This window comes from Ursus maritimus, unplaced genomic scaffold, assembly GCF_017311325.1.
Source record: "Ursus maritimus isolate PB19 unplaced genomic scaffold, ASM1731132v1 scaffold_1, whole genome shotgun sequence".
Lineage (NCBI taxonomy): Eukaryota > Metazoa > Chordata > Mammalia > Carnivora > Ursidae > Ursus > Ursus maritimus.
The window spans coordinates 99,132,817-99,203,820 of NW_024423343.1; the positions used below are offsets into that span (position 1 = coordinate 99,132,817).

Genomic DNA, 71,004 nt, shown 5'->3' on the forward strand with positions numbered 1-71,004 from the left:
CCGCTGTCCTGTTGAGAAAGGTGGTTATTTTTATAGGAGTCTTGTCGTCTTCAATCTTTAGCCACTGAGTCCCTTCGATAGATTCTGGGGAATGCTGCCGTCCAGCTGCCATTCTTCCTCACTGACTTGATCCCTCTCTCTCTCGGATGAGAAGGAGCTCTTCCAGAAGCTGCATTCTTTTTTTTTCTTTTTTTTTTTTAAGATTTTATTTATTTATTTGACAGAGAGAGAGACAGCCAGCGAGAGAGGGAACACAAGCAGGGGGAGTGGGAGAGGAAGAAGCAGGCTCCTGCGGAGGAGCCTGATGTGGGGCTCGATCCCAGAACCCCGGGATCACGCCCTGAGCCGAAGGCAGACGCTTAACGACTGAGCCACCCAGGCGCCTCCAGAAGCTGTATTCTGACCTCCGTCAAGATCAGCGTTCTCTGTGTAGCTTTGGAGAAGGGAGTGTGGTTGTATTGTTTCTTTGGTGGGAAATTTACTTTCTACTTGGTCTGTGCTTGAAGCCAGCCCCCACTGTGCGACAGAGGCATTTCCTGCATGGTCCTCAAGGGAGGTGGTGGTGGGGCTAACACACGATTGTCTATGCCTTCTCAGAGCCTGGACCCCATCTCTAGATGGCTTATGAGAGAACAGAGGCACTGGTCAAGGTAGGGTCCCAGGGGTTACCCCCTAAGACTGGATTCGAGCATTTCTTTTGTTTCAGTCCCTCATTTGGACACAGGGGGATTCTTCTCCAAAGATAAATAATATCAGGGGCGCCTGGGTGTCTCAGTCGGTTAAGCTCAGGTTGTGATCCTGGGGTCCTGGGACTGAGCCCTGCGCTGGGCTCCTCTGCTCCTCCCCCCTCCCCCTACTTGTGCTCTCTCTCTCTCAGATAAGTAAATAAAATCTTAAAAAAAAAGATAAATAATAGCAAATGCTTACATGGCACATACCATGTATGTGCACATACCATTGTAGTCCATGCGGTACGTACTGCCAGCGTGCGCATGTTAGCGCATGAAGCCCCCCGATGCTCGCAGTGCGTCGTGACTTGTTCGAGCTCAGGTAGCTAGAAAGTGGCAGAACCAGAGTGCGCAGGTGGTCTGACTCCAGAGCCTAGCTCTGAACCATCTGTGTGTGGCCTCTCACCACCCATGGAGGAGAAAGTAGTATTTATTGAGCACCTACTATGTTCCAAGCAGGATGTAGGAATAACTAAGATCTCTGATCACCTCCTTCCCCCCCAGGGAATGTTAGAGAGGGAGAGAGGGAGAAGGGGCAGCAGCTTTGCCTGCCTCGGCTGGGTTCTGCTGGGCTGGAGCCCAAAGGCCAGGTTGCTGATGAGGCCAGGCTGAGCTGGCTCATCCCAGGAGAAGGGCAGAGGGGGCAAGGCAGGCAGCTTCGGGCTCTCCCCGCCTAGGTGCAGCCGCCCCCAGGGAGACAGCCCAGCACAGACAGCCCAGAACACACCCACGCATTAGAGGCCACCAGGGTGGTCGGCCCAGCGCCTGTCCCATGGGGCCTCCCTGAACTTGGAAGCCCACGAGCCTGGGGGTCCCTCTTGGGCCCAGCTCCCAGAGCTGCTTTCCCCGGGCTCGCTGTACAGGCAGGCAGAGCCCTGGTGTCTGCCAGCTTTGGCTTCGGGGTCATGGCCTCCACATCGAAGGCCCCCGTGGGACACCCTGGAGCTCTAGCTCAGCAGCGTGGCTGGTAGAATCCAAAAACCAATGAATGCGGAGCTTGGGGGGAAATCTGTCTGACCGGTGATTTGGCCAAATCTTCGATCGCCGAAGACAGAAGAGCCAGTCAGGTGGTGCGCCGTGACTATGGTTCAGGGCTGGCTGCCGCCAAGTAGGACAGGACCCCCTGTGATGCTTCTTGTCCCACTTAGCCATGTCGTCCCTCCTGAGTGCAGTGGGGGAGTATCCAGGGTGAGGGGCTCTTCAGCCTGCTGTGTCTCCATGAATTCCTCCAGATCCACTTTCCTTGCACGCCAAGCAACAGCCCCCATTCAGCCCACAGGCAGTTCCGAGGATGCTTTATCTCATGGTCCGTTCGAGGGCGGAGGTGTCGGTCAGGGTCAGAGCCAAGCACCTGGAAGGGCCCCGGCATGGGGGGGAAAGGGGGGCAGAGTCAGTAGTGAGCTTTCTGCCCAGCTGCCCTACAGACGAAGGGTCTGGTGCACACAGGATCCCTGGGGCTGATTTGGGACCAGGAAGGCTAGAGCACCAACCACATTTCCACTTTGATCATTCTGGAACAAATGCAGGGAGCATGAGTTGGGGGTTCCCCCCAAACTGTAACCATCTGGGACCTTTCACCTTCTGTTAGGACTTTTTCCTTTGAGTGGGGTTGGCAGCCTGTGTGAGACAGGTGCCCTCCTCAGTCCCTGGGCTAAGGGTCCTGGTTTCCCCCATGACTTCTGTGTGGTTCCCCAGACCCAGCAGGGGCGTGCGCTCCCCCACGCCGGCTGGTGGGGCTCCGGGTGCTTTGGCTGTAGCCAGTCAGGGAGCCGAGCTAGCTGGGAGCCAGAGCTGTGTGCAGATGTTGGGTGAGTCTCAGAGAAAGAGGCAGACAGGCCCCACCTTTGGTGTGCTGGGACATGAGCATGTGTACGTAAGTGTACCCACACCCATACAACACACACACACACACACACACACACACAAACACTCACTCACTCACTTCCCTAAGGAACGCTGACCTCAGTCACACGGCAACCAGGCAACCAGAGCAAGGGCTGAGGGAAGTTGAGCTGAAGAGTGCCCAGCATGGGAGGGCCCCTGGGAGGAGGAGAGGTGAGTCATAGAAGGTGGGGACTGGGATGGTTGGTTTGCTTCCCAGAGCCATTTCTGCAGACGGAAATTTGAGGGTCTCTGAACCTCCTGGGAAGGGCTTTATACACGGAGGTTGCCAACCAGGGATCCCCTTCTCCAAAGCACTGCTGGCCCTTTGGCCCTTACTCAGAAGCTTCTCCGGTTCTGGGGCAGGCGGCGGCTCTTCTCGTCATTCCAGGCTTTCGGTGCCTGATCGATTCCTCTGACTACATCCCCGTTCCTCTGTGAAACAGTCCTATGTAGCCTTGCCAATCACTTCTCGGGCTTGCCCACCTCTGGGCCTTTGTTCTCTCAGCGGCCGCCTGCCCTGAGTGCATCTTCTCTCCCTCCCTCCGTTGGGTTTGCAGAATCCTCTTCATCCGCTAAGCCCAGTTCCAGCTCTACCTCCCTCTGGACACAGCTGGCTGCCTACTTCGCTCTCCTGTGACGGCTCTGCTCTGAAGCCCTCTCCTCTTCTGAGGTCCCAGTTTCCTTCTCCGTCAACTGGGACGATACCATGGAGATTTGTTGCGAACCATATTTGGGCCGGCCTTTGTGGAAGGGGCCAGCACACTGTAGGTACTCAATAAATGCTTCTGTCTTTTCCTGCTCTGTGCCAGGCACCAGGAGACAGAAAACGAAGTCCCTAGCCTCTTGGGGGGGGGGGATGGAAGGCCCGCGGAGGGGCACCTTACTTCTCCAGAGAGGGGTGGGGTGGTTGAGTTGGGAGAAGAAGCAGAGCCGCTGGAGAGGGTGTGAACGATTGCGGGGCACCGTCTGGGGAGCAGCAGGGAGGAAGGAGCCTGTGGCAGCCTGGCTTTGCCGCTGAGAGCCTGGACTTATAGGAGGCGGAGGCAGGGACGTCACTGAAGGTGTTGAGGGGCCACGCCCATCCTGGCTATGCGGGGAGCAGGTGTGGGAGAGGGAGGGCAGGAGGTAGAGGGAGGCTGCCTACCCCAGGGGAGGCTGCATATGGGCGGCTCTGACTCAGGCTGAGTCAGAGACCCTGGGCCCGGCCCTGCAGCCTCACATCGCCCTTTCTCAAATAAAAAGCGGAAAATTTAGATTTGCTTTTCAGAGTTGTCTTGAACTTGACCTGGGTAAGGAAGATGGATGGGTCCTTCCTTAGGATCCCCAGCTGTCATTTCCCTGTGCGTTCCCACTTCCTTGAATTCACGGTTGTAATCACATTGTGCACTGAACTCCTCGTTTGTCTTTGGCTGGGCGGTTTCTCCTTCCCGGACTTTGCTCTTCTGTTGCGGTTCCCACTATCTTCTCTGCTCTCTCAGTGGACCAGGTTTCCAGCAAGCGGAGTGTGCAGAGACTTTGAACACCAGCGACATGGGGGTGAGGGCGGGGGGACCCCTGTCCGTGGGCCCAGAGGGTCTGTTTTGCTCACTTGTGTGCTCTAATACCCAGGACAGTGCCCGGCAGCTGGCCAGTGGTCAGTGAGTAATGGCTAAATGGATGCGTATCAAATGCTGGAATCTCTCTCCCTCCAAGTACCGAGTGTGTTGTGGGTGTCCAATACATCGCCCCCCAAGTCTGAATGTCCAGGATTTGGCGGCAGGGCAGGAGCAGCAAGCAGTGAAGGAGAAGATCATCTCAACCCTCATCAGGGTTGACCTGTCCCATGTCTTTGGTGCATTCCAGGAGGTCCTGTGCTGTTGGGAGTGTGGCCAGGTGACCCGTGACTATGTATTCGGGGAGTGGGGTGGGGTGGGAGTGGGGGGTCCTGGAGAGGCGTTGCCTCTGTTCCACATCTCTGAAATGTGCTGGCCTCTTTCTGGAAATTGCTCACTTTTCTTATCAGTGGGCTTGGCTGCCGTTGGGGAATTTCTGGAGGGAGGGGGGTCCTGGAAGGAAACCACCAGCGGACTGCTGTTTCCCTAGAAGCCCAAACACAAAGGGTGGTGTGGAGCTGGTGCCGCAGAGGGGCTGTTTTTTCCTTTAAAAACAAGCCAGATCATGTCAGAAAAAGGAAGGCTGTTATCCTTGGATTTCATGTGTTGTTCTGACCGATGGTCTCAGTCCGTGTGGGATTGTAGCAGCTGGGGGCGGGGATGGACAGAGCAGAGATTCTGCATTAATTAGCGGCAGTCAGGTGGGTGTGATTCCCCCCGGGTGCAGTGAGGAGGACCCAGATTGCTCTGAAGAGCCACAGGACAACCCTGGGATTCAGGTGTTGTGTCCCCATGTGCCTAGAAGTACTCAGAGAGGTTAAGAGCTTGTGTGAGGTCACACAGCATGTATTGACAGAGCTGTGATTTGAACGGAGCCAGGTCTCTGGCTCCAAAGCCATGTTAAAGCATCCCCCTCGAAGGGAGGAACAGCAGGCTATCCACAGGTCTGCCATCCCCAGTCTTGTTCTAGATCATTCCAGAGATCGGAGCTTACCATCTTTACATCCCAGCCTCCTTGGGGTGCCTTCTCCTGTGAGTACTGCTGAGTCAGTGAGCTTCCCCCATGTGAGTGTTGGTGACTTGGAGATAGGACCCTCCTGGTGGGATTTCAGGCTACCCACTCTGCCTTTGGGTAAGGCGGTGAGAGCCGGGGACTCCAGGGGAGGAGGGAAGGCCTGTCTACTGGGAACCGGGAAGAGGAGCAAAGTCAGTACCGAAAGCTGGAAAGGAATCAGCAGCCACAGGACACAGGCTCCATCAGTCACAGGACTGTGTTTGTCCTGGGCCCTGTCAGAGCTGACTGAGCATGTCGTCGCTGTGCTGCACCAGCGGCCCTGCTTATCCCGGGGTGAGGACCCTGCACCGTGCCCTGCCTTCCCTCCCCACTCCCCGAGCCTGCCCCAGAAAGAGGACAGATGTGGCTCTGGTTTATTTAATCCCCAAGAGCCACAGGGCCTGAGGCCCCCACGGGCAGAGAAACAGCCCCTGCTGGCCTCCCCGGGAGCCAAACGGCCAGTGGAGAAAGCTGGGGACAGAATCTAGTTCACAGGACGAACATCCATGGGGTGCCTGCTGAGAGCAGGGTCCCCGGATATAGAAGATGGCCTCTTCACCCCCAATGGGGGGGGGAGGCTCCTATCAGAGAACAGAAAGTAAGTGTTGGGGAGGATGTGGAGAAATGGAAACCCTTGTGCCCCATCGGTGGGAACATAAAATGGTATGGCGGCTCCTCAAAAAATTAAAAATAGAACTACCACGTGATCCAGCACTCCCACTTCTGCTGTGTATCCAAAAGCATGGGAAGCAGGGGCCCGAAGAGACGTTCACACCCCCATGTTCACAGCAGCGTTATTCACAGGAGCCAAAAGTTGGAAGCAGCCCAAGCGTCCACCGACAGATGAGTGGATAAGCAAAATGCGGTGTATACACACAATGGTGTATTATTCATCCTTGAAAAGGAAGGAGATTCTGACACATGCCACAACACGGGTGAACCTTCAGGACATTATGCTACGTGAAATGAGCCAGTTGCACCAACAACGAAAATACTGTATGCTTGCGCGGACAGGAGGTACTTAGAGTGGTTGAAGTCATGGAGACGGAAAGGAGAACGGTGGTTGCCAGCAGCTGGGGGAGAGGAGGGGGGAGTCCGTGTTTCATGAGGGCAGGTTTCAGTCTTGTAGGATGACAAGAACTCTGGAGACGCTCGGGGGCTGCGCGACAATGTGCGTGTGCTTCATGCCACCGACCTGTACGCGGAAACACGGTCAGGATGGTGACTTGTAAATTCTGTGCATTTGGCCACGATTAAAATAATAATAAAAAGCTAACTCAAAGCAAAATGAGATACAGGAACCCAAGGGGCTCCTCCAGGCCAGATTGGCACCAAGCGCTTAGCATTGTATTCCTAATCCCCCCACCTACCTCCGTGCCGCAGCTCTCTCCTCGCAGACAAGGAAACTGAGGCTTACAGGCATGACGTCTTGCCCCAGCCCCCCAGCTGGGAGGTAGCAGGCCAGCATTTAAACCATCTCTCTGTGTCATGCTGTAGCACTGGGCGTTCTGGGTGCTGGGGTCTTAGGATTTCTGCCCTCACACCCGTCAGACAGCAGAACAGAGGAGCGGAGTAATTGCTGTGAAAATGTACAGACAGATCAGACATGCCCGAGTCATCAAGGAGGCTTCGTAGAGGATGCGGTAAGATGGATAAGGCCGGAGGTCATGGCTGATCTGCCACTGTCACTCCGGCCCCTAAGAGGTGCTCGGTCATTATACACCGAAGGAATGAATGGGAGCAGGTTGCAGGGGAGGCTTCCTTAGGAGGAAGCCTGCAGGAAATGATGGGGAAGGAGCTGGGCCTGGAGGGGCACCCCTCACCCCATCCTCCTCCCTGAGGCTTAGCACTGCCATACACCATTTCATTTGAGTCCCCCAGCTGTCCTCACTGGGGAGATGTTATATGCCCTGTGGGGGAAGTCCTTCTCTCCTTCCTCCCCGCCCAGCAAGCACTGCAGCTGGGGGCTTTGACAATGTTGGTGGGTGGGGGCCACTGAGATTTGCCCACCCAGAGATACCTGGTCTTGGGTAGGGTTGTCAGATTTTGTAAATAAAAATACAGGATGCCCAGTTAAATTTGAATTTCAGGTCAACAATGAATAATTTGTAGTGTAAGGTCTGTCCCCCTTCTTGCATCTATACTTGATGTGACAATGCCTAGTGTTGGAGGTTTGTGGCAGCTGGATGGACACTCTGGGTGTCCCAGGTCAGGGGCCTCTTGGCCTCAGGGAGAGCCAGGCCTGCCGCAGATGTTGGGCATTGAGTACCAGCCCTAGTCTGTCACAGCTCCATTGAGATGTATGAGGCAGCCTCAGTTGGGCCTCTACCCAGTGTGAGCTGACCAGGCAGACAGCAGGGGCCCTAACTGGCAGGTGTGAGTAACACCTGTGGTGCTCCTGACACGTGACACTGCTCTGTGTGCCGGACAGAGCCTGCAGTGGGAGACTAGCACGGTCAACACGTTGGGGTCTGTGTTCCAGATTGGGCATGCTGTTCTCTGGATGTGCCTTTCCCATCTCCTGCCTATATGGCCCAGATCCTCAGACAGCCCTCCAGCTGCCAAGTGCCCTCTCCTATGTCTACCATTCCATACCTACCTTACCAGGGCACCCCAGGTCATAAAAAGCATGCCCTTGTCTTTGAGCCTCCCAATCAAACTTTCTCCAGCTGTTCTCTCATCCATCCAACCATCCATCCATCCATCCATCCATCCATCCATCCATCCATCCACCCATCCATCCATCCACCGATCCAACCACTCAACTATCCATCCATCCACTCACCCATCCAATCCATCCACTCACCCATCCAATCCAACCATCCATCCATCCATCCATCCAATCCATCCTTCCTTCCATCCACCCATCCTTCCATCCACTCACCCACCCAGCCATCCACAGCATGTGTTTGTTGAGGCTTACTATGGGCCACTGTAGCAGGCACTTTGATGTAGAACACCTCAGCTGCTAGGAGGGATTAAAAGAATTTTAAAATGTGAGTGGCTGACAATAACTGTCAGCTATCATTTTGGTAAGTGTAGGTCCTGATCTCCTACGTTTAAGCATCAGGCGATTTTTAGCCTTGCCCTTTACATACCAGCCACTCCTCCAGGGAAGTTCCTGGAGATGGCTTCAGGCTGTGAGGAAAAGGGGGGTAGGAACACTGAGGGACCAGGAGTCCACTGGGACCTCAAATTCAGGAACTAAGCTGATTCTGCCAAGGTGTGGCCTCTACCTTATCCAGGTGCCCACTTAGGAGGTGTTAGGGCACAGACCCTAGAGGCCCCAGACAGCTGGTGCTGGGCACAGCTCCTGCCCATGGCAGGTGCTCCCTGTAGACTTGAGACTGATGTCCAAGAAAACTGAGGGCAGGGAGGGGAGGTGTCTTGTCCGAGGTCACACAGCTTGCAGCTGCCGGTGGGAAGGCGGTAGAGACCGAGCTAAAGAGTATGGATTTTGTTGTCAGGCACAGCTGGTTTGAGGCCTCATCTGCCTATCGACCTTACTGACCTATCTGTAGATAGGAACTCACGGCTCCCCCTTTGACTGTGTGGCCATAAAGGAGCCTGAACTCCTCGGGGGAGGGTGGACCTTGGTCTCTAGTTGAGAGGCTCCCCATAGCCTCACCTGCCCCAAACATGTCCCTTCTGAGCTCTGGGCCTCTCCTCCTCCCTGTGAGAGGTGAAGGCAGGCAGGAGTGGGACCAGAGGGGCAGAGAACAGAATTCCGACCTCTGCCCAGCCGGCCCTTCCCATCCAGCTGCTGTGTCTGGGTCTCCGCTATTACCTGGAGAGTAAATCGCTTTCTGCAATTTATGGCCCTGAGTGCCAAGACTGGGATTGCCACCTGCACAGGTTGTGCAAGGGGGCTTAATGCGTACCCCTCCCCTTGCAGGGGCTTTCATCTGGTTACCTGGAGGTCAGTACCAGATCTATGGTGCTTGATCACTACGCAGACTTCCAGAAGCAGGGAGCGCGCGTCTCCCCGAAGATGGACGGGGGGCGGGGAGGAGGGGAGAACATGAGCTGCCAGGGAGTGGGGATTAGTCCTAATGACAAAGACTGAGTATTTCATGACAAGACAGATTTCACTACCTTTCTGGGAGATCATTCTTTGTAAGCAACGATGGCAGAAAGATAAATCTAGCTAATTCAATAATTTAGAATAAAACGAGTCATTTTTTTCCCCCAACGTGTTTCCCAAGTAGATGAATTTCTTTTGGACGGTTGAAACTCATCCTCTAGCTAATTACGTGGGCCTCTGCCTTTCCAGCAGAGCCATTTCCAGAAACATCTGGTTAGCTCCTGCTGGCTGGCTGGGGCTGCAGCGACCACAGAGAAGGACGGTAATGAGGAAAAAAGGCCCTCAGTAAGACACATAGCAAAAAGTGGTTTTTAAACCCTCCAGTAAGTCTTTTATCATGGCAATGCCTAGATCGAGCATTAAAGTCAAGAGTTTGAACGTGTTTGGGAATAAGTAAATGCCAGGGGCTTTCCTTGGTAGCTGCCAGCACACAGCTGCAAGGAAAGAAGGCTTGGGATGGTACCCAGTCTTTGGAGAAGATTCGAATCATGTGTTACCCTTATCTGACGCCTTGCGTGTGGACTTGGGAGTCCGACCCTTTTCCTGGGGAAGGGTAAATCATTCCATTCTAGTTGTTGTGAATTCAAGATCTCCAGTCCTCCCCTGAAGACTTCCGCTGGCCTAGGACCTTAGGTTTTGATCGACTGGGTGATCCAGACGTCTAGGAAGAAGTAAGCACTACTGAGCTGTCATTAGTCATTTAGTCCTGAGTGTGAATGCGGCTATGAGACCCACTCCTGAGAACAGGGTGAGATCACAGGAAGTGGGGTGAGAACACACGGGCACGGAGGGGTGGAGAGACAGACTAGAAAGATGACCCAACTGCTGAAGGGGAACTCCATCAAATTTTGCTATTTTTTAAAAAGATTGATTTATTTATTTATGAGAGAGAGAGAGAGAGAGAATATCTCAAGCAGGCTCCCCACTGAGCATGGAGCCCTACGTGGGGCTCAATCCCTTGACCTTGAGATCATGATCTGAGCTGAAATCAAGAGTTGGACACTTAACCAACTGAGCCACCCAGATACCGCCCCACCCCCAGTTTTGCTATTTACAGTAGATTCTTTCTATAACACTCAGTAGGGAAGAATGGTTTTTGTTTTTCCATCTATAGATTGGTGGCGCCCTTTCTTTTCCAATCCAGGTGGACACCAAGTATCAAATGCTCACGGGGTGTTGGAGCTTGTCAGCCTCTGTCTAGTAATACCATCCGTTAGATACACTGCAGGCTCATGGGAAAGTCTCTGATGCTAGCTTATGTCCTAGGAAATTGGTCAGCTGTCTGCTCCACACCTCAACCCCCCGCCCCCGGTTCCTTCCTGGCTTTTGAGCACTATCTTCCTGGGGGCAAAGCACCTCTGGGGGGGCCTGGCTTCCAACTTGCCCCTGCTTCCTCTGGGATTTGGCAGGAGAAACCCCTGGTTTAGTCATCAGCTCTCTTGCTCCCCTCCAGCTGCAGTCTCCCCACATCTCCTATTATCTGAGAGCAGATTACCCTTCTAGCCTCTGCTCCTGTGGACCCCGCTCCGCTTGGACTCCTGAAACAGCCTCCTTACCTCCATTCCCAGATCTGCCTCTTGCAGCCCATTTTCCACACAACAGCCAGGGTAGTCTTTTTAAAACCTGAATCAAACATGTCACCCTCCTGGCTTGAACCGCCTCAGTAGCTCTCTGTCACACTTGGAGCAAATTCCAGTCCCTTATCATCACCTAGAAGCCCCCACCTAAGCAGGCTCCCATCTCCCTCTCTATCGTTGTGTGGCCTCACTTCCCCCTGCTTACGGCACCCCTCCCGGGGTCTGCCCTCTGTTCTTAAGAGGACCAAGCCTCTTTCTGCCTTAGGAGTTTGTGCATGCTTGTTCCTCCGCCTGAGACAGTCGGCTCTGCTTCCCCTCTCCATCAGCCTTTTTCTGAGATTGATTCCTTTTCCCCCCTCAGGGCATAGCTTCAATGTCACCTTCTGACAGAGACCTTTTTTCACTACCCAGTCTCAACTAATTTGTAAGGACACAATTCATACCCGCTGACCTGCTTGTTTGTCTACTGGTTTATTACCTGTCCCCTTCTCTGAGCTGTTCACCCCTGCGTCCCCAGCTTAGCATACTTTAGGACTCTGTATCAGAGCAGGCTAGGCTATGGGCAGTAACAGACAACTTCCAAATCTTAGTGCCCTCAACCCACAAAGGTTTGTTTCTCGGTCATGCTAAATGTCACCACGGGTTGGCAGGGGGAGCGCTGTGTACATCGGAGGGTCCCAGGCTGACGGAGCAGCCACCACCCAAACATTCACAGGGGCCATACCATAGAGACAAGAGCTTAGGAGCGTCTCGCATTGGCAAATAAGTTCTCTGGCCCCCCAAATGACTTCCACTCACAAGGCATTGGTTAGAGCCAGTCACACAGCCTCGCCCAACAAAGGGAGCTAGAAAGTTCCATCCTACCTAGTGCCCAGGAGACAGAAGTGGAAATATTTGTTAAACAGCACTAAAGATTCACACAATACTCAGTAAATACTTTTGAAGGAGGGAGTGTCTAGAATGTTCTTTCCACAGCTGCAAAGGGTTAGAGGGACCTTGCAGGATCTTGTATTGCTGTTGCTCAGGCCCCTGGCTCTGCTGGGAGGCAGAGGTCCCTCAAGAGCAGCTCAGCAGACAAGAGGATCTTGAGGCCTAACACAAGCAGTCCTCGAGGCAGCTGCAGCCAGGGTCTGCCAATGCTCTTTCTCTGGTGGGGCATGTTCTGGAGCTGGGGGACAGCCCCTCCAAAAGAGTCCTGCCATTATCCTCTGAACCTACCACACTCAGCTAGGGCCTGGCATATCCAGGGGCTGAATAGATGATCCTACTGGTAAAGTCCAGAATCCCAGAGTACTGAGGCTGAGGCCAGGTAGACAGGTGATACAAAGGAATGGCAGTTACACACCCCAGGAAAGGTGAGAGATTCTCCTGTGATTGCTGTGGGTGTAGAGATGGGAAAACCCTCATCTGCCCATGACCGTGATCTTGTTCCCCGAACTACTCATTTCACTTGGGCAGGATGCTACGGGCAGCTCCCCTATCTAAACTTCCATTGGATAAAATGGCATCACGACAGCAGCTCCTTTCCACCAGGCTGCACACAGCATTGGTGGCAAAATGGTGGTGTCATACGCTCCCAGATATCACAGGCCTTGGGTGGAAATGCTGTCGCTGGGTTGAGTATACGTCGTAGCCTCCAGTGGCAATCACTCTTTAAAGTAACATTTGTTGAGTCCTCACCAAAATCGTAGCACTCCCCAGTTTCTAGTGGAGGTCCCACTCCTACTGGGCAGCTGGGGATACTGAGGCCCACAGAGGTTAAGTAACTTCCTAAAGTAACAGCTAGTTATATGGTAGAGTCCTCCTTTGAACCTATGCTTTCTGATTCCAAAATCTGTGCACTTAATCATTACTCCCTAAGAAGAGGTTTGAGTCTGATTTCCCTTCTAGGTTATAAATACTAGAGAACTTCCTTTTTGAGACACCTCTTCTCCTTCTCCTAGCAGCGTTTCTGCCATATACTTAGCACGCAATAAGTCTTTGATGTGTATGAGAAAGATAAAACAGAAAATTTAAGGTAGTGTAACACTAGGATACTCTTCCAGTTACATGTGTTTTGTGAAGCCTGCTATTGAAGACTAAGGTAAAGCTTCTGTGCGTTTTTTGATACAGCTGTTGGTGGAGGGCTTGCATCTGTTAGTTGCTTTTACAGACCAATCTAATCAAGGCATAAAGCCTCTCACATAATACACCAGTATCCTCATGTGTAATTATTAACAAGGAAAGAATGAGCTAGCTGCTGTGGATATCAAGTTGAACAAGAGTGTCCATCCCTAGAGATTATAGAGGCGGGCATTTAGACAATTGGGATACAGTGCGACGGGCCATGTGAGGGTCAGTGGGGCCACAAATCCTGCTGAGGGGGGTTGGAGAGGATTCAGCTCTAGGGAGGGGGGGATAGTTAGGAAAATCAAGCCGAGAGAAAACCGCATTTGGATAGAAAATAACAAGTTCCCTGGATTTGGAGGACAATGACGGGGGCAGGATGTGGGAGAAAAACCTGTCCGTGAGGTTGCCTACTGCACTTCCTGCCTCAAGGAACCTGGGGTTAGGATTCTCCCCCCTTGTATGTGATCTGGATCAAGTTATTGCGAGGCACTGGTCAAGTCACTCCGTTACTGCTAATGGGATGTCATTTAGGCAAGCGAGTCGTGGAGGCAGGCGGAAGTCCTGCGGCCTCAGGTGCCCCCGGCCGGCGTCCTGACAGCCTCCTGGACCCTGAGACACGCCCGCGCCGCATCGTAATTTTGGTTTTTCTATATCGGTCTGGCCTTCCCTTTTGCTTTCCACTAGTTTGGCCTCGCTCTGACCTAAATCCACGACTGGAGCACCGTCCATCCGCCCACGCCCAGAGTCCCCGGACCAACTCGACTCCTCACTGCAGCAGCGGTCACGCGCAGCGAGGCCGGCCGCGGGCAGGAGGAGGAAGCGGAGGTGGGCGGGGCAGGCGTGCCGAACCCGCCCCTCCCGCCTGCGGCGGCTTCTCACTGGCAGAGCCCCCTCCCCAGCTTCCCAGCCCCACTTTGGATTGGCCAACACGCTCTCGGTGGGCGTGGCCTCCAGGGGGAGGGCGGGAGCGGAAGGAAAGCGCGCTCTCTCGGGAGGCGGGGTTGCCTAGGCGACGCCGGGGGCGCGCTCGGGGGGTGGGGAAGCGAGCAGGGCTGCTCAATGACAAATCGGCAGGGGACTGCTGGGGTCCGGCCCCGGGAGGAGGCGAAGGAGAGGGCGGGGCAGTTTTAAGAGCGGCGGGACCGGTGCGGACGGCCGAGGCGGCGCGGGACGGGTCCCAGGTAAGTGTGCCCGCACCCCGACAGGCCCGCTCCCGGCGGGGTGGGGCGCGGGCTGGGGAGGTGGGGTGCGCTGCCCCGCGCTCTGTGGCCGGCTGCCGCCCTGCGCTCTGCGTGCATGCTGTGGAGGGCGGCGGAGGGCCACGCGGGGTTGACGGCTCCCTTTGGCCCCGGCAGGTCCCCTGGAGAAAACCTCCGAGACCGGCCCGGGACTGAGGAAATGGGGGCGGCGCCCCAGCCTCTCCCTTTTCGCCGCTCCTTCCCTTTTCCCACAAATGGCCTCTGCTTCCACTTCCTGCCCTTTCGGGCCTCCGGCCGGAGGATGGTCCACTTCCTCAGTTCCTTAGTTGCCGCTGTGGGCAGGGTAAGAGCTATTACAGTGTTGCAAAAACTTATTAGTACCTTAAGAACTTGGACTGAACCGGGGCTTAGTTCCAAAAGTTGTTTGGTATGTTTTTGGTCCTGTCTTGCAAGTGAGCCTAAAGTTGTTTCTTCCCCCCGCCCCCCTCCAGCCCCCACCCTTTAATTCCTTTCTGATAGAGGCTGACACTGAATGTGGCTTCTAATAGGAAGCACCACAGACTTGAACTGTTTGGCTGGACCAGGTTTCCACTCCTCTTTTTCTGCCCTCTTGTAGGTATGTAAGGTTATCTGGGTCGTGGTTGGTTCAGAACTGCTAGTGGCAAAGATAGCTGTGCCCAGACTGCTTGTTTGAGCAGTGTCCTTTCTGTGCTAATTTACAGATGAATATTGGAAACGTTGGAGCTTTGATATTGTTATCAGGTGAGTCTTCTGGGAAGACGTTCTTGTGGCTGGCGGACTGCTTTAGAATTGCCCCTGAAAGAGACTTGGCTGATTGTTCATTTACCTTCCCTGTGAGATGATTTCAACCTTTGTAGACCAGGCAACTTTCTGCTTTGGCCTAGCTTTCTAACCTCATTTCTTTCTAAGCTTTGGGGATGGGTAGCGGGCACTGATTGGCAAAGACTACAGTGTATCCTTTAGATGTGTAAATGACCCACCTTCTACAGCTGAGCGCGACTTTCTTGGATGTCAAAGCCCAAAACAGGTGAAGGCAATGTTCGTTAAACCCGGAGCGACAGAATTAGAACATGGAAGTTCTCAGAAATGGAGTGACTGTGGAGGTGGCATTGGATATAGGGAAGAAAAAGAGGTCAGGGTGTGAAGACCTAGATTTGATACTGGTTTTGAAACTTTATTCGTGGCGGGATCTTGAGCATGACTTTTCACCTGTCTGAGCTGGAGAGTCCACAGCAGTGAGACGTTGGCAATAGTTTCCCCTACCTGTTAGGATGACATGAAGTTAGGAATGTTGAAGGTGTTCTTTGTGGTAGTGGGGATGGGATGGAGGTGGGGGTAGGAATAAGGCCAGGCATACACATTCCTTGTGTGTGGTTTTAGTCCTGTCCCCTCGTCTACATTCTTCTGACCATATCTGAGTCTTTCCTTTCTTTTCTTTTCATGGTATTTCCCATTGGAAACAGTGGGGATCTGAGATCTCAGTAAGATTTCGTTTGTGGTAGAAACTTTCCCAGGACTTTGTGAATATGGAACCAAGACACATAGGTAGGAAGACAAGAATTCGAACGTCAAATGGGATCTAAACGGGTGTTGGTGGAAGGTGAGGGAAGTAAAAAAGCTTTGAATTTTGGCTTAATTCTTGAAGGTTCTTGCCTTGGCTGGAAATGGCTCGAGACTCTGGAAATTTGTAAACCAGAGAGTTGAGGTAATCCGTTGTGCCACATCGCCCAATCCCACAATGCCTGTTGGCATTCAGTTACTAAATTCCTCTCCACTCATGGAATTTATGGAAGTTAGAAACATCAGTGGAGACCTTTTCTGAAAGCTAAATTTGGAGACAGTATAACAACAGTGTTGGAAGAGATCTTGGTGAACTCTCCTAATGTTCCCAGTGTAACATGTCTCAAGATGATAGGCGAGAGTCCCACTTTTCATTGGCTCCAGTTACTTCTAAACAAACAGCCCCTGCTGTTAGATATGCAAGACGCTTGAGATTTTTTTTTTCAAGTGATTATGTGTTGTTGAGAAGTCTGAATCAGAGAGACCAGAGTACCAGAGAAAATGGAACACTTCCCTAATCACGGGGGAGGTGGGTAAGGAAGAGGAGGGAAATTCACATTTACTGAGCATCAGCTATCCACTTGGCACAGACCCACTGGTCTAACATATCTGGCCTTGGAGGTTTGGCCATGAACTGGCTCCTTTAGCTCCTCAGTCCTTTTGATTACTTAGGAATACAAATATGAGGCATATATGTGTACGTATTCTTAAAGGTTTCAAAATGGAGAGGGGCCAGTAGGCAAGAGGGTCTATGAGGCTTTGGGTGGGTGAGAGTGGGAAGAAAGTTGAAAAGAATGTGGAAGTGGAAAGTCAGAGAGGGATGGTATTTCAAGTTTATGTTACTCTTAAAAAAAGGAACTGCTTATAATTTCTGTGAGTGTTCTCTGTGGTGGGTGTCAATCTTTGGGGAGTCCGTGCTTTTTGAAAAAAAATGAAATCTAAATGCAGGAAATGGCGCTGTTAATCGATAATTGCTAATATATCGTCATTGTTGCTTTTGCCAGGGTTTGTGGACAACTTTGCTATAGTATACTCTAGGCCCACCAGACTGGGAATTGACATAGAAAATTTCAAGTGAGGTCCAATCCAAAGGAAAACATGGCAAGCTCTGTAATTTTACTTAGTATATGGCATGAGTTGAAGGAACTCTAGTGGTTTGGTCCTGTGTAGCTGGCCACCTCTGTAGTTTGTCTGTCTCGAATGAATTTTCTGCTGTGTACTATATTACCCCAAATGTAATAGCTTCAAGCAAGAGACATTTATTATCTCATACAGTTTCTGAAGTTCAGGAATCGGGGAGCAGCTTGGCAGGTGCTTCTGGCTGAGGGTTTCTTCTGAGGTTGTTGTCATCTGAAGGCTTGATTGGGGTTGGAGAATCTGCTTCTAAGTTGGCTCACTCACGTGGCTGGTGGTTGGAAGCTTCAGTGTCGCACCATGTGGGCCTCTTTCCATAGGACCCTTCACAACATGGTAACTAAGTTTCTCCCCAGAGCAAGTGATCTGAGAGAGGGAGAGAGAGAAAGGGACAATCAAGATGAGAAGTGTGGTATCTTTGCATCTAATCTTGGAGGTGACGTATCATCCCTTCTGCTGGCACATAGACCGAATGGGGTACAATGGGACTGCAGGAGGGAAGCTTGAGGTCCCTTGACATTGTCAGAGGCTACCAGATTTCCTTTTGAAGCTTTAGACCAGACATTATTGAGAAGAATCTTTGTTTCACATGCTTACTAAAATATGTACTCCAGGAGAATAAAATGCAGCTGGAGCTTTTACCATTTTAGAAACTTTTAATATTAGACTTTTAACTTTATGTTCTTTCTTCTGGTTCTTCATTGTCAGATGCTAGAATTAATTAGCCAAATATGCAGTAGCTTTGGAAATTAGAAATTTAAATCTTGCTGATCCCTAAACCAAATGCAACAGCTGAGTTCTTTTTTTTAACCCTAAAACAAATTGGTTAAAAAATTATTGCCAAAACTAGCTCCTTGATGAACAGCTTAAAATTAGTCATTAATCATCTGTGTATTTTTTTTAAAAAGATTTATTTATTTATTTATTTATTTGACAGACAGCCAGAGAGAGAGGGAACACAAGCAGGGGGAGTGGGAGAGGAAGAAGCAGGCTCCCAGCGGAAGGGCCTGATGTGGGGCTCGATCCCAGATTGCAGGGATCACGCCCTGAGCTGAAGGCAGACGCTTAACGACTGCGCTACCCAGGCGCCCCCATCTGTGTATTTTTTTAAAATAAAACTCATTGGCAAAGTAGCTAAAAAAAAAAATCTTGGAGAACCTAAACCCTGTCCCCTCTCCCAATTATTTTAAATCTTTGGACAATATTTATTTGGCCAGCACTTTTTCATTTCTCTTTTGAGAACTTACTACCTTTTAATTATCCACCTGGACAGAAGGACTTTATTCTTTTAGCTTCTACATGAAATCTTCCTGAAGTGTCTAGAGGTGGAGAGAAGAGGCATCCTGAGCCCAAAGCCTAATTAAATGACCTCCGAGTTCCCTTCCATCTCTGAAACTTCTGTGATTGTGGTATTGTCATTGAGCAAATATCCTTGGAGCGAGGCATATTTAGAACGAGAGAGTTCATAAATCATGTTAAAATGTAACTTCAGAAAGCGAAGGCTGGTGAGAATGGCTTTTGTTCATCCCAGCCCAGTTGAAGTTTGCTGGAGTCGTCACTGGGCAGACTGGACACTCAGCACAGCTTGTGTTTCCTTTCTTCCCATTTTTGGCCTTTTTCCCATTCGCTGCTCTCATTTGTAGCTAGTATCTTTCTTTTCTTTCATCCTGCCTCTCCTATCGTCCTCTCCTCCCTTCCACCCCACTCCGCCGGGAAAAACAGGAAAGGCTCAGTGGACGGTCCTGGAGTGTAGATTAGCTGATCCCTTCTGAGTAGTGGATTTAGTCACGGTGGGACCTCTACTCATACTTGCATGTTAAGCCTTTTTAAAATCTAAAATTGTGGTGTTCAGTCATTAAGTTCTGCCATTTTTTCATGTCTAAAGGGGTTCAGTACCGAATTCCAAGGCGGGGTATGTGTGTGGTTTTTCCAGCACCACTGCACAATTCTCTGACGTGGGCTGGGTGTCCACATTTCAGCTCGATTCTGACACTATCTGCCTGGAGACAGCACCAGAGTCTACCGATGAAGGGCCTGGCCCCGCAAGACCACACTCCACTTCAGATGTCAGTTGCAAGTGCAGATTGTTACCTGGGCTTCTGACTGACTCGCTCTAAACCGGAGAGGTTTGCCTAACCCCCTGCTTGGGTTTGATAATGTGCTAGAGCGCCTCACAGAACTCAGGAAGCCCATTTACTCACTAGATTACCAGTTTATTACAAGAGATATTGAAGGATAGGAATCAGCCAGACGAAGAGATACATAGGGTAAGGTCTGGAACAAAGGAGCTTCTGTCCTCATGGAGTTGGGGGCCCACCATGGTGGCACATGGAAGTATTCTGTCTGGTTCCCCAAGCTGGAACCTCTCCGAACCTCCTTTTGGGTTTGTATGGGGGCTTCATTATCTAGACAGGATTGATGAAATCATCGCCACTGGTGATTAATTCAACCTCCGGCCCCTCTCCCTTCCCCAGAGGTCAGGGGGTAAAACTGAAAGTTCTAACCCCCTATTCGAGGTTGGTTCCTCCGGCAACCAGCACCTGTCCTGGGTGGTCTAAAGGTCACCTCATTAGCACAAACCCGGTTGTGGTGGAAAGGCCTTGTTATGAATAACAAGACACTCATTTCACCTTTATGGATCTGAAGCTCTTCAGGAACTGAGGACCAGAGACCACACATTCTAACAAAAGATGCTCCCATTGCCCTTAGCATTATGGAAATTCCAAGGGTTTGGGCATCTGTGAGAGAAACTGTATGCAGACCAAATATATGTGAGGCATATATTTTGGCCATCTGAAGGAGCAGGTATCGATTTCTTATAAATCACAGCGTCACATCCTCTGAGATAGTTCTGACATCTAGCCATTTTCCTCAAATCTGCTGTCATGCTCTTAGGCCACCCTCGTCTCTGGCCTGGTCTGCTGTATCTCCCACATCTGCTTTTGGCCCTTCTGTTTCTCCATACTCTCGCTAGAGTGAGCTTTTCAACATGCAGGGCTCATTGTGTCACCGGTTTGCTTAAAGCACTTCAGTGGCTTTCCAGTGCCCTCAGTAGAAAGTCTAAAATCTGTAAACTGCTGGGCCTACCAGGTCTTAAATGATCTGGCCCATTCCTTTCCCATGTCGTTTCATCTCGCGGTGGACTCTGTCTTTCTTCTCCAGGCGGCCCCAGGGGTCTCCTTCAGTTACTTGACTGTATGTCGCTTGCTTCCTCTTGCTTCAGGTCTCCCTAAAAGCACTACAAGAGGAGAGTAGACTGTGAAAGGGGTCCTAGGTAGGAAGGCACTGGGCATATTCATGGAACGGAAGGAAGGCAAAGCAGGCCAGGGAAAGAAAGGTTTGGGTAGGGTCTTGTAGGCCGTGGTGAATAGCGGGTTTGGATTTTATTCATGGTGCGCTATGAAAGTGCACACTTTTATTTGTATTTTTGGAAAATTCACTGCAGGGGCTGTGTGGAGAATAGATGAAGAGGGGCTCAAGTGGCCATGACAAGACATTTAGGAAGTTGTGGCCATTCAGTGGTTGGCGCCCGGGCCTAGGTGCGGCAGAGATGAAGAAGTGGGTGGATTTGAAATGGGTTTTGGAGAGGGAACCAGTAGAACTGGGCATGAACAGAGTTGGGGGGAGAGGCAAGGGGAATCAGAGATGACTCCTAGGTTTTTGGCTTTACCAATAACTTGGAGACGACTAGTTACTTGAGTAACTACTAGGTGGGGAATAGCAGAGAAGGAGCAGACTTGAAGCAGGGCAGGAAGAATCCAGAATTCTGTTTTGGGAATTAAGGGCAGGACACCCACATGGGTGGCAGTTAGGCGGAGGGAGAGGAGACTGGAGGTCAGGAAAGTGCTCTGCGCTGTGTTTTCAAGGTTTGGGAGCTGTTTGTAGGGCCGCAGGAATAGGCGAGGCCACTGAAGGAGAGTGGAGGGGTGGGAAGGGTGTTAAGACTGAGCTCTGAGGGGGACTGACATTAGAAGCCAGGTAGAGGAGCAAGAGGCAGCCAGTGAGCTGTCAGAGAAGCAGCAGGGCCCGTGGGAGAGTGTGGTGCTCCCGAGGCCGGCCCACAGCATCCGGAGGGAGATGCCAAGCGGGGTGTTTGAACTGGCCTCCTACGGGCCTTCCCCTTTCCAGGCAGCTTTCTCTCACAGTTGCTACAAGCTCCTTTGTGAAAAGAGGGAGGGCGTGGGAGAGGAGAAAGAACAGTTTTTATTGGAGTTTGCAACGTGGAGTTGATGGGTGATCCTGACCAGCCCAGTTTCAGGAAATTTTGCTGGCGGAGGGAGCCACACTCGGAGGGACTGTGTAAAGGAAGTAATCAGGGAAGGAGCCGCAGGCCTTGTTATGCGGAGTGGAGTCCTTGGGCCTGACCGTCCTCTGGGAGCTGGTTGGCTGTGCTGACTCTTGGGCCCCACCCCAGACCCACTGAAGCAGGATACACATCTTAACGAGATTCCAGGTAACTGAAGTTGGAGAAGCGTTGGTAGAGATAACCAGGGGCACAGGGAAATTGTGTCACCAGCTAGAGGGACATAGGCGATCAAATGGGCGTGTGTGGTTAGGATGAAGATTAATTAGAGAGTCTGTGCTGTTGGGGATGGTCCCCTGCGGAGGTAAAGACTGACGAATGATGCAGGAAAAAGGGGGTAATGGCAGGAGTGACTTCCTGGGCCGGGAGGGAGGGGCTGTGCTAAGAGCAGTGGGGTGCCATCCATGTACAGGACAAGAGGAGGTGGGCGTGCATTCTGGGAGGTTCGTAGACTTGGCGGAGGAGCAGTGAGGGAGCTTGTCCCCCATGGCTTGTGTTTGGGGAAAAATGAGGTGAGGTTATCTGTCGAGAGGGAGCATGGGGAGGGCGTGGGGGGATCACAGTAACATTTCTAGGCAGTGTAGAGTGAAAGGGAGTCCAAGGGGCGAGGGCGGGCCTGTATCAGCAAGAGGGCTTTCATACTGTGAGATCTAAGCTGCTGAAGGAGGGAGGCGGGGCTGGGAGGGAGTTAACGCCCAGAGAGAAAGTGCCAGAGGCCAGTGCTTGCAAGTGACCAGCAGGGAGGCAACTGTGCTAGCAGTACCGGTAGTGGGTATTTGAGCAAGCGAACTAGAAGGAAGGAGGCCGAGGCTGGAGACCTGGAGGAGACAGCTGTTTCTGATGGTGAAGTGAGGGGCCTGAGCGCGACAGTGATGCGAGAATGAAGGAAGCGGTTTCCAGAGAAGAGGTCGTGGCCTTGGGAGAGGCGGAGCTCTGCGACAGGTCATCCATAGGAACGCAGGAGTCACTGAGGAGGATGACAGAGATGGAGTAGAAGGGAAGTCTGTGAACCGGAAGCAAATACAGCAATAGATGTGGGAAGTGACGAGGTCCAGGGATGATACGAGGGCAGCAAGGTGAGGGAAAATGAATTGCCCACGCCTTGAAGATGTGGGCTTTTTGCAGGAGGGAGGAGATTATTTTTCTGAGGGAAGTCGTCTACTAGAAGTGACAGTGGGAGGGAGGAAGGACACTTCCTTCTTCCTGGCCCTGAGGCACTTGGCAGGAGAGGAAGATAGCATCTGCTTAAGATAAGGTGTCCCCAGGGCACACCCGAGACTTAGGGAAAGCTAAGAGGTAGAAGAACATTCTCGGAAGAGGTGGAGGGTCTTGAAGAGTTGGCGGGTGTTCTGGGCATGGGGGTGGGGGTGGGGGGTGGGGAATGAGTCATTTCAGAGGATGGTGCAGTCCTGTTGGGAAGGGAGTTCCAGTAACGAGGGAGGAGGGGGCACATCTGTACTTCTGGCTGGGACTGGGCAGAGGGTGTTCAGCTGTATGCTGCCCCTGTAGAGAAGGCAGACCCACTTCTGGCATTGTAGCTCCCCAGTCATGGCTGCCTAGGTGGCAGCTTCCCTAGGTTCCCTAACCCTTTGTACAGGAGCTAGCAGGGAAGAGAATGAAGGACTGTTTCTGTTAGAGAAATTTCCGGAGCTGCTGGAGGAGACTGAGGGTAGGTCCCACGGAGATGCCCACTGGCCATGCCTCTCAAGGTGAGTGGCATTGTCTTTTGGGTGATAGAGAAGAGAGAAGGGTCTGAAGGGCCTCCGTTGATAACACTCCTCCTGTTTCCATATTGAAAATGCTTCCGAGGCGCGGAAGCCTTTAGTATGAATTTTCCCATTTGTTCCTTCCCGGTTACCTTGAAAGATAGATGGGGCGAATATTGGGGCCGAGTGGGGTGAAGTGACTAGCCTAGTCATACAGTGAGTGCGTGGCTGAACGACGTCCAGAGGCCAGGCCTCTTCCTTCCTGGTGTGGCGTTCTGGACTGGAGTCACCTCGGCTCTCAGAAGACTGAGTCTCGGCAAAGGAGCCTCCCTGGCCTATTCGTGTTCTTCTTTAAGGACTGGCAGCTCATCCTGCCTTCAAGTAGGTTTGGCTGCTAGACCATTTTCTTTCTCAGGACTTTCTAGAACATCAGAATGATGTCCAAAAACGTAAGTGCTTGCTCAGAGCCGGGTATTATGATAGGTGTTTTCTCATTTAGTCTCCATAATAGCCCTGAGGATACCCATGCCCTGCACATTTTACAGAGGAGACCGAGGCCGAGAAAAGCAACTTGGGTAAGAGAACTAGGGGCATTAGCTGCCCAATGGCAGACTCCAGCCTTCTAGCTAGGTGTTTTTTCTCCTGTCCCACACTGTAGTTGGTATAGAATTACCGAAAAAAATTGTGGTAAAATATACATAGCATAACATTTGTCATTTTAGCGATTTTCTAAAAAAAAGTAAGCTCTACACCCAACGTGGGGCTTGAACTCACGACGTCGAGATCAAGAGTCGTCGCATGCTCTCCTGACTGAGCCAGCCAGGTTCCTCTCTGTCATTTTAGTGATTTTTAAGTGTGAATTAAGTACATTCACAGTGTTGGGCAATCACCACCACCATCCATCTCCAAAACATTTTCAACCATCCCCATTTTGCGGCTCTGCACTCATTAAACACGATCTCCTGTACTGTCCTCCCTGGCCCCTGGCAACCACTATTCAGCTTTCCATCTCTATGAATCGACTCTTCTAGGTGCTTCATAGAAGTGAAATCGTATATTTGTGTCCTTTTGTGTCTGGCTTATTGCACTTAGCCTCATGTTCTCAAGGTTCATCCATGTTGTAGCTTCTATCAGAATTCATTCCCTCTTCAGACCGAATAATATTCCATTGTACCAATAGGCCACGTTGTGTTTTCCATTCATTCATCAGTGGACACTTGGGTTGCTTTCACTTTCGACTGTTGTGAACAGTGCTGCTGTGAACACGGGTGGATGAATCCGTTCAAGTCCCTGCTTTTGGTTCTTTGGGGTGTATGAGAACTGCTTTTTTTGTGGTCTGTTTCCCCCTAGAACTTGTCCCCTAGTTGCCTGTGCCTTTCTGTCTTTAAGGAACTTTCTGATCCATAGTTCTGTATGGTTGATAAAAATTCCAGTATTTCATACCCTGTTTGAAGGTCTTCCCGCCCCACCCCAGTCCACGAATGAGCAGCCCAGTGTCATGGCTCGGAAGCCAAACTGCCGGGATTCTAGCCCTGCATAGGCTAGTTAAGTGACCTTGCAAGTTCTCCAAGCTCTGTTTGAGCGTGTGCCGTGCGCTAGTAGACGCAGTAGAAGTGGAAATAGTCATACATCTCTAAACTGGGTTGTATTTGGGTAAGTCGTTCAGAACAGGGACGTGTGTGCCAGCTCCAAATTTGACCTTCAGCTACTGAGAGATAAAGTGGTTCTATTTTTTTTAAAGATTTATTTATTTATTTTTGAAAGCCAGTGAGCATGAGCGGTGGGGGAGGGGCAGAGGGAGAAGCAGGCTCCCTGCTCAGCAGTGCTGGACTCGATCCCAGGACCCTGGGATCATGACCTGAGCCGAAGGTAGACGCTTAACCAACTGAGCCACCCAGGCGCTCGAGATAAAGTGGTCCTAGTGTCTCTGAGGCTGCCTTTGCAGGTGGAAGGAACCAGAGTCTGTATATGGTGGTAGACCTCTCCAGGGCCAGTGAAATCCCCAGATTCCATTGGGGGTGAGGATATGGTGGGAAGGGGACTTTATTTCAGAAATAACTGTATACTTTAAAAAAAATCGGAGCTTGCAAATTTCCTCCCACTATAGTTCAGTTGCTTTGTACTTCAGGAAAGTCATCCTAGAAATGAATTAACTTTTCCAAGTTTACCAGTTACCAAATATCCACTTGAGACTAGACCTCTCAACCCAGATGGAGAACTCGGTTATTTTTTCCAAGTACCGAGCATTTCCTAAGGCATGCTGAGCACACAAAGATGAATGGGCGGCCCTCAGTGTGGTGGGAGAGACAGCCCTCAGCTAAGAGGAAATTATGGGTTTATCTCAGTGCGACAGTAGGCTTATCAGCCCGCAGGGGGGCCCACTTATGGGAGGGTCAGCCATGCTGGGGGAGATGTAGGAAGGTGGTGGAGGAAGTATTTAGGCTGAGTGCGAAATTACGGGCGATCCTCTATCAGGAGGAAGGATGGTCCTGGAAGAGGGAACGACATGTGCATAAGGGTCCAAGTTAGAAGCAGAGTGCTTATGGTGAGTGACTTCAGAGCTTTCTGGTTTTTGTTTTAGTTAATTTAGCTTTTGTTCATTTAGGTGTGTGTGTTTTGGCGGGAGACCATATAAAGAGATATTCATTGGGGAGCAGAAAGACCTAAAATAAATGTCCTTAGGCACTCAGCAGCACTAATTGAAGTTGTTTTGCAGATTTGGTTTCAGAAAAAACCAGCAAAAGACTGGAAAGGAACTTAGATCATTTAATTCAACTTCCTTATTTTTATAGACATGGAAACTGAGTCATACGTGTACGACAATATAAAAATATTCTATCCACTGGCGCTAATGACAATAGCAGTTGTGTAAGGGAAGGGAAAAACGAGTTTCCTTCTTCAGGTGAGAATGTGTAGGCAAGGCTGAGCTCACAGAAAGAGAAACGACGAGAACGCCGATGACTTAAGCTGTGTCTTCCCAGGACTGTCACTGCTGGAGTGTCCTAGTCAATGAAAAGCAGCAAGAAAATACAAATTTACCAAATAGAGAAATCAAGACTGAGTGTCTTCATTTAATAGAAGGCTTTAGCGAGGTTCGGCAGCAGCCCTAGTGAGTTTGTATCTGTGGAGAGCTTGTTAGCTAGCTGGTAACACCTTCTTCGCCAGGTGACCAGCAGTACCTGGAGCTAAGGGGCGCTGAGCCCGTTGCGTTGTGCTCGTTCCTGCAGGGGCCTGTGCCCCTTTCTCAGAATGCAAAGTCCTAGGAGAGATGGACAGTCTGAAAAAAATCACTGCCAAATGAATAATTAAATGTTCATAAAACTTCTCAGACATCCTTATTTAAATCAGTGGGTGAAATGATGAGAGTCTTATGAGTACCAGGTTGCTCTAATTTTTAAAGAGTGTCTCTGGGGGCACCGCGTGGCTCAGTCGTTAAGCGTCTGCCTTCGGCTCAGGGCGTGATCCCAGAGTCCTGGGATCGAGCCCCACATCAGGCTCGTCTGCTGGGAGCCTGCTTCTTCCTCTCCCACTCCCCTGCTTGTGTTCCCTCTCTCTCTGGCTGTCTCTCTCTGTCAAATAAATAAAATAAAATCTTAAAAAAAAAATAGAGTGTCTGTGGTATAACCGTGGAAGTTGGCCTATTGTATGGAAATACCAGACCCTAAGGCAACAATCTTTTGTTTACTCTGAAACTTGTTTAATAAATAAACTTACTTTACTTGATGATCTGGAAGTCTCTCTTTTAAGGGCCTGTGTTATAATTAATAATGACAACCCCATAACAAGTTCAAATAAATACTTAAATAACAGCCTTAAGAGAGTCCAAGTCTTTAGAGATAAATCCACAAAACTTAAAAAATAGAAATTCATGTCATCCATTTGCCCAACGTGGCTTTTGGAACAAGGAATTGATGGCTTAAGCCTTTTAGGCTTTTGGCCGTAAGTAATGGAAATAGGGTACGGATGGACCCAAGTGTTAAATTTACACAGCGTTCTGGATTTTATGATGCCCATAGTTTGGGTAAACTTAATGTTCTTTAGGCTGCAGTGTGGTTTATATGACAACAGGGAAATATTCCCACCGTACAAGAGTCTAAGAGGGCAAAGGGCAGACCCGGAGCCCGGCCTCATGGACCCTTAATAGGAATGGGAGAAATAAGCAAAAAGCAAGTAAGCAGAAAAAGAAAGGAATTGCAAGTTGTGTGATCAGTTCAGGGAAAGAAGCCAAGGGGCCAACCTGGAGGATGAGAGGGGCTACCTGAGGTGCGGGGTTCCTGGAAGGCTTCTTGGAGGAAGTGACATTAAGTTGAAAGTTAAAGGAGAAGGAATTCGGTTGTGAATGACGATGGTGGAAAGGCTCTGGGCTGGGAGGGGCAGGGGGCAGAGTAGTAGGCGGAGAGGTGGGAGAGGTGGAGCCTAGGGATGGGGGGAGAGAAAGTGGGTTTTGGAGCCACCATCTGAGCCCCTGGAGCTAGCTTTATTCCTGGACACACGGTTACATGAGCCAGTAAATCATTGTTTTGCTTAAGCTCCTTTCAGTTGGGCTTTCTTTCACTGTGGACAAGAGTCCTAATCCTATAAGGGGGCAGAATGTTCGCATTCCCTGGAAGCACCTTCAACTTGAATTTCTATTTGTAGAGCTCATGCTTTACTCATGCAGAATGAAGTATTTTTGCGTCGTTACATTTTCCCCCTGGGCCTGCCTGGGTCTGATTCCCTGGACTTGGCAAGTATGTGTATTTTCAAAGCCGTTATGTACAGTGAGTTGGGACTCCCTTGGTTGGAAGTGATTGAAACCTAAGGTACATGAGCTCACACCACAGAGGGGATTTACTGGGTGGACACCAGTGCACGTCACTGACTCAGCGGAGAAATGGAAAAGCAAAAGCAAGCCAAGGAAGGGGCCCAGCACGCGGCTGGGACTCAGGAGCATCTGGAACCAGCCTCCTGAAGGCTGCCAAAACTGTCCCCGTGTTTCCTCCCCATGTGCTGGCTTTGTCTCTCCTTCTTGCTGTAGATGGGTTTTCGCTGCTTGGCAAAAAACATAGCTGCTAGTTTGCAAAAACGAGTGGCCTGCAGACAGGCTTTGTTTGTTCACAGTGCTTTTAAAAATTGATTTAATTATTAACATTTTAAAAAGGGTGATTTCACATAAAATTCCAAATTTCTGGCATCTATTAAAGAATCAGAAGTTTGACATTCCTAAATCCCAGCAATCAGGAGGCGCTTCTTTTGGGAAGGAAAATACATTGTCCAAGGGCTGCAGGAGGGCTGCTGCGGTCTTACTTCTGCTGGGGGCTTCCTGTCCCTGCTGTAGCCATCATGGGCCTGGCTGCTTAGTTCCCTAGCTTGGGTCCGGTGCCCTCCTTGGGGTCAGTCAGTTTGTCCCAGGGGATGGGGCCATGAACCAACCTGGCATGTCTTATCTCCCTCACCCTTCTCCCCTGTCCTGTAATAACCAGGTGGACGGTGGAGGGGAGCAGTTTCTAGAAAAAAAATGCTAGGCATACAGTACCATAAATTATGTATTAGCATAAAGTTGTGTGTTATTTCGTGAAATCTTTTTTGAACTAATCTTTACTGATGTATGTTTGCCAAAAGGGCTGGTTATTCTTAATATACTTAACATACTTTAAGTAGTCCTCTGCTTTTTTATCTTGGAGGAGAGCTGGAAGACTTAATAGAATTCTTCGTGATGATTCAGTCCCGTGACCATTCCTATCAAAACTAAGCATTTCAATTGGAACTTGCGATGTAACATGGCTTATCCATTTGTTTTTATGGATGATTCGAACTAGGATTGCAAGAAGTTGCTACAGATGTACCAGCAATCTTCCAAACCTGATTTAGTAAAAATTAAAATTTAGACATGGATAGAATTTGGTAAAGTATTTAAAAAAAAAAACACTATTTCCTGGTTTCTAGAGTTTCTGTTCTGTTCTAACTTGTGAAAATCTAAAAACACATTTTCTTTTTTTTTTTTTTTAAAGATTATATTTATTTATTTGACAGAGAGAGACAGCCAGCGAGAGAGGGAACACAAGCGGGGGAGTGGGAGAGGAAGAAGCAGACTCCTAGCAGAGGAGCCTGATGTGGGGCTCAATCCCATAATGCCAGGATCACGCCCTGAGCCGAAGGCAGACGCTTAACCGCTGTGCCACCCAGGCGCCCCTAAGAACACATTTTCAAGTCAGAATCACTTTTTTGTTTCTTTAAATGTATTTCATTATTTGAAGTGAGTCTATCATTTTAAGTCTTCATTATTTTTTCCTATCTTTGGTAAAATTCTATGCTTTTCCCAAGACAGACAATCTTAAAAAATTTCTTTCTCACTTACTCAGGGCTCCCCTGTTTCTGAAGACTTTAAAACCTTAGAGTGAAGTTATAGAAATTATTGTTACTTGAATTTGAAGAACAGGAGATTAATAGAAGACTAGTGTGAAAAAGGGTCCATAGTTAGGAGGGAAATAGGAAGAGGAAAACATTCACTTGTGGACTGACTGAAAACTAAATGCCTCTAGGGAAGACATTAGGTAAGATTTTGTCATCACCATCCAGACACTGGAAAACTCACATGAAAACTTTTTTTTTGAAAACTCTCAAAAAGTTTTGAATCAGATTGTAAAAAGTGAATCAGTTTTCTTAAGATGGCAACGTAGCATGGCCTTTGTAAAAACAAAGGTGGCAGGAGAGTGTTCATTGTGAGACCGCTGACTAACAGAAAATAAGAATTTCATTTGAAGGTGGGTTCATGGTGCCATCCCGTGTTCTACTTATAGAATTAAGGTGATAAAATGGCTCCAACCTTAGTTAGTGAATTCAATTAATATGTATGTTCTCTGTGATAGGTAATGAGTGAAACAGTGGTTAAGGAAGACAGAGAATGTTCTCAAAGAGCGTCAGGTCCAGCGGAATGGTGTTCAAAGCTAGGCATGAATCGGAGTCATCTGGAGAGCCTGCGAACACAGGTGCCAGAGCACAGTGCTCCTAAATTGGAATCTCTTCGGGAGTGCGACCCAGGCACCCACTTTTCTGTCATTATGTCTTATAAATGTTACAGTGCAGACATTTTCAAACATGTATGAAAGTACAGAGAACAGTGTAACCAGTTAGCCTTTTGCCCATCAGTCAACTTTGGTAATTATCAATTCACGGCCGGTCTTATTTCATCTGTATCCTCGCTCCCCTCCCCCTTGATAACTGAAGCAAATCCCGTATGTCATTTCACTTCATTTGTAAGGAGGTTCCAGTAAGTAACTGGGAATTTTTTAAAAATAACAATTCCTTAATATTATCAAACCCAGTCAACATTCAGATGTCCCCAGTTTTCTTACGTGTTTAGGATCCGAATTGAGGTCCGTATGTTTCGCTCACTTTATGTCTCTTAGTTCTCATAATTTATAGGTTCCCTCTCCATCTCTCTTTCTTCTTGCAGTTTATTTGTGGAAGAGGCTGGGGGGCTTATTCCATAGAGCTTCCTCCAGTTTTTATGTTGCCGGTGCTGTGTCTGTGTGGTGACGCTCACCATGTTCCTGTCTCCTATATTTCCCATAATTCCCATAGAAGCTGTCTTCACAAGACAACATCGTTGATGGCTATTTGTCTTTTTCAAGGTGCTTGTAATGTCAAGTTGTCTTTTTTTTTTTTTTTTTTTGTAATGTTAGCAGACTTTGATGCTCAGGGCCTAGATTTTCTTAATCCGTGAGGAATCGCAAAATGGTGATAGCCCACATTCTGTCATTCCTTGATTTGTTAGAAGATTTTGTGGAAGGAAACATTGCTTCATCTGTTACAGTTGACCCTTCAACAACACGGGTCTGAACTGTGCAGGTCCACTTACATGTGGGTTTTTCTCGATAAATACAGTACAGTGCTGTAAATGTATTCTCTCTTCCTACGGTTTTCTTAACATTTTCTCTAGCTTTATTGTAAGAATACAGTATAGAATACATAAAACATATGAAATATGTGTTACTTGAATGTTTATGTTATTGGCAAGGCTTCTAGTCAACACTAAGCTATTAGTAGTTAAGTTTTTGGGGAGTCAAAAGTTATATGTGGAGTTTTGACTGTGGGAGGGTCGGTGCCCCAATGCCATCATGTGGTTCGAGAATCAGCTGTATTTAGTCACCCGATAATACGGAGTATAGGAGAAGCACAATGCATTTTTCATTCTTTCCCTGTGTTGACCAATTTTCAAAATAATGAGTTGTTTTCCTAGTCCTCCAAAGGTGACCAAAAAGACGCACTTAAAGTATTACTGTGAACAAATTTGATATATTTCAATCCATTGCAGTTACTGTCTTTAGTGATCTTTAATTGTCCACCTTTGACCAGTGTCTTCACCTTGGCTCCCAAGTGTGTGTCTGCGTGTGCGCAGATGTATTTTTAAATTACTATTACTTTTGTAGCTAACAGCATTTATTAAGCCATAAAAAGAACCTCTGGGGAGGGCTGCCACTTTAATGATGTACCTTCTAGAATCAGTGTTCACAATAGAACACTCAAGACGCTGTTTCCTTAATGGAACATTGATGAGAAATGTGGCACGGTGTGCGTCATGGAAAATCGTTTAAAATGTGTCCTTGTTTTCATTTCTTAAAACTCTTCCCTCATTATTCATTCATTCCTTTATTTATCCTCTAGGCGGGTCTAGATCTCTAATCCACTGGAGGTCAGACTTCTAGATCCTGGCAACATACATAGGAATAAGCCACTATCTTTCCCCCCACCGTGTTCCTGTGAACCTCTTGACCAATAACCACAAGTTTGTGTGTCATTAAGATGACAGTGATATAGGGTTTCAATGCAGGAAGGGAGGTGCTGTCATCACACACTTGTGTACAGTCCCTCAGCTTGTTTATTTGGTTACAACTATTGAATAATTTGGCGTTAGATGCTAAGAAATACGATTCCATGTGGGTTTTCAATACTAGTGGAAATGACGTCTACTGAGTAGACAGTGTCATTGCATTTTGCTTTTTTATGACAATCCCTGCAATCCATCTGTTTCCTGTGTTACTTCATATTTGAAAGCGCTGGGGTTTTGTTTTGTTTTTTTTGTTTTGTTTGGGGGGAGGGTGCTTCATGACCCTAATTTAGATCAGATTGTTCCGAATTTGGATTGTAACAGAAAGTGGTATGAATAAATTGGGATTTGCCTTGACACCTAAACAGTGCTGCTTGTTAAAATGCAGATTCTGATTCATAAGTGATGTATGGAGACACTTTAAGACCATGCAAATATCCTGTTCCTCATCCAGATCTCCCCTTTAGATTTAGCATCTATTAATGATTCTTGCGGGAACCAGTCTTTACTATGATCATTACAAAATGTTGATTTTCCAACTTAGATGCACCCTTTACATTTATCAGTCTGCCTTGGACGTTCTACTGGAAGCAAGAGCCCTCCCTGCCTCTTCCCTTGTTTATTTAATACTTATCCTAGGTATGGATTCACAAGTTCCTAATTTTTCAATGGTCTGTTTTTATTACTGTCCTTAATTACTTTGGTGCTTAAATTGTCCCAGATTTAGGATTGTTCTCCTTTTTGATGGTTATTTAATGGATTAAAAACATGAGACAAACCATGAGAGACTCTTGACTCCGGGAAACAAACTGAAGGTTGCAGAAAGAGAGGTGGGAGAGGGGATGGGGTAACCAGGTGATGGGTATTAAGGAGGGCACGTGATGTAATGAGCACTGGGTGTTACGTGCAACTCATGAATCATTGAACATTATATCAAAAACTAATGATGTACTATATGTTGGCTAATTGAATTTAAATAAAAAACATGGATAATATTTTGGGAGATTGAAGTACATATCTAGGTTACCTCAAGTTACATTATCTGGAAAAAAAGTACCAAGTGCAATTTTTCACACGTGTACAGTGTTTGAGAGTTTCCCCTGTGCTTTTGTGGGCCCTATTACCTAGGACACTTGAATTTTATGAGGGGGTCTGGAGGAGTAAGTTTTCCTCTGCATTTTCAAATTCTCATTTGATTTTCTGGACAATCCTGTGATATAGACAAGGTGGCATTTTGACTCTACCTACCAACTCATTTTCTCCTAGCCTCGGTTTAACTAAAGACTAATGATTATATTAGCCTATGGGACTAAGGTTCTCTGGAAACTACTCCTTCCTCCTAACACGCATCAGCGTGGTTTATATATTGTGATTTGCTATAAAAACTTTACTTCGCCAGTGAATGTGTTCTGGTCTTTGAATTAATGCTGAGTGGTAGAGAGCCCTATTTCTTTTTTTTTTTTCCCTAGTGAAAATATCTTTCTTTTTCTTTAAATAATTTTTATTTTGTTATATTAGTCACCATACAATACATCCCTAGTTTTTGATGCAATGTTCCATGATTCATTATTTGCATATAACACCCAGTGCACCATGCAATACGTGCCCTCCTTAATACCCATCACCAGCCTATCCCAGTTCCCCACCCTCCTCCCTTCTGAAGCCCTCAGTTTGTTTCCCAGAGTCCATAGTCTCATGGTTCATTCCCCCTTCAGTTTACCCCCCCTTCATTCTTCCCTTCCTTCTCCTACTGATCTTCCTATTTCTTATGTTTCATAAATGAGTGAAACCATATGATTGTCTTTCTCTGCTTGACTTATTTCACTTTGCATAATCTCCTCCAGTCCTGTCCATGTTGCTGCAAATGTTGTGTAATCGTTCTTTCTGATGGCTGAGTAATATTCCATTGTATATATGGACCACATCTTCTTAATCCAGTCATCTGTTGAAGGGCATCTCGGCTCCTTCCACGATTTAGCTATTGTGGTCAATGCTGCTATGAACATTGGGGTGCATATGGCCCTTCTCTTCACTACGTCTGTATCTTTGGGGTAAATCCCCAGTATGTTTCATATGAATGTATCATAGAATGTATCATAGAACATGACATAGGAAAAGCATTTCCCCACCCTTGCCTCCCTGCCCAACCATCTGAAGGAAGCTTTTTTAGTTTGGAGTGGCTCATTTTTCTACACAGGAATGTGTGTGTTTATCCTTACACGCTGGCTGGGGTGAAGGACACACCTTGCAATGGCTTCTCATTTCCTCCAGGGGAGGTTTCTTAAGATGGCATCTTAGGCCCATTTGTAGGTGAACATGTCTCTGGAGACTCCTCACCCAGTCACTTCCCCATCCTATACTTGGTACTCGCTATGGTGTTTCGTGCCTTTTTTCCTTAGCGTGTATTCTCAGTTATGCATGGAAAGCTCGCCTCTCTCACCCCCGTCTGCTGAGTGAATTCTTATTCAGTTCTGAAGCCTTTCCTGATTCTCTTTCCCCGAGTTCATTATTCTTTCTGTTACACTTTGTACATCTTTATCATTGCATGTGGGAAATTATAATAAAATGCTTTAGTTGTATGTCTAACCTTAGGGGATTAAGTTTTCTAAAGGCAGAGACCCACGGCTTGGCACAAAGTAGCACTTAAATGTTTTTTGGACAAAAATGACTTTTCCTGTTAGTAAGTAGAGACCTAGTAAAGGGTGTTCACTGGTATGTTTCTCAAGTCCCTGTAAAAGACCTCTGACCAAGAGAGAGAGCCATGCCAGGACTTGGTGTTATGAACCCGAATTCCCCTCCGGGAAGGTCTGTGTTGTGGCTTCATGTATTGGCCATGAACCCAAATAGTTTGCTGAAGTGATTTAGGAGGATTGCTAACCCCTTAGAGTTCTGAAATTGTTAGTGAAGGCCATCGGGGGGAGTATGATTGCTTTGTAAAAGATGATGTCTCCGTCGAAGTCAGGGATAAAGTGTACTGATGTCTACAACTTACATGAAAATGCATCAAAAAATAAGACGGATTGATGGGCAGGGAGAGGAACGCCAGATGATGGGGTTTGTGGTAAAGCGAATGGAGCAAAACGCTCATTGGAAAATCCAGTGGTGGGTATACGGACTCGCGGTTGCAGTTCGTTCAACTCTGCTGGAAGTTTGAAACTTTTCATAACAAAATGTTGGGAAAAAGGGATACTTGTATTATTTTTTAAGAACACATTTATTGGCTAGGCATGTCAATTACAAACATTCAATCATCAACACGCACTTCCTAAAGTGCGCTGATTTGTTTTCTTCCTGTTACTTCTCTTCCTCTCTTTATCGAGTCGGCTCTTTCAAATCCCACTTCCTGTGTTGCTCCCTTTAGGAGAATTTCCCTGACCTTCTAGTTTGATTTAGTTGTCTCTCCTCTGTGCTCTGGGAAGAGCATCCCTTGTGTCGTTCTTATGCCACCGCATTTATTATTCTGCACTGTGATCGTTTACTAATCTGTCGCAATCACTAGACTTGGAGTTTCTTGAGTCAAAGACTAGGTAGGTTTCTGGAACACTTTTGGTACAAGTAAGAACAAAAAACAACAACAATAAGTAGACTAACAGTGGCTTAAACAAATAGGGATTTGTTATTTCCAGTGTCAGGAGCCTGGAGGTCAGCATTTCCAGTTTCCAGGATCGGTTTGGTGATAGGCACTTGGCTGGCCCTTCTGCCTTTCTCCCATCTTTCCCTTCATCAGGTCAAGTCGACCAAAGTGGGTATGTGGGTTGGAAATATCCACCGTGGTTATTTCAGTTTTTGAGCTTTGAGCACAGATACTTTAGCAGATATCTTTAGACTTGCTGAATAGTCTTCAGTTCATTTATTATGGTTTCTTCTAGAAAAATTGACTTTGTTTTTGGAAAAGAAGAGCTCAGAATTTGATAGATGTCTGCATGGGTTTGAAAGCCTCCCCCACCCCAACCTGGAAGATTAGTTCTCCATTTTCATACAACTATAATTATTCGTAGAAGCAAGGTTGCTTCAGAGAAATTGTGCGGTGGATGGTCTGGAGGTTCCAACCTCATGCACCAACCTGAGCTCTCTGGGAAACACTTTGTGGACCAGAAATTAGGCCAAAAGCTGTTTCACTTTCCTAAAGTGAAGCCTTTTGGGGAGGCCCACGCCTTATCCCATTTATTCTATTTTAGTCACAATTCAAATGTGCTTAATTATCTAGTTAATTGCTTAGAACACTTATTAAAAAGCACATAATTAGAAAAGGAGCAGTGGAAAGAAGGCCTGGCATAGGCAAGTGAGCTGAGGTTCTGTGGAAGGGGGCAGAATGAGCAGACAACCGATTTTACCCACAGCAGCCCCAGGCTGCTCACATAACTGATCTCATGCTGAGGATGGTCCTTAAATCATCAAGAAAAGATTTAATTATGTTCAGTCTGCTCTGAGAAGACAGATGGTTATAATACGTGAGAGATAACATGCCAAATCACACAAATATGATCTCAAATAGGCTTTAAATATAGGAATATATAGATTAGAATACTGGCAGGAAATCTCCTGTTTATAGTGAATATCTCTGGGTGGCAGTGATTTTTTTCTCTTTTAAAGATAGTTTAGATATTTCCTAAATTTTCTTTCTTAAAAAAAAAAAAAGATTTTATTTGTAATTAATCTCTGCACCTAACATGGGGCTTGAACTCATAGCCCCGAGATCAAGAGATGCGTTCTCCACCGACTGAGCCAGCCAGAAGCCCGTTTCCTACACTTTCTATTGAGCACTGAAAGGGTTCAGAGTATGCTATCCCAAAATATGCCGCTTTGACTTAGGATTATTTTGAGCTGAAGGCAGTTGAAAAGTAACAGACCAAAATAAAATTCTGTGCCTCCCCCTCTCTACCAGGAGGGGCAGGGCTATTCTGAATCACCTGAGAGCTCTGGACTCTTACCAGCCCAGAGGAGGCACCAGAGAAACCTGCATAACACACTGTACTCACCAGCTCTCATCGTCTCTCAGTTTCTCCTATATAGTATTTGTCTTCCCACAATTTGTTGCCCTTAGAAGTGCAAAGTCCTTTGTTTTTTGGTCTTATCACTTCTCAACGAAATATATTATTATTTTGTTAAGACGCCATGTGAGCCGAAGTTCTAACCGACCCTTTGAGTTACTCATCACTGAGTTGTGTGTGTATGTGAGACGCACACAGTAATAAGCTCCTGTTTGTTTTTCTCTGTTAGTCCGTTTTTTTGTCAGTTAAATCTGCAGGGCCCCAGCCAATGAGACAAAGATAGGTAGAGAAAAAAAATGATAGGTTCCCCCCCATTGTTTTATAACTTTGTGTTTTAAATACTTATAAAAGTACTTTAGACATTCAGAGGGGTTCTTGTTCAACCACTGGTCTTTTGAATAGTCCTGCTTGTTGTGGATGTGGGCTCCTGTGTATGGTGATTTTCTTAGGTGTGTCATAGGTTGGAATTGTGGGCCCTATCTGTGGGTTTTAGCTATGACTATCCTGATCTGTCTTACTGCATGTTGTCCTCTCAGGGAGGTTTTGTTTGTCACTCTGCCTTGTGCTCCAGCACCATGACCAGCCTGGGACCGCTTTTTATGTTAATTTCTTGGCTTTGGAGAAATGCTATGGTCACAGATTTTCTGGGTACACTTCCACACAGCTGGGGCCCAGTCAGACAGACTTCCTTGTCATTGTCCCCTGTTGGTCAACAAATGTTTTTCTAGTCCATTCTTTACCTGTAGGTGTGTTCCCCCAAGGGCCTTGTCTTCTCAGTTCACAATTGAGAAGAGGTCTCAGTTCTAACTCCCACCTGGCCTGGGCAGCTGGTCTCCTAGCCCTGTGTGTTTGTTAAATCCTAAGTGACCAAGAACAGCAGCTATTCAGGACTGCAGGAATAGCAGCTCTTACTGCCCTGATTGTTTTTGCCCTACCATGGGGATTTCTTATTTTCTCTTGAGCTCAGCTCTGCATGTAAGAGAACTTTTCATCCTTGGACATCCACTATAATCACCTAGGAAGCTTTTAGAAGTCCCCATGCTCAGGCTGCATGCCAGGCCAAATCCATCAGAAGCTCTGGGGTGGGACCCACACATCAGGATGTTGTTAAAGCTCCCCAGGTGATTTCCATTGTGCAGCCAAGGATGAAAACCACTGATCTACAGCAGTGTTGTTTTATTTTGCGTGGATGATTTACGTGTGTGCTGTGTAATTTATTGTTCTAGTGGTGATGTTTTCAAGTTACCTGGTCAGCAGTAATGCTGACATATTGTAAGCCTGTCAAATTGTAATTAGAAAAATATTTAAAATTTTAAAAAGTTAGAATTTGCTAGGAAGGAAACCAGCCTTTATTTAGTTTCTACTGGGTGCTAGGCACTATGCTTAGGTCGTTCACATATGTTGTCTCATTTAATCCTCAGGAGAATCCTGCAAGGTAGGGGGTGGTTGGTTTTTGCAGATAAAAAAACTGACTTGGAGAAATCAAATAGTTCTAAGTCTCACAGCTCACAAATGGCAGACCCAGGCTCAGGCCCATGAGATGCCCAGCCCCACGTCCTTTTCTGCACCCTGTGGTATATGTGAAATAGGCTTTTCCATACACATTGGTTAAAATAAAAATTGGCACTGGGATTAAAATAAGTTCCAGGTATCTGTTAAATTAACTTATTTGGAAAATTTTATCTTCCCACTAATTCCAGGGATTCTTGCCTCTTTTTATCTCACATCTGATGTTAAGCTGATTTTGACTAATCAATTGTTATTAATAGAAAAGCTTAACTCATTTCAGTTCACCACTTTAAATACACTTGGAGAAAATAATTTAGTTCTCCTTTTAACGCTGTCATGTGCCACGAAGGGGTACTTATTATAAAAACTGCATTTACTCATCCCCTTCCTGAGTACCTCCATGGCCCGTGTGGGGGGCTGTGTGAGTGTGTGTGCCAGGAGGTAGAGGTACAAGGGGAGGTGAGGAGTAGAATAAAGAGGTGGAGGCTGAGGTCCCTGAGTGCTGGTGGTGTTCTCTGGGGTACCAGATGCCTTGGGGTAGGGGTGGAAAGTGGGACTCGGAGCTCTTGGGTCACTCCGCCTCAGTGAAGCACTTTGAGGCTATATTGATTTTTAGTGGCAGGTTGTCCTCCCCCCCCCCCCCCCCCCCCCAGCGATACAGGCGTTGGGTGTTTGTACCATTTTTTCCCTCTCTCCGTCCTGCTTTCTCTTTGGCTCTGCTGTGGTACATGACTTGTGGGGTTGTTGGAGGGGTTGTTTTATCTCTGCATGGAACCGAGAAGATTTATTTCTCTGTGGGAATGTCTGGGTTAACCTTTCCTGTGCATTTGGATTTCATTTGATTTTTAGTTGGGTAGAAATCAAACTGCTTCTAAGTCTGTGTCTTGTTCATTGGCAGCTCTTCAACTAGGTCTTCTGTTCGTGTGTCGCAACCTCAGAAAACCAGCAGGATGGCCGCAAACAAGAGTAAGAGCCAGAGTTCCTTGGCCCTTCACAAGGTGATCATGGTTGGCAGTGGAGGGGTTGGCAAGTCGGCCCTGACGCTTCAGTTCATGTATGATGAGGTAAGACACCAGGCACAGATGACTTTCATCATCGAGTCTGCTGTAACAATGTCCCTTTTCCAGCTGTGTCCATGTGCTCATTGCCTCACACGCATGGAGGATCGTGGGGCAAATCTGTGTTAACATTGGTTTCTGAATAGCTTTCTGCGGGATCTAACCAGCATAAGACCTGGGTTGCTGATTTGGGTAAGTAATTTCAACCGTGGCAGGGATGTGAGGGGTCCCTGCTTACGTGATTTCCATCATCCTTTGCGCTTTCTTTCTGACACAAGTAAGGGACGAGGTTGTTTCTAAAGAACAAGTCAGATACTTAGTTTGTAACAGTTTGGGGAGATATTGAAAAGGAGAGCTAAGTTGTAAGACAGTCTTTCCTCAAGTGATAGACATCTGGTTCTCTCTCGTTCTCCCATGCAGCAAAGGGAAGCTCGCACCATCCTTGCCTCAAATTGGTATTACTTAATGTGAATAATAGAGCTGGTGCCGAGTCCAGTGTGACAATACAGTTTTGATTTCCGTGGCAACAGACATCCCTGCCTGATTGGCCGTTGGCTGGTACTACAGGCAGAGCGTTCCGACCAGAGTTTGCATCCCGTTTACATGGGTGTGTGCTTTACAAAATTTGAGAAAGGAAGAAACCCGTAACCACAATCGGTGAAGATCATTACCTGTTTTCCTTAGACTTGCCCTGTCCACCTTCCTCTAATGTTGGATGGTATTTGAGTGGCAATGGCCATTTTGGGGATCTAGCTGAGGGAAGTGGAATTAAGGATACGGTTAGCTGGGAGTTAGTGGAATATATTTATGTGGTTTGGAGTCACTTTGGCATCTGGTTGTTACCAGCCGTCTCACTGTCGGCATGGCTTCCAGGAATATGCCCACCACCCACTCCGCTGACTCACCTGACTCTGTGACACGAGGTGCAGGCCAGGAGTGTATTGTGGTGTGGCTATTATCCTGTGGCACCTGGCTCTGAAAATGTGTGGGCTGTGAAAGGGAAACAAGGGCTGAGACATATGGAGCTAGAAACTGGTCTGGAAAGTTCTTCCAGATCTTACAGCTTCTTACAGGGAAGTTCAATAGGGGTTTCCTAAATTTGACAACCGTCCTACAACTTTTATGACTAGTCATGTCAAGTCGTGAAGCTGAAAAAACCCTTCTAAACTTTCAAAAAAGAGAAATGTGGACTGATTATGCTAGAGGACCAGACTAAATTGTTTTTTACTCGCTATAGGAAGTATTACAGAATCATTGGCATGTCTGGCGAGATAATCAGAGGATATGGCAAACAAACCAATAGGAAGGTACTAGAGGGATGCCAGGCAGTTAATTAATAAAAATCAGTTATTTTGCTGGATTTTATGATAAAAGCGGGATTTATATTGGTTTTCTTTTTTTTTTTCTTTTTTCTTTTTTCTTTCTTTTTTTTTTTTTTTTTAGGATTTTATCTATTTATTTGACAGAGAGCACAAGCGGGGGAGAGGGAGAAGCAGGCTCCCTGCCGAGCAGGGAGCCCAACTTGGGCTCAGTCCCAGGACCCCGGGATCATGACCTGAGCCAAAGGCAGACGCTTAACCAACTGAGCCATCCAGGTGCCCCTTGTATTGGTTTTCTGTTGCCATGTAGCAAATTCCTACAGATTTAGCAGCCTGAAACAACACACATTTTTATCTACAGTTTCCAGGGGTCTGGCATGGCTTAGCTGTGTGCTCTGCTCACGGTCTCCCAGGGCTGCTGCAGTATTGGCTGTGGCCGTGAGCTCAGCTGAGGCTCAGATCCTCTTCCCAGCTCTGGGTGCTGACAGAGTTCAGTTTCTTGCAGCTGTGGGATGGAGGCCCATAGGTCCTTGCTACCAGACTCTTTGCGTAGGTCGTTCATACGCTGGCAGCTGCTTCCTCAGGGCCGGTAGGCACTTCTCTCTGGTTCGCTGAGACAGATTCTTATATAAGGAAGTGTAATCATGGGGTGATCTCGTGACCATTGCTATATTCCGTTGGTTAGAAGCCCGTCACAGATGCCTCTGTATTTAAGGGGAGAGCATCATACCAGGTCATGACTCACTGAGGGTCACCTGACGGTGTATTTGCCATAGTATTTGTCCATTTAAAAAAATTTATAATGGATTATGATTTCTTTTCTCACTCTAGATATTCACTTTTATATCCAATATTATATGTGTAATTTTATATTCTTTCCTTAAAAAGGATGAATAAGCCTGAGACCACAACCTTGATGTCCTCCTGGGTCATTCCCTCCTATATCTTACAGAGAAATTTTTGTCTTTCATGTTTGCTTCTCTTTATCTTATACTAGGGGCCAAAGTGGGGGAATCTAGTGGAATCTGCTTGATTTACCCAAAACGTTTTTTGCATAAAAAAGCAGAGGCAAGTCTTGAAGATGGCTTTGGAAGTCTTTGTTTCTGCTTAGTAACATGATTCGCTTATGAAAAATTCCTTATTTGTCTTCTGTGGAGTCTGGGAAGAAGGGAGGGTGAGGAGCAGAGTTAAGACGGAGACAGGATTTGAGGAGTAGATTGTTAATCGAGATGAGGAAGGGGATTTTTTTCCCCCTCCCAGGGAATCATTGACAACGTCTGGAGATAGTTTGGGGTGTCCCACCTAGAGGACAGGTGCTACTAGCACTTAGTTCGTAGAGGCCAGGGATGGTGCTAAGCCTCAGGAGCGATCCCACGACAAAGACTTATCCACTGCAGACGGTCTTGTCAATAGCCGGGCCGCTGATGCTATAGGAGACCAAGGAGGAGAGTCGGATCGGGATTTGCATTTTTATTATGTATGTTGGTGTGTGCGTATGGTAAGAGGGAGGGGGAAAGATGCACACGGAAGAGTTTTGTCCCTTTTTCTCAGTATCTTCAGAGAAACCAGGGAAAGCGGGGCTTGATCTTAGTCTATTTTTTCATGTGCTAACAGATTTGAGGACTGGAGAGCAGCAGTTGTTGAAGAAACGAGAACATAAAATCAGAGCAAGGAAATAAGTCAAGCAGAGAAAGACAATTATCATATGATTTCTCTCATCTATGGAACATAGGAACTAGGAAGATCGGTAGGGGAAGAAAGGGATAAAGAAAGGGGGGGTAATCAGAAGGGGGAATGAAACATGAGAGACTATGGACTCTGAGAAACAAACTGAGGGCTTCAGAGGGGAGGGGGTGGGGGAATGGGATAGACTGGTGATGGGTAGTAAGGAGGGCACGTATTGCATGGTGCACTGGGTGTTATACGCAACTAATGAATCATCGAACTTTACATCAGAAACCAGGGATGTACTGTACGGTGACTAACATAATATAATAAAAAAACATTTAAAAAATAATAAAAAAAAATCAGAGCAAGGAAAGCCTAGACATGAAGCAATGTATGTTTGGGGAAGTCTTTAATTGATTTTCTAAAACAGTGCTGTCTCATAGAACCTTCTGCTGCGGTGAAAATGTTCTGTATTTCTACTGTCCACACCTGTGGCTGCCGAGCTCCGTGACACGTGGCTAGTGGCTAGTGGATTGGACAGTAGAGTTCCAGAATCATCATTTTGGAGCTTAAAGAAACCTTGGCAGTGATTCCCGAGCTTAGCTGATCACACAATCTCCTGGCAGACCTTTGCAAAAAACACCTTCTGGATGAGGTTTCTAGAGATGAGGATGGGAATCTTTCTTTTTATGAAGCTCTCCTGGCCCTTCTGACGTATGGCCCAGTGTGGTGACTCCTGCCTGAGACAGCAGCTAGTCAAGCCTGGTTTCACAGAAGAGGAAACTGAGTCCTGTGCTCGGGGACGCCAGTTATCTAAAGTCTCATGGGCTACCCCCAGTCTTTGTTTTTGGTCCAGTGCTTTCCCCCAACTTAAAAAAAAATTAGCGTATATGGCGAAATTGCTATGAAAATTGGATTATGTGAAGAGCCATGGTCCCAGGAATGTTTATTTTTGGCTACGTCCTGACTTGGAGAAAAATTGGAGGGGGATCTTAACCTTTTTATCTTTGACCTTTTATCCTCTTTAGACCGTCAGCGGCTGGCTCAGTGGCTGGCCGAGGCAGCTTAGACGTGCTCAGTAAGAAAGGGTCTCCGTGAAGTTCGTCTTAGTTTTGTGTGTCTCGGGCATCTGAAACTGGAGCACATACAGGAGCCTGGATCGTCTTAACAGATACCCAGACTTTGGGGATATCCTGTTTCTAGTGGAAAAAAGGAAACATCAAGATTATAATCTGTGTTCTAATAACCTGCACACTTTTCACTGGCGCAGAGCTACGAAGTCGTATCAGGACACTCTCACTTCCTGTGTCCAGGGAGTCTGTGGGACTCTTGCTGGTTTTAACCTTGAAATCTCAGAAATAAGCAATTGAGATGCTTTATGGTGGTATTCAGAGGTTTGCCCTGGGTGGTCATGGATTTTTGGGGTCATGGATTCGTCTCTTTGGAAAGGAGTTAAAAAGACACTGTGTGAAGCATAGGTCAATTGTCACATATTGTATATTTTAAGATAACAGTACAAATGTAAGAACCTAACACTAAAAATTTTTTGGTTTTTTGTTTTGAAATTTAAAATCATTTGAAGAACCGGTAGCTTTTAATTGGCAGCATGCAGCTCTTTTTTTTTTAAATTTATTTTAGAGAGAGGGTGCGTGCAAGTGGGGGGAGGGGCAGGGGGGAGGGAGAGAGAGAGAGAGAGGGAAGCAGACTCCCTGCTAAGCACAGAGTCCCACGCACAGCTCATGCTCACGACCCCAAGATCATGACCTGAGCCAAAATCAAGAGTGGGATGCTTAACCGACTGAGCCACCCAGGCGCCCAGCATGAGGCTCTTTTTAAGGGTCTCTTCAAAGGGTCCATAAGTTCAAATTGATAATCTCAGTTCAATTTTTAAATTTTTAAAAATTTAAATTACAGTTTATTAAGATATAATTCACATACCATGATATTCACCCTTTTCAAGTGTGAATTTGAAAGTCAATTCAATGACTTTTTAATATATTCACACAGATGTGCAGCCATCACTGTCATATAATTTTAGAACAGTTTTCTCAAAAAAAGAGAAAAGAAAACACCCTACATATTAGCAGTCTTTCCTCATTACTGCCTTCCCTGCTTCTACTCCTGGTCCCTGACAGCCACTTTCTGTTTTTATGGATTTGCCTATCTAGACATTTCATATAAATTGAATCATATAATATATGGTCTTTATATCTGGCTTCTTTCACTTAGCATAATGTCTTGAAAGCTCGCCATGTTGTAACCTGTATCAGTACTCGTTCCTTTTTTTTTTTAAGATTCCTATTTATTTATTTGAGAGAGAGAGAGCATGCGCACATGTGTGCACTCAAGTGGGGGGAGGGACAAAGGGAGAGGATCGTAAGCAGGCTCCACACCCAGCATGGAGCCCAGTGTGGAGCTCAATCTCACAGCACTGAGATCATGACCTGAGCTGAAATCAAGGGTCGGATGCTTAACTGACTGAGTTACCCAGGTGCCCCCGGTACTTCGTTCCTTTTTATCACAGAATAATATTCTGTTGTCTGGATATGCTATGTTTTGTTTATCCATTCATCGATTGATGGACATGTGGATTGTTCCTACTTTTTGGCTATTTTGAATAATGTCGCCGTGAACATTTGTGTATAAATTTTTGTGTAGACCTATGTCTTAAATTCTCTTGTGTAAATATATTGAGGCATGAAACTTGCTGGGTCTCATGGTTAACTGTACGTATAACTTTTTGGGGACTGCAAAATTGTTTTCCATAGCAGGTGTAACAGTTTATAATCCTACAAGCAATGTATGAGGGTTTCAATTTCTCCATATCCTTGCCAACACTTGTCACTGTCTCTTTTTGGTAATACATCCTAGTAGATACGAAGTGGTATCTCATTGTGGTTCTGATTTGCATTTCCCTGATGACTAATGATGTTGGGCCTTGTTTGGTGTGCTTATTGGCCATTTGTATATCTTCTTTGGAGAAGTGTTTATTTAGGTCCTTTGTATATTTTTAAATTGGGTTATTTGTCTTTTTATTGTTGAGTTTGAGGAGTGTTTTAGGTATTCAGAGTACAAATCCTTCATTGGATATGTGATTTCATAAATATTTTCTCTCGTTTTTTGGGTTATTTATGGGTCATTTCACTTTCTTAATGGTATCCTTTGAAGCAGGAAAGTTTTAAATTTTGACGAAGTCCAGTTTATTTTTGCTTTTGTTGCTAGTGCTTTCGATGTCCTATCTAAGAATGCATTGCCAAATACAAGATCATAAAGATTTACACCTATGTTTTCTTCTTAGAGTTTATGGTTTTAGCCCTTACTTTTCAGTCTTGATCCATTTCGAGTTAATTTTTGTATGTGATGTGAAGTCGGGTCTAACTTCATTCTTTTGCATCTGGATATCTGCCTAAACCAGCACTAGTTCAATTTTAGTAGTACACCGCTGTCATTAATTTAGTTTTTTCCTAAATATCTATACTTCTGACATCATTAAGATAATTACTTATTTGATGTCTACCACAATATAAAGAAAATAGCTTTGAAATATTAATACCATTGTTATTCGATAATATAAGCACTGAGGGAAGTTCAGCATTTTTTGAAATTCTTTTGTCCTTAGTCCCTTTTAGTGGGACACATACCATCAAAATAGTCTGTGCTAAAGTCTGTTGAATTAGTTCTTTCTCTGTGTGGCTGTATTACCAATTTCATAATCATTTAGTGTCGTTTGCTTCAGTTCTGCTGTTTCACAGCTTTTAAATTTGTTTTATTTGTCCTTTCAGGATATCTTTTTGGCAAATATCTACATAAGTACATATGCATATACATACCTAGTAAGATTTTACACACACACACACACACACACACACAGCCACTATACACACAGACACGTTTCTTATTCTGTATTCTCCCTACTTGTGTAAAAGGTAGACTTATAATCTGGAGATCTTTATGCATCTGTACATAGTTCTCTGTCTTTTTCATAGCTGCAGAGTATTCCATTGGTGGACACCTGTTGCTGGGCGTCTGGCTGGTATTAATCGTTTGCTGTCACACACAGTGCCACAGGGATCGCCTTGTATGTTGCCGTAGATTAGATTTCTAGAAGCGGGGTGGCTGGGACCCAGGAAGAGTGCTTCTCCAGTGCTCTTAGATCTTGCCGTATTCCTCCCCATAAAGACCGCGCTGTTCTCTCCTCCCACCAGCCATATACAAGAGGGCCTTTTCCCCAGAGTGTGTTGTCCGATGGTGGGGTTTTTACCGGTCTGGTAGGTGAAAAATGGCATCTCCGCGTGGTTAACAACTTCTCTATATTAAGTGAGGATGATTTGGTATGTTTAACATCATATGGATTTATTTTTCTGTGAATTGTTTATGTCTGTTGCCACTTTTCCCCGTTGGTTTGTTGATCTTTTTTTTCCTCCCTGTTTCTAGGAACTGTGTAAATATAACTCTTTGTGATGTGAGTTCAAATACTTTTTTCCTGTTTGTCATTTGTCTTTTTTTATAGTGTGTTGTGCCATACGGAAGTTTTTAAAATTTTTTATGTAGTCTAATTTATCAATTTTTTCTTACATGGCTTCTGGATTTTGAGTCATAGTTAAAAAGGCCTTCCCTACTTCAAGGTAATAAAAGGATTTCACCCGTGTTTTCTTCTGGTGCTTGATGGGTTTATTTTTATATTTCATTATGTGTATATTTAATCCTCTTAGTCCCTCTTGCCAAATTACTTTTCAGATGAGTTTTATACTTCTGTTGATTACGTATAAGAGCTTCTGTTTCTCACCGTTGCCTGTGTTTATATTCTAATTTTATACTGAGAATAATATTGCCAAGTGTTCTTTCTGCCCTGTGCTTGGTCTCCTCATCTACAAAATGGAAATATCTGCTCTTTTATTTTTTTATTTTTTTAAATTTTTTGACAGAGAGAGACAGCGAGAGAGGGAACACAAGCAGGGGGCGAGGGAGAGGGAGAAGCAGACTCCCCACTGAGCAGGGAGTCCGATGTGGGGCTCGATCCTAGGACCCTGGGATCATGACCTGAGCCAAAGGCAGACGCTTAACGACTGAGCCACCCAGGCGCCCCATATCTGCTCTTATTTAAAATCAAAATAAAAAAGTGGTAGAGCTGAGAGCAATAAAGAACAGAAGTGTTATATGAGGAGTTACTTTTATTTCATAGTGCTTTGTACATAGCGTGATAATGATGGGCACTCAGTAAGTACTCAGTTGATTGTAGGCAAAGTGCCCGTATATATTGAAATGTATTTTCTTGGGCAGATTTTCTTTCCCTTAAAACTTTGTTCATTACCGATAATGCTGTTTATTTCCTCAGTTTGTAGAAGACTATGAACCTACCAAAGCTGACAGTTACAGAAAGAAAGTGGTTCTTGATGGAGAAGAAGTCCAGATAGATATCCTGGACACGGCTGGACAAGAGGACTACGCGGCCATTCGGGACAACTACTTCCGCAGCGGGGAAGGCTTCCTCCTCGTGTTTTCAATCACAGAACACGAGTCGTTTACAGCGACTGCCGAGTTCAGGTGTGTGTCAAGTGAAATAGCCTCCAGACTCCCGCAGGCTTTTTGCCTTTCTCACGGGTTCGGCTTGGCAGGACTTTGGGGCCGAGCACCGTAGCAGAGGGTTGAGCTCGTTATTAGGAAGAATTCTGCTAAAGAATTTTCTGCGGCTTTTTGAATCTTGGCACATTATAGTCCACCATTTGTTATGGTCTCTCTGGGTTTCCCTGTTTTTAAAATTTCTGAATATAAATTATCTGAAGAATCTGTTGTCCCTAGAGAGGACGAAGCCATTCCATATTCTCAAGAACCTGTAATTTTGTTTTCATATAAATCCTAAGGGACAGTGATTGATGAGCTCACTGTTTTTATCTTTTTTTAGAGATTTTATTTATGTATTGGAGAGAGAAGGCGAGTGAGACAGAGCGAGTGAGAGAGAGCACGAGCAGGGGGAGGGGCAGAGGGAAAGGGAGAGAGAAAATCTCAAGCAGACTCCCTGCTGAGCATGGAGCCTGATGGGGGGCTCCATTCCAGGGCCCTGAGATCATGACCTGAGCTGAAATCAAGAGTCAGATGCTTAACCAACTGAGCCGCCCAGGCACCCCAACTATTTTTATCTTTTTTATAATTTTGCTGGAAAAGTAATAATTTTGATCTATTTTGAGGTCGATGAAACATTGTCAGGAGAGTGAAAGACATGGGTCTGAGTGACCATTTACTGCTACTGTCAGGACCGTTAGCCTAGGTGAGTGGGAAGAGCCCAGCTTCAGAATCCGACAGATCTGCGTTTGAATCCTTGCCCCGCCCCTTAGCCGTTTTGTGACTCTGGGCAAGTTTACTCAGCACTGGAGATTCTGTTTCTCTGTCTGAAAATGCACTTGTCAGTTGATGAAATGAAGTGATGCTTCAGGCTGTAAATTTTTCAGGGCAGACACCATGGCCACCTGCACCGTGTGATGTCCCCAGGCCTTCTCACAGGGTGTGCGCGTGGTACTTACATAGTAGAATATTAACTGCTGTAATTCATTTTAAACGCAGTAGTTAAAGATACCTTAAGTTCATCTCGTTATAAAGAAATAGCAAGTGAGTGAGAGTGAATTCCTTAGAGGAATTTGAGTAGGAAGGGCGTCTTTCTCTTTACCCCTTACGCTTTTCCTTTCTCTTACACAATTGTATTTTTTTCATCTACTCTCCTTATAAACTTATCTGCCCAGATGACTTTTGATTTTAAGAACCAGATACAGAGTCTAACAGGGAACTAAAAAGGGGGGGCGGGAAACCAGTGTTGTTTTTTCATTCTTTAGCAAGTTCTGGTCAGAAATCGAGGGATCAACCAAAAATAAAAATGAGGAAACTAAATATCCCCCCAAGATTTGGGGGGAGGCATCAGTGAGCCAGGGAGGCCTCAAGAGGCGATCCCAGCTAAGCCAGCAGAGTGAGCGGAACGTAGACAAGGTAGCGGTCCGTTGCTGGCTGCCTAGCGCCAGGCCTGCAAAGGTGGAACGTCTGAATTCTCTGGTACTCTAGTGTGTGCGTGTTACGGTGATCAGTTAAATGACCGGGACTCTTATGAGTGGTCCTGTTAATTTTCAGACTTTCCCAACAGACCTAGAGTTTTCTCTATGTGGGAATAGCCCCGGTAGTCATAATTGTGTTTGCATAATCCTGTTTTTATCTGGCCTTGAGGATAAAACAGGACAGATATACACACTTCCTCATTTTCCTGCATGTCCTGTGCCTTTTTATTTCCCATCACCCCATGACTCACCAAGAAAGGAAATGGTGGGCCGTGGAGGAGTCCTGTCCAGAGAACAGACGTCCTGTCTCCCCGTGCCACCACACACACGCAGACAGCCTTCGTGTTCCCAGCGCTTTGGAGCAGTCTCCTCTCATCTTGGGAGATGGGTTTCGGTCATTATGTGAGAACAGGGATCCTTAGAAGAAAAAGGACAGAGGACTACCTAAAAGAGAAAGGAAGGGCAAGTTAGTTCGTCTGACTTGAACTCTGGACATTCAGATAAAAGTCACAGGGCTGTCCAGGCTTCTCACGGCACTGGAGACAGAAGAATGGAGGTAGAATATCTCTGAGCCCTTGTGGTTAAACTCATGTTATGCCTCTTAGCAGTTTTCAAACATAGCATCTCTGGATTTATGGGGAGGTCCCGACATAAAACATTTATATGCTCTATCTTCCTTGAAACTGTCCCTGGACAGTATTCAGTAAGCTAGAAAAATAGGTTTGTAATAAGAGACCAGACTTGCTACTCCCATTTTTGATTTAATATATGTATTAATGAGGTAATTTTACAAACCTCTGCATGACTAATGAGAGAGCTCTCAGTTTTTCTCGTTCACAGTTGCGTTGATCATTTAACTTCTAAATGTAGTATGTTCTTTGACTTCTGTTGAAATGTAGCCTATGGCAAAGCTACTTAAAGGCAATTTTTAAGCATCTACTTTTCTTCTTTTTCATTTTTCTTAAAATATTTGCTATCTGATACTTAAATTGATTCTAATGGAAAATTTTTAAAATATTTTTATTATTATGAAATGTTACCCTATATCATATACAAATCAATGCAGATCTCCACAAAATGCACTTTTGAAGGGGTCTCTTTGGAATATTTTAGAATGTGGAAGTAGAAATGTCTTTACTGGACCAAAATAACGAAAGTGGAATATTTAATTTTTGTAATAGTTTGTTTTGATTAATGATTTTAGATAGCTGATAGTTTTAATAGAGGTAAAATTTAATGTGGATTATTTCCTTTTTTTTTTCTTTACTTTGTAGTAGAAAAATAATATGCATTAAAACATGATTACTCCTTAACATAACTGACCCCGCCCTGTTGGCTGTAACATTCAGTGTATCTAAGTGCAGACTGTTCGGGGAGCAAGTGCATACGCAGGTACAGATGTAAGTGAAACAGAAGTTTCGCAGAACCATACTTTATGTAATCCTGGAGGTTCCTTCTGATGTTTCTGTTCTATAATATTCTGTTTCATCGAGGAAAAAATTACTGGTTGTGACTCATGAAACTGATTTCATGATCTAATAGAGCACCGCCTTCCTTAGGAAAACACTGATTTCATAGCTGTTATTCTCACAAAGAAATCATACCATTGTTTTCAGGGGAATTATTAAGCATTTTTTGTATGAAGATACTTCTGTTAACTTGTTTTTATCCCGGAGCTTCCCAAGTTGTTCTTTTTGTTAAAAATTTTTGGTGCCTAAGCATAAGTTGGGGACCCTTCGAAACACAGAATCCTGGGCTCCTGTTTAGACATCACGTCTGTGGGACTCCTTTGGACCCAGAAATCGATGTTTGTGATGAGCACCCCACATCCTTCTGATACAGACAAACTGAGAACCGGGCTTTAAGAACACTTGTTTCCTTTATGACAGGATCTAGGGAGTGCGTCCTTGGAACATTCCCTAAGTGTAACACGTTTTTCTGCGCCAGGACAGCCTTTCATTTTAGAAGTATCAGTGCAATTGAGTTCTTACTCTAGCTTTCTTAGCTGTGCTGTTTGGTTTTGTTTGTTTTGATGCTGCGCCTTAGGGAACAGATCCTCCGCGTTAAGGCTGAAGAAGATAAAATTCCATTGCTTGTCGTGGGAAACAAGTCCGACCTCGAGGAGCGAAGGCAGGTGCCCATCGAAGAGGCTAGGAGTAAAGCAGAGGAGTGGGGCGTGCAGTATGTGGAGACATCGGCTAAAACGCGGGCCAATGTGGACAAGGTAGGCGTGCGCTCTGCATGTTTCTTAGAAACAGCAGAACGTAGATGTCTCGTCTGCTTGGTTTTGAGGGAACCGTTCATGGAAAGTAGGGGAGGACTGGTTTTTCCAGATGTCTCAGCCAGTATGGTGAGAAGCCCTGGGAGGGTTTGACCCTGGAGTTAATACAACCCAGAGGCTTCTCACTTTGTCATGAGCCTTTGTTGGGTATGCCTAATGTTGGCACGGCCCTTGGAAGTGTGGCAAGATGAGGCCCTGGCTTCGTGCAGACCGTGTGGGTAGGGCAGGCGTCGGTAGCTCCCCTGTGCTCTCGTGTCCAATGAGCAAGTTCTTCAGCGGGCTCTCAGGAGGCTCCCCAAAGACACACAGCATAACTGAATTTTGCTGTCATTGATTGGTTAGATTTGTTCTCTCCTTACCCATCCCCAGCGTGCTTTTTAATTCGGATCTCCGAAGCCAGCGAAAGGGTGACCTTGATAGTGATGGATGTCGACAGGTTTTGAAAATCCACCTACCAGTGATCGCTATTGTTGGGTTTTGGGGCTTGTTTTTTGTTTGGTTTGGTTTCTTGTTTTTAAGAATTAAGGCTCAGAGTGGCTGCCACCCAGTCCAAGCAGACAACCTGAGAGATGAGGCTTTTCCTTCTCCCGTCCCCTTGTTCGTTAGCTCTTGCTTCCTGATCCATGCTCTTGCAGCACGTGAACGCATTTCATTTGGGCCCAGCAGTGGCTACACCCGCTGTGTATTATGCGGCAGCAGCATCTGAGCCCCCCAAAGCTTCTCACGTTGCTCTTTCTTAGGGAGAAATAATTCTCCTTTCCTTCTTACCTGAAGAGGGACAGATGTGTAATCAAGCTTACTTTAACTTGAAGTGAGGCTAGAAGAACACTGGTATTTAGAATGTCACTTTATTTTTTTAAAAAATTATTCAAGTATAATTGACATACAATGTTATATTCATTCAGGTGAACCACGAGTTGCTTTAACAATTCTGTGTATTACTCGGGGCTCAGGACGATAAGTGTAGTCACCATCTGTCACCATACAGTGCTATTACAGTATTACTGACTATATTCCCTACGCTGTACTTTTTTTCATCACTGTGACTTATTTATTTCCCAGCTGACAGTTTGTTCCTCTTAATCCCCATCACCTAATTCACCCATCTTCCCATCCCCCTCCCCTTTGGCAACCACCAGTTTGTTCTCTGTATCTAAGAGTCTGCTTTTGTTTGTTTCTTTTGGTTTTTAGATTCCACATATAAGTGAAATCATATGGTATTTGTCTTTGTCTTATTTCACTTAGCATAGTACCCTCTAGGTCCATCCGTGTTGTTACAAATGGCAAGATCCCATTCTTTTTTCATGGCTGAGTAACGATGTATGTGTATACATATCTTCCTAATCCATTCATCTGTTGATGGACACCTGTGTTGCTTCCATAATTTGGCTATTGTAAATCATGCTGCTATAAACATTGGGTGCATATATCTTTTTGAATTAGTGTTTTCATTTTCTTCGGATAAATACCCAGTAGTGCAATTACTGGATCATGCGGTAGTTCTGTTTTTAATTTTTTGAGGGACCTCCATACTGTTTTCCACAGCGGCTGCACCATTTTACATTTCCACTCACAGTGCACGCACGTTCCCTTTTCTCCACATCCTCGCCAACACTTATTTTCTTGTCTTTTTGTTACCAGCCTGACAGGTGTGAGAGGTGATCTCTCATTGTGGTTTTCAGCTGCATTTCCTTGAGGCTGAGTGACGTGTCTTTTCATGTGCCTATTGACCGTCTCTACGTCTTCTTTGGAAAAATGTTTATTTGGGTCCTTTGTGCATTTTTAATGAGATTATTTGGTTTTTAGGTGTTGAGTTGTATAAGTTCTTTATATACTTTGGACATTAACCCCTTATTGAATATATGGTTTACAGATATCTTCTCTCATTCAGTGGTTGTCTTTTTCTTCTGTTGATGGTTTCCTTCCCTGTGCGAAAGCTTTTTCTTTTGGTCTAGTCCCAACAGTTTATTTTTGCTTCTGTTTCCCTTGCCTGAGGAGACAGATCCATAAATATGTTGCTAAGGCTGATGTCCAAGAAATTACTGCCTATGTTTTCTTTTTTTCCTCAAGTTTTTATCTAAATTCCAGTATAGTTAACATACAGTGTAATATTAGTTTCAGGTGTACAATAGAGAGACTCAGCACTTCCATACATCACCTGGTGCTCATGCCTATGTTCTTTCTTTTATGAATTTTGTGGTTTCAGGTCTCACGTTTAGGTCTTTAGTCTATTTCAAGTTGATTTTTGTGTTTGGTATAAGAAAGTGGTCCAGTTTCATTCTTTTGCATGTGGCTGTCCAATTTTCCCAACACCATTTATTGAAAAGACTGTTTTTTCCCCATTAGATATTCTTGCCTCCTTTGTCTTAGATTAATTGACCATATAAGCATGGGTTTATTTCTGTATCCTCTATCCTGTTCCATTGATCTATGTGTCTGTTTTTGAGCCAGGACCATATTTGGATTACTAAAGCTTTGGAAGTGTATCTTGAAATCTTCTTTCTCAAGATTGGTTTGGCTATTCAGAGTCTTTTGTGGTTCCATACAAATTTTATGATTATTCTAGTTCTGTGGAAAATACTATTGGTATTTCGATAGGGATTACACTTAGTCTGTAGTTTGCTTTCGGAAGTATGGACATTTTCATAATATTAATTCTTCTAGTCCGTGAGCATGAAATATTTCTCTGTATCATCTTCAATTTCTTTTATCAATGTCTTATAGTTTTCAGAGTATAGGTCTTTAACCTTGATAAAATTTATTCTCAGGTCTTTTATTCTCTTGGTGTAAATTGTAAATGGAATTGTTTTCTTAATTCTTTCTGCTACTTCAATTTTGATGTATAGAAACATAACAGATTTCTGTGTATTAATTTTGTGTCTTGTAACTTTACTGAATTTATTTATCCATTCTAATAGTTTTTTGTGTGTGTGTGGTATCTTTAGGGTTTTCTATATATAGTATCATGTCATCTGCAAATAGTGACAGTTTTACTTCTTCTTTTTAAATTAGTATGCCTTTTATTTCTTTTTCTTGTCTGATTGCTGTGGCTAGGATTTCCAGTACTATTTTGAATAGAAGTTGTGAGAGTGGACATTCTTGTTCCTCATCATAAAGGAAAAGCTCTCAGTTTTTCACCATTGAGTATGATGTTAGCTGTGGGTTTTTCAGATATGGCATTTATTATGTTGAGGTACGTTCCTTCTAAATCCACTGTGTTGGGAGTTTTTATCCTGAACAGATGTTGTATTTTGTCACATGCTTTTTCTGGGTCTTTTGAGATGATCATGTGGTTTTTATCCTTTTTTTATTTTATTTTTTTGAAGATTTTATTTATTTATTTGACAGAGAGAGAGACAGCCAGTGAGAGAGGGAACACAAGCAGGGGGAGTGGGGGAGGAAGAAGCAGGCTCACAGCGGAGGAGCCTGATGTGGGGCTCGATCCCACAACACCGGGATCACGCCCTGAGCCGAAGGCAGATGCTTAACGACTGCGCCACCCAGGCGCCCCTATCCTTTCTCTTTTTAATGTGATGTATCACAGTGACTGATTTGCAAATATTGAACCACTCTTACATCTCTGGAATAAACCCCACTTGATTGTGGTGAATGATCCTTTTAATGTGTTGTTGAATTCCGTTTGCTGATATTTTGCTGAAGACTTTTACACCTATGTTTATGCAGTTTTCTTTTTAAGATTTGTTTATTTGAGAGAGAGCATGGGGAGGGACAGAGGGAGAGAGAGAGAATCTTAAGCAGACTCCCCACTGAGCACAGAGCCAGATGGGCCCCAATTCCGGCTCTGTGTGACGGCCCTGAGTTCATGGCTTGAGCCTAAAACAAGAGTCAGACGCTTACCTGACCGAGCCATCCAGGTGCTCCTGTAGTTTTCTATTTTTGTGGTGTCTTTGTCTTGTTTTGGTATTAGGGTGATGTTGGCCTCATAGAATGAATTTGTAGGTTTTCCTTTTCTTTTTTTGGGAATAGTTTGAGAAGAATAAGTATTAACTCTTCTTTAATGTCTGATGCAATTCACCTGTGAAGCCATCTGGTCCTTGACTTTCGTTTGTTGGGAGTGTTTTGATTACCAATTCATTTTTGCCACTAGTAATCAGTCTGTTCAAAGCTGCTGCTTCTTCTTGATTCTGTTTTGGAATATTGTATGTTTCTAGGAGTTTACTCATTTCTTCCAGGTTGTCCAATTTGTTGGCATATTGTTTTCTAATACTCTCTTATGATTCTTTGTATTTCTGTGGCGTCAGTCGTTATTTCCCCTCAGGAAGGGTTCACTTTAGAAGCCCTTGGGCGGCATCTACAATCTAAATCTGTCTGCGATGTGACGTACGTTCACTTGTTAGCTGTATTTTCTTCCTATTATTTCTCAGCTCTTATGTCGATTCCTGTGCTGTTCCAAATCTCTTTCTTTCTATCACATTGTTTTCTAGATGTAGGAACACCCAGGAAATCCAGACATGTATTTGATTTAAAAAAAAATCAGGCCGGCTCTCTCGGTGCGGAAGCATGCATATGTCGTGCTTTTGACGGTGTGGTGGCGGTTGGGGCTGTCGCAGGGCACCTTGCATCTCCGCTTCCTCCACTGGAGCAGCTTGACCTGCCAAACAGGACCCAGCAGAAACTTATGACTGGCAGCATTGTGTTCACTTGTAAACAATTTACACGAAGGGACGGGCCGTCGTCGATAAGATCAGCCCATGAACAACTTCGTCATCATTTTAGATTGGACACATTCCATTCCCCTCCTGCCTTTGCTGTTAGAACAGAAAGAAAAAGCTGTAACTTCTGAAGCTGTTCCCCACTGCTCTTGTGGGTGGGGTGCTTAGTTCACTTTGGGGGAAGAGGCCCTTTTCCGGGCCCCGGAGCTGGTGGTAGATGCACAGGGAGTCCCCCAGTCAGAAAGCTCGGTCTTACTTTTCACCAAGAAGAAGATAAGTCTATGAAAATAAAAGGAGCTTCTAGTTTTGTGCGGACATCCAAAGATTAAAGCCTACACTCAGTCTCTACGCTGAGTCTCCGTCGCTCCGTCTGAGAAATCTGAACTGCGTCTTTGTGGGAGGCATGTTTTGTCTGCTTGGGTAGGTATCATCGCACTTTGGCGTGATTGCTGGTATCAGAGGGCAAAACCCAAACTATTGTGACGAACGATAATGTGTATCTGAATAACACACTGGCATTCAAAGGACCCGCCTTATATCAGTTCTTGATAAAGTTCCTTTCAGCGAACATCACAAGGAACAAACAGCGGCTGTTCCTCAGAATGAGGGCAGGGGCCCGGGTGGGGGGGTGGGGGGGTGGGACAGCACTTCTCCCCAGTGCCCCCAGTTTCCTGGGGCAGGAGCCTGATTCTGTTTATGCTCTGTCCCCCTTCTCCCCACCCCACCCCACCATGTTCCAAGTCCGCTAGTTTTGCTGGGGAAGCTGTCAGGCATAATGAGGTCCCTGCCTTTATAAGGTCATGATAAGGATTACATGGGCGTGTCTAAGAAAGTACCCAGTAGCAGGCACTCCTGTTCTCAGCCTTGCCTGGTGGCTGGAAATGCTAGAAAGTCTGGTGCAAATTTTGGTGCAGGGTTTATAAAAATGAGGCTGCTTTATGCTTTAAAATGTAACTACGTAGCCTGCTTAGTGCAATTGCTTCGTGAAATCATTAAATGCTTTTTCCTCCCTCCTTCCTCCCCACCCCAGGTGTTCTTTGACCTAATGAGAGAAATCAGAGCCAAAAAGATGTCTGAGAATAAAGACAAGAACGGCAAGAAAAGCAGCAAGAACAAGAAAAGTTTTAAAGAAAGATGTTGCTTACTGTGAAAGCCAAGATGGCGGATGAAGTCAGTGGCCGCTAAGGACCCAGGGCGGGCTCATTAAGAGAAGAGTGTAGTCGACTTCTTGGTGTGTTCCCTGCTCTCCCCACCCTCATTCACGCATACTTCTTTAGATGGGGAAAATGTTTGTGAATCAGTGGCCGGCAGAAGAAATAAGCCCTTGTCCACGCATTGGAACGGCTACTTTGTCAGGAGGTTTTGGAGTTTTCCTTCTTCCTCCCCTTTTCCCTCCCCAAAGCTGAATCACATATGTAGCGTATAGGCAAGAGATAAGTGTTAATTAAAAGGAAATGTGCTGTCACAGCATCTTATTGCCCTCCCTAGTTTTATAACATCACCATCTTTCGTTTTGAAATAAAAATGTCTTCTTAGGTTTGGGGGAGGGGGTAGGATAAGACTCTCCCTAACTCTTATCAGCTTAACAGAAGTACTTTAAAAAATCCATCAAGCTCTAATAAAAATTCAGAGATTTTTTGGGATAAGTTTCGTGGCAATACCCTGTGGATCTGAAGCACAGCGAAAAAATAAAAATAAATATGAATCAGGCCAAATAGGTCAGTAACAAGCTCCTAAACCCTTCACACGTATGAGAAATGAAAGTTGAATTCTTCATATTTTAATATTAACCAATTACAGCCTGTGTTGGCTATTTCTCTCCTGTCGCATCCTGATTCTTGTGTCGAAGCTTCTGTTTAGCAGATTAAGTGAAGTCTCAAGAGTAGTATACTTTATAAGTGACACACTTTTCTAATCAGTTCAAGAATATATCTTTGGATACGTCCTCTCCTCATTGCCAGACATGGTTAGGTCCCTCCTCCTCTGCTGGTATCTGTCCTTCTGGTCAACCTCTCTGCATGCACAGGTTAAGAGAGCCTCTTCTTTTATTTCTTTTCAGTATAATGAGTTCTTCTGAAGAATGCGATGAGTTGACATTGTATTCTCAAGTCATGAAGCCAGAGCCTGTGCCAGACGTTCTGCTACCTCTCCTAGAACTGCTCTGTAATTCTAAATTTAAAATTAGGAGAAGTAGGAAAGGATAAGATAAGCCATTACCCTTTACCTCTGAGAATTGGCTGCTACCTCTAGTATAATTTTCTTCTGAGACAGCTGTAGAGTTGGTTAGAAAAAGGCTTTTATTGATGAGATATTGTTAAGCTTTCTTGTATCAATATTCTCAATTTAACACCCAGAAAAGTTTTCCTCAGGAAAGGGGTACTGTGATTTAAACCCAGCATTCAGCACATTTTCCCCCATTTTTCGAAAGTGACATTTCACATACAGGTGCCAAAAGTGAATTGGGGTGGGGAGAGTGGGAACCTTTCAAATTTATAGTTACTGCAGAAATTGTGGAAATTATGATCTGACTGGAAAGCAATCTTGTATCACCTCCTAAAGAATCATGGTCTTTTTTAATAAAAAAAAAAAAAAGCAGACAAGTACACTATTTCAAGGTTTCAGCCTTTTTATTTTCTCCTCTTGTACATGTAAAACGGAAGTATCAGAGAAACTGACAGTAACTCATTAATGATCTTGTTAGATGTTCTGTGATATCAGACAAACTTTATTTCAATTAATCCTTTGAACTGGGCTGTGGGAAATATAATTGAAGCATAAACAGTAATTTTAATTTCATCTTTTCTTTGGGAGAGAGGTCTACTCTTTCTTCATAAAGTTTAAAAGCCTGAAGCTAATCACACTCTCGAAGTTTCTGAAACAACCTTTTCTTTTCATTATAGTTTGCTACCTGTTTGGTATCCATCGCGGTCAATGGTAGGTCGATCTGGAAGATGTACGAATATATTAAAGATGGTACGAATGATGTCACGCTATGGAAACTCTTCTGGGTGTGTGCTATTAGTGTATCTCTAAAATTACATGTAACTGGATAGCAATCAGAAATGCACCTTCCTAACAAAAGAATTTATACAGATGAGGTTCTTTTACAGAGAAAAAGAAGGACACCATGTTATTTATAAATTTGAAACACGGTTACTTGCTAAAAGATGATCTGTTGTGTCCAAGAGCCTACCATTATGTTCCTAAAGTATTCATTCTAGAAATATTTCAGCACCTATTTGGTTTCAGGCTTGGTTCTAGGTGCTGGGATGTGGTATTGAAGATAGGCAAGAGCTTTGTTCTCCCGGAGCTTATGCTCCAGTGATGTAGGAGACAAAGAAATGAAAATAATCAGGGGAAGTGTCTGGATGAAAATAAAACTGGGTAATACGATAGGAAGTGTTTCTGGGCAGGATTTCGACTGCGTGGTCAACAGGCTTCTCCGGGCAATGACATTTAAATTGAGAGCGTGCGCCCTGAAGGAGCTGCTTGGGTGGGTGCAGGGAACTTCCTGGGCTAGGGAACAGCTGGTCCAAAGGCCCGACGGTGTTGAGGAGAAGACCCCAAAGGTCATATGGCTGGAGTAGAATGAGGGAGGGGCCGAGCAGAAGAAGATGTAGCAGTTTATGGTTTCATAACATGACGTAGGGGGAAAATACCTAGACATATAATTTGCTACAAGTATCCTGTTTCAGCAAATCCAAGACACCATTAATTCTAAGATGTCACCATAGTTTATTATACCACTAAGAAAAAAACCTGCCAATTAAGTGAACCCATCCTGACTCCAGTGACATAAAAGTGTGGGAAAAATTATACATGTTTTAGATGAGGGGAATTACAATATATAAACTTAAATACAGAATTCACCTCTGTTGGTTTAGAAGCTTACAATACAATAGAAGCTGAACAGCGGTAAGTATGGACAGTGGGGGAAATATACATAGGTACCGTTAACGTTATCGTAGTAAACTTGATTTGGATATTTTTATTTTAAAATTCATTAAAATTAATCAAAATTGTAACCACATGTGCTTTAAAATTCTAATGAATTCTAGAGAAGTGTTTGTAATGGAAGCTCTTGAGTCCCACTCTTCCTGTGCCAGCCCTGTTCCCCAAAAGTCAGATTCAACCATTTCTATTCCCAGGTCATTCAGTAGATACTCCTGAGTTTCTCAACAGTGTTCTTCAAGCCGGATTTCGTGATTTTCACCTCAGCCATTCCCCGTGACGACTTGCTGTGCTAGATAAGGGTGTAGCCCCTTTGTGTCCCTTACCCCTACCCCATTTTTGACAGTAATAGGATTCTTTTAGCTTCTCTCTTGGTGACAGTTACACCTTTCAAAACTAAATTAAAACGTCTTGTTTGTTCTTCACGCAACTTCTTGACAGCGTCTCTTGGCACCGCACTCTGGAATGTGAGGATATTAACGCTCCCGCCCCTTATCTCTTGACCCCCCCCTCCTTCTCTGTGACACCTTTTGCTTTTATATTATCAAGGTCAATGACATGAACATTCTGTTCTGTGACCGTAACTCAAGCTTTCGCTTTATTCGTAGATTAATTTTAAAAGTTGAATACCAGTCAACAACAGTTTGATTTTGGTGACTTACGTAAACACAACTCATTGCTGGCCAAGCACCCTGTGGTGACTGCCTCTCCTTCAGGCTCCACAGTCTGGCCGCCACACGGAGGAGAGCGGCCTCGTGTCCAGTCACGTGGTCGCCCCCATCCATTGCCTGGGTCGCTCCACATTTTCGCTTGCTTCGCCTTTGGACGGTTTCCTCTGCAGTGTTGTCCTCCCCACCCCGCCTGCCCCCCCCCCATTTTTCCTGAAGTTTGATTGCTTTTTCCTGGTGGAGAGGATAATGATATCTTCTCTCTCCCCAATGCCATTTTCTTTTGTCGCTTGGGAGATGCTTCCATTCTTCTTTGGAAGGCCTTCCATCTTTGGAAGATCCATCCAGCGCATCGCCCGATCTCATGTGGACTCATGACTTTCTAGGCCTTCTACGTAACTGCCGCACGGAGGTTGATTTTCATGGACACTCGGGTCAGTTCCAGGTTCCCGAGTCTCCCGTCGCTTCCTTTACTGATTTTTAACCTCATTTTGCAGGAGTACGTTTTCAGAAAGGGTGCATTAGAGGTAAGCTTTCCGAGTCTCTCACCGCTCATGAAAGTGTGTTACCTTTGCCCTTTATTTAATTGCTAGTTTGACTTGGCATGGAATTCTAAGTTCAAGATAATTTGCCCTTGGAACTGGGAGGCTTTGCTCCATTGTCTTCGAGCACCTGTGGTTGCTGTTAAAAACCGGTCATATTCCTCTTGTCATCCCTTTGTAATGGGTGCTCTGCTCCCCCCTCCTCCTCTGGAATCGTAGAGGGGCCTCTCTTGATCTGCAGTATCCAAGCGGTGCCGTGACGGATCTGAACGTGGGTCTTTCGTGTTCACCCTGCCCGGCACTCCGCAGCATCTTCCAGCGAACACTCACCTCTCTTCGGCTCCAGACTTGCATTTCTGAAAGGTCTTCGAATAATATTTCTCTTCTCTGTTCTGTGCTTTCTTTCCAGAACTCCCGCTGTCTGCTTTTGGACCACCTAGACGCCTATCTGCACCATCTCTCCCTGGATGTTCCAGGTTTATTTTCTCCCAGAGCCGCCCTCCTCCCTGCCTGTCTCCCTCCCTCCCTCTCCCTCTCCTTTCACCACCTGTGATTTGCCAAACACTGTCGGAGGTTCTCAAGATTCAACAGTGACCAAACACGAAATCCTTTGCCCTCCTGAAGCTTACACTAGTGCAAACAGCTTTGCTTTTCTAACTCGTGTGTGTGTGTGTGTGTGTGTGTGTGTGTGAGAACACAGGCTTTCTTTGTCTCTAATTGTTCCTTTTTCATAGCAACAGTTCTTGGCCTCATGGAGGCAACAGCATGACTTTTTTTTTTTAAAGGTTTTCTTCCTTCCTCCCTCCCTCCCTTTTTCTTTCTTTCTTTCTTTCTTTCTTCCTTCCTTCCTTTCTTTCTTTCTTTCTTTCTTTCTTTCTTTCTTTCTTTCTTTCTTTCTTTCTTTCTTTCTTTCTTTCTTTCTTTCTTTCTTTCTTTCTTTCTTTCTTTCTTTCTTTCTTTCTTTCTTTCTTTCTTTCTTTCTTTCTTTCCCTCTCTCTCTCTCTCTCTCCTGCCTGCCTGCCTGCCTTCTGAGGAAGGGGAGAGAGAGAGAGGGAGAGGGAGAGAGGGAGGCTTAAGCAGGCTCCACACTGGGCAGGGCCTGATCTCACAACCCCGAGATCACGACCTGGTCTAAACCCAGAGACAGATTCTCAGCCGACTGAGCCACCCAGGCACCCCTATAACATGACTTTCTGAGGATGTTAGGTCTTCGGAAAGTTCTATTCCCAGAGTTACCTTCATTTAACTTTTATCCAGTTTTTCTCTCTATTCTGTTCTTTATTTTCTTGAAGCTGCAGTTTTCCTCCAGCATCTGGTGACCTGGTCGTCCAGCCCTGACGAGGGACTACAGAGACGGGCCAGGCGCTCCGGATACCTGAGTGAGGCTTGTGAAGCAGCAGGCTTGACTTTGGGGTGAATGCGGAAAACCAGTCACGGTGCTGCAGACCCCTAACATCTACACCAGGGAAGCGCACTCTGGCGGGGGAGGGGGGCAGCTGCCAGGCTGGCCTCCGTGGTTCTCCCCAGGCACTCTCTTTCTGTAGAGAACAGAGCCCTAGTGATAGGTGGTGTTGCCTTCGGGAGCGGGGCGGGCTCTTTGCCAGCACACCTCTGACTGACTGCTGTTCCCGGCCATGCTCCCTACGCCTGCTGCTCGGTCTGCAAATTCGGGGCTCCGGTTGGGCAGTCAACCTCTCCTCTCCACGGCCCCTTCTTTCCTCCTTTTCCGTCTGTCAATGCCCTTCTGGAGTGCAGCTTTCATAACTCGGTCAAACTGCGTCAATTAGTGGTCCTCTCTCCTCTTAGCCGTTGGAGTCTTTCTGGACTAGGACTTGAAGGCAGGTGTCAGGACACAGGAGGGACTGGCATTTGAGCTCACTCTCCCATTTTGACTTGTGTTCATTTTCACAGGTACTTACTATTTCCTTTTCTTGGTAGATCAGTATTGCACAAGGGGTAGCGTGACACCATTGATCTGAGCTTCTGCGGGGTCTCCTCTCCAGCTCGGGGGCCTGTGGCAATCCCTGTTCTACAGGGGTGCGGACTTCAGCATTTGGGGTCAGACCTGGGTCTGGCCGGTTGTCTTCTGCCATCCGCTTTATTTTGTTTTATTTTTATCTTGTATTTATTTACTTTTTTGCTATCCACTTTAAAGTGAGGGAATCGTGGATTTTCCCTAAGCCTGTATCCCTTCGTATGTTTTGACTTTTATCTTTTGGCTGTGAACAGATAAAACTGCTAGAGGAAGTAGTGATGTCTTGTTTGTCCTATCTTTTTAAAAATGTGGTTGACTTTGTTCTCCTCTGTTAATCTGGTCAAGAAATTGGAGTGAACGTACCTGGGCTATTAGGGATCCTGTAGGTTTGTCGTTATCAGGCTTAGGTGTAACTGTTTGCCAATTTGTAATCAGGCTGCTGCTGTCTGACTCGCTGGCAATGCTGCTTTTAAAAATGCATATTGCTGGTAACAACTACCCACCTTCTTTTTTTAGGAGTTACTACAGAAATTTCATTTTTTGAGGATTTTGGAAAGAATGTAAACATTTTTTTAAAGATTTTATTTATTTGAGAGACAGAGAGAGCTCGAGCAGGGGGAGGGGCAGAGGGAGAAGCAGGCTCCCCGCTGAGCAGGGACCGGGACACAGGGCTGGATCCCAGGACCCCGGGATCATGACCTGAGCTGAACGAAGGCAGACACTTACCCGACTGAGCCACCCAGTCGCCCAAGAATGTAAAAATTTTAAAACTAATTTGGGCCCTTGGGTTTCCGGCGAATCTTCTCTCTGAAGAAAGAAAGAAACTTCTGTGATACCACGCACCCTCCTCCTGTCTTTGTCTAATTTAAATGCTAGAGCGCGTTCCGATGTAGTGTAGCCAACTATTCATTTCTACTCCCTTGGGTGCCGCCCAGCAACATCCGTGGTACCGGTAGTAGTGTCCGAAGCACCGCTAGAGGATTCGCACATGCGTTCATTGGGTAGAATGGTGGTGTCTTTGGTGGTTGTCTGTGGACCCCTGCGGCATGGCCAAGCCGAGGAGAAGCCCCCACCCAGGCGGCGAAGCATCTGCGTGGTTAGGCCGGAGCAGGACTGAAGCCCCAGCTGCCACGAGGGCGGACTTGCTTTTGTTCAGCGTCCGGTCTCTCCCTCTCCCCCTGGAACATCTTCTCCGGGCGCATCCACGGAGGGCCAGGCGTCTGAACGACTTGGGAGCTCCAAAATCCTTAGGAAAGTGGGCTCTGTCAACTTTATATTTTAAAACAAGCTTAGTGGGGCGCCTGGGGGGCTCAGTCGGGTAAGCGGCTGCCTTGGGCTCAGGTCATGATCCCAGGGTCCCGGGCTCGAGCCCTAGGGGCAGCTTCCTGCTCAGCGGGGAGCCTGCTTCGCCCTCTGCCCCTCCCCCTGCTGGTACTCACGTGCTCTCAGATGAATAAATAAAATCTTAAAAAAGAAATAACACAAGCTCAATTATTTTGAGTAGTTAAACCGAATGCATCTCTGTGAGTGAACCACAGCGATCAAAAGGGTAAACTGATTAACTTCTTCACCAAATAATCCCCACGTGTTTTCAGTAGTTACCCCCAGAAAAGCCTCCCTAAAATCTGATTTACCCAGTGAAAACAAATGTATGGTAGGGTTATTTTAAACCTGTGGTTACGTATGTAAATGATGACTGGGACTTACATTCCTGAGTCACAGGCTGGCTTTAGCGAGCAGGCGAGCAGGCGAAGGCAGGGTGCCTCGGCCTCGAAGCTTCCTCACCGGCACAGCTGAGACCCCAGCTGCGGCCAGGTTCTCAGCTCGGGGCGGGGGAGGGGGGGGTTACAGGGGTCCTGCAGCGGTGGGCGGCCAGCTGAGCCTGTGCAGTGCTGGGGACGGTGTCCTGGTCGTGGACACTCTGGGGTGGCGCTTCCCGAAGGGCTCTGATAACTGGCAGCACCTCCCGAAAGCGATCGGCCACCTCTCGACTCCTGCTGTGCAGTGCCCTTTACTGGGGAGAAATCGTGTTTGGTGTGTGGATAGTTTTGTTTTGTTTTCTAAAGAGAGGCTTGAATCGTGTAGGTGTAGGAAAATATTACCCATTTTTTCCCCTTTTCGTCTTTAATGGTAAAACCTATTATTTACCACATGCCCAGAAGAGGGAGCCTCGTGTTCCAGGAACGCGAACCAATGCCAATTTGTCGTCTCCATTTCTGCTGGGCTGTCTGCGGCAGTCACCAGTGACTTCCTATCAAAAATAGGTATTTCCGATTTCCTGCAAATCAGAGGTCTCTTTCAGTTTTTGCTCATGCTTTCCTGTCTTTGGTTTCTCCTGGTTCTCCCTGCGCCTCAGACTGTTCTGGGTCTCATTCCTTTCCTGCCTTCACTCTTGTCCATTCTTTTTCTTTTTCTTTTTCTTTTTCTTTTTCTTTTTAAAATTCAGGTTTATTGAAGAATACTATACGACAATCAATTACCCTTCCAAAGTCCAGCTCTGATCATCTCTTCACCCCGAATGTTCTGAGGCTGCAGGCTAAGGCCCGGACCCAGCACGCCGGCTGCCTTCAGCCTCCCCCTGTCGTCCGCCATCCTTCCCCCCTCCACGCCTCCCACCTGTGCACTAGTCCCAGAATATGCCAAGGGATCCACTTCTTGGTGGCTTTCCTGGACGTTCCTTATCAGCCCCTCACGCGGGTACTTGCTGCTTCTCTCTGTGCTCTTTGGAAGGCACAGCAAGCCCCGGGAGCACACAGACCGAGGGCTCTTCAACTCAGTCTCTGGGCCTCCCACCGTTTCTGCCCATTGTACGATCTGAAGTGTTGGCTAAACTGAGTTAAATAGCACAGATATAGTCATGTCGTCTTGATGAAGCACTTAATTAAAGTTTCTTTGTCAAGCGGTGGCTCTCTTAAGGACCATTACCAAGAGGCAAGGCGAGGTAAGGGCTAGAGCCGTTGCCCTAGCACGTCGGGCAAGGATTATGTCTGCAGCCCCAGGTCTGAAGTCCGCCCGCGCCGTCTGAGCTTCCTGCCACGTTGGAAGTAGATATTCGTGACTGCCCCGATGCCCCCCACCGCAGCTTCTGGGTTGAGCGAGCCTTCCCGTCCTTTTCTGGCCTGTTCTTCTTAGCAATGTTTGCTGGCCCTTCCTCCTCCCCAGGGGCCTCCAAAGAGTTGAAGTTTTCAATTGTTTAACTCTCCCCGGCTCCTTCCTTCCCATTTCTTTCCCCTGACGGCACCTGCTTTGGGGTAACCCGTCATTGGTGGTCTGGTCTGGTGGTCACTGTGGTCTTCCCACTCAGGTCTCTCCCCGCTTCCATCCACAGTGTGCACCCCGCTTTAGCAGCTGGCTTATATCACCCCCAGACTCTGCCCCTGCCCCACAGAAGTGCGAATGATTTGGCAGCATTCGAGGCGATAACGGGACTGCCTCAACTAAGTGTGCAGCCGGAGTCGGCATGGCGGTGCCCCACGGCTCCGGAAGTAGGCAGCTGGCCTACAGCCCCCCGCCCCCCCGGAAGCACAGACCTCTTGGAGGGATCCCGGAGCTGCTCCTGTCAAAGCCCCAGGGGCCTTCTGCCTCCTCGCTCGCTGACACCCTCTCACCCTTCATCCTTGCAGTGTGGCTCTCATGCATCACGCTTAGTGTGAGGGACACTGCCTCTGGCCCCAGAGCCAGACAGGCCTCCATCGGAAGGTTGGCTCTGCCCCATGTCAGCTTTGTGACTGGGGCACACCCATAAAACAGAGAGGCTGCAGTGGCCTCGTCAGGGGACTGTGAAGGTCAGTGCTTTGCAAAGTGCCTTCCCCCATCACGCTATGCCTTTTATCACACAGCCCATCCTGCCTGGAATCTTCTCTGTCCTCACCGCTCATCAAGTTCTAGCCACTGCCCTGGAAAGGGGCTCCTCCCTCCGAGGGGACGCTGTCCCACACGGGGTGCGGCAGCCCTGACTCCTTCACGGCCTCCCACCTTCTCACCTCAGAAGGCCTCTCATGTCCCCCTGCTCTGGCTGCCGTCTCTCTTTCCTCAGCACCCTGTCGGATCCTCCTTGCCACCTGCCTTCACCGTCTGTGCTCCTCTTTCCCACCGACCACTGTCTCGGGCAGGGCTAGGGTCTCCCCCTGCTTCCCTGTGGCACCCCGCTCAGCGCCTCCCATGGAGCAGCCCCGTGGGGCCTTTGTCTTTGGGAGGGGACACCAATGCCACTGCTCCTTTCATGGGAGCTTGACGAAAATTGTGACAGAGAGCCATGGCTTCCATCACTTGGCTGCTTTGTATAAAGAATTTTCTAGAAATTTTTCCATCTTATGGGATGAAGAAACTTAAATATCAAAGAGGTAAGTGACTGGAAAGCAGTTTTAAACACTGACATTTCCTTCAGCTTCTTTCTTGAGCATTACGTGTGTAACGTGTGTGGCTGACGTAAGAGTAACAAGCGGAGGGCTTGCACTAAAGGGTGTGCAAAGGGGGCGTGCTGAGGACGTGAGACTCACAGAGCGAGGAAGGCTGACACTTACGAGGGTTCTTCCTGGAGCACGGCAGGCTTTATTGCTTTGCGCACGGTCGGTGTCTAGCTGATGCCGAGGGAGGGACGGTTTGCTCTGCAGGGACCCCGAGCGCCTCCCCTGAGGTTTTAAGTGTGGCGGGTGCAGGGTTTAGTCTCGGGCTGAGCGTGCAGCAGGCAGCTCGGTCAGGGTGGCCCACGTGTGTGAGCACCTGAACGTGACTGTCTGGGGCTTGGGGAAGAGAATATTTCAGCGTATTTCAGAGGCCCGGGGTTTATAAACACACAGTTCAGCAAATACGGGAAGAAGACGGACTTCAGGTGTTACTGTTACCCCGCGAGGGTGCCATGAACTTTGTTTCTGAGCTCAATCAGGGAGAAAATTCTGGTGGAATTTCTGTTTCACAAAAGAAACTGAGGTTTGTTTGATTTTTTCCCCCCTACTCTGTCTGTCCATCAGAAAAAGGAGTGCCAGCCTCCTGCCACCGAAGCAAAGACAATCCAATCAGAAAGTGAGCATAAGAAGACCCGTTTGCTCAATGCTGAACTTCCACCGTAACAAATGGCCATGGGGAAGACGGCACAATGGAGGAAGTTGAAAATGTGTCTCTAGAGAGGGGATATGCTTGTTTACGCAGACCCGCTGGACGGTTCTGGTAGAACTGGAGCCCTGGTTTGAATAGATATTTCTTTCAAATTCTCTTATTGCAAAATAATAGTGATTCTGGGGGAGGACATTTATTTTTTAAGATAAAAGTCATTTAAAAACATGTCTTTTAAGAAATATACACTGTGATATACCCGCTGTCTGTACACCTTGTTTGGAATGTTCATCAGAGCCCCTTAAGGCATTTTTTATTTTTTATTTTTATTTCTTTTAAAGATTTTATTTATTTACTTGAGAGAGCGTTAGAGAAAGAGAGAGAGCACAAGCAGGAGGCAGAGGCAGAGGGAGAGGGAGAAGCAGGCTCCCCATGGAGCAGGAAGCCCGACGAGGGGCTCCATCCCACGACCCTGGGATCAGACTCTTAACTGACTGAGCCCCTTAAAGCATTTTTTTAAATTGAAAATTTCATAGACTTTAACACATAGATGAAATGTGTTCTAGTCACTGCTACCTTAGGTGTGTGTTTTAACAATAATAAAGAGGTTTATTTAATACTCACTATGCCGTGCTCCGGCTGTTTATTCTGTCGTGATCGTCAGAATCCTCATATGTCATTCGGTGCTCTTTCTAAATGGTAGAGTCTTTAAACGTACATATCTTTCCCCACTGAACGCGTTCTCGTGTGTCCTAGTGCTTCACAGATCCACAAAGCCAGCGAGGACCACTAGGGGTCACTCTTCTGCCTACGTCTGGCGTGCTCCAAATGCTCCCAAACATATTATTTGTATCCCGAGGCTTCTAGAGGTCCCCTAGGAGGTACAGCCCAACGGTCCACGTGGACAGGGGCGATTGTGGACTCCTCTCCCTGGAAGGAGGGCATGAGCCCAGCAAGGTCGCGGGTAGGCTAGGGAGAGCCCGTTATGTGACAGGTGTTTGTCCAGTAGCTATTTGTGCAAACCCCTGTGCCAGGTGGGTGCCCAGGTGGGTGATGGTAGGGCTTCCGCGTAAATGAAATGAGCCTTGCCTTAAATCAGCTTACACACTCCCGGTGCTGTAGGGCTGAGGGCTGCTGCTGCATTTCGTGGGCAGAAGACATCATTTCAACCAACACCCTGAGCTCTGGGCTAAGCACTGGGGATACAGGATGGAATAGAACGCAGCGCTGCCCTCAGGGGGCTTCCAGGTTGTTGGGCGGGGGGCGTGGACACTCATAAGAGTCAGGTTGTAAGCTGCGGTGTGAGCACAACCATAGGATTGTGTGTGCTAGCAGGGTGTTCTGCAGAATGGCAGGGACATAAATAACCCATCTGGAAGGGGAAGGAAAGCTGCATGGAGCTTGGAGCTTCCTTTGTCTCCTCTGCCTGCGGGACCCCGTCCTTGAGGGCAGGACCGCAGAAGCTTCCAGGCCCAGTTGTAAGGATTGTTTGTAGCTGGGGGGTGGCTTGTGGAAAGAAGGTGGGTCTTGAATAGAGCAGCTTCCTGCCTTGGCTTCGAAGCTCTGTGCCCACTGACGTGTTACTAAATCTTTCCGAGCGTTTTCTCATCTCTACAATGGGGATAATAGCACTTTTCTTGTTAGGGTCTTTGGAGAGATTTAGTGAGTGTGCATATGTATAAATCTGTGTGCTGTGCTGAGGTTATCGGAGATGCAGAGTAAGACGGTGCCATGAGTCTCATCGCCACTCGTGATATTTACAAGGGGTGTGACACGGGAGAAAGTGAGATCGGTGAGTCTCTTGCTGTGGAGTCGTTGAGATAGTTGAAGATGAGAGTTTGAACTGGGGAGAGGCCAAGCAGAAACAGAAAAGGGTTTGGAGTTGAGATAATTTTCAGAGGAAAAATCAGAACGACTTGGGGATGGGTTGGGGGTGGGGGGTGGAATCCATGATGACTTCTGGCTTTCCCCTCGCGGGGCTGCTGCAAGGCTGCGGGGGCACCCTCTGAGACGCAAACCACAGGGTGATGAGCAGGTTTCGGGGAAAGACGGGAGGAAGTCAGAGGGAGGGGTGTACATGGAGGGCCAGCCCTGTGCAGAACTGGAGTCCTCACTCTGGTCAACCGGCTGTCATGACCGACCCCCAGTGCTCCCGTCCCTGCCAGCAGGCCCTCTCTGTGACTCAGCCTCTAATACTGGACACCCTTGATGGGTGGGTGTATGAGTTGACTATTGCTGCACAAACGGAGTGGCTTGGAAAACACACATTTGTTATCTCACAAATCCTGTGGTTTAGGGCATGGGTACAGCTTAGCTGGGGCCTCCACTCATGATGTCACCGGCCACGGTCCATGTGCCAGTTGGGCTGCGTTTTCATCTGGAGGCTCAACAGTGGAAGACTCCACTTCTGATCTCCAGCAGGTCATTGGTGGAACTCGTTTCCTTGAAACCGTAGAACTGAGTTTCATTTCCTCGTTGGCTGTTGGCTGGAGGCTGCCCTCGGTTCCTCGGGCCTCCTGT

The 71,004-nt window shown here is 46.5% G+C and overlaps 1 protein-coding gene across 2 annotated transcripts; it reads left to right on the forward strand.

Annotated features, from left to right (window-relative positions):
* Positions 1–14,041: 14,041 nt before the first annotated feature.
* On the forward strand, positions 14,042–58,904 carry RALB (RAS like proto-oncogene B). 2 transcript variants are annotated; one of them, XM_040619010.1, is made up of 6 exons: positions 14,042–14,209; positions 14,384–14,570; positions 39,159–39,324; positions 47,641–47,849; positions 51,389–51,566; positions 57,327–58,904. In XM_040619010.1, exons 3-6 carry the CDS (start codon positions 39,211–39,213, stop codon positions 57,444–57,446), a joined length of 621 nt encoding a protein of 206 aa, XP_040474944.1. In that variant the 5' UTR covers positions 14,042–14,209; positions 14,384–14,570; positions 39,159–39,210; the 3' UTR covers positions 57,447–58,904. The 2 variants fall into 2 exon arrangements, with proteins under 2 accessions (XP_040474944.1, XP_040474939.1); XM_040619005.1 differs by lacking the exon at positions 14,384–14,570.
* Positions 58,905–71,004: the final 12,100 nt, after the last annotated feature.

Bases quoted from the DNA above. Each gene is read 5' to 3' on its own strand.
- RALB (XM_040619010.1), top strand. From the start codon at position 39,211: ATGGCCGCAAACAAGAGTAAGAGCCAGAGTTCCTTGGCCCTTCACAAG. The intron at 39,325-47,640 runs GTAAGACACCAG...TTATTTCCTCAG, and splicing joins TTCAGTTCATGTATGATGAG to TTTGTAGAAGACTATGAACC. The intron at 47,850-51,388 runs GTGTGTGTCAAG...GCTGCGCCTTAG, and splicing joins ACAGCGACTGCCGAGTTCAG to GGAACAGATCCTCCGCGTTA.